The sequence below is a fragment of the Rana temporaria genome, chromosome 10 (genome assembly GCF_905171775.1).
Source record: "Rana temporaria chromosome 10, aRanTem1.1, whole genome shotgun sequence".
Lineage (NCBI taxonomy): Eukaryota > Metazoa > Chordata > Amphibia > Anura > Ranidae > Rana > Rana temporaria.
Genome location: NC_053498.1, coordinates 12,381,153 through 12,449,232, shown reverse-complemented (window position 1 = coordinate 12,449,232; position 68,080 = coordinate 12,381,153). Strand labels below are relative to the sequence as shown.

General features: G+C 44.3%; 2 protein-coding genes across 2 annotated transcripts in view; both read left to right on the top strand.

The window, feature by feature from the left end:
- The first annotated feature begins 19,445 nt into the window (after positions 1–19,445).
- On the top strand, positions 19,446–54,549 carry LOC120916329. The gene is made up of 5 exons (XM_040327236.1): positions 19,446–19,544; positions 29,522–29,644; positions 36,352–36,507; positions 41,274–41,414; positions 53,786–54,549. Exons 1-5 carry the CDS (start codon positions 19,496–19,498, stop codon positions 54,067–54,069), a joined length of 753 nt encoding a protein of 250 aa, XP_040183170.1. The 5' UTR covers positions 19,446–19,495; the 3' UTR covers positions 54,070–54,549.
- A 13,070-nt stretch (positions 54,550–67,619) lies between these two features.
- The window catches only part of LOC120916332 (phospholipase A2 inhibitor and Ly6/PLAUR domain-containing protein-like), a 15,142-nt gene continuing 14,681 nt past the window's right edge, over positions 67,620–68,080 (top strand). Inside the window, exon 1 of the mRNA XM_040327239.1 lies at positions 67,620–67,712. Coding sequence (XP_040183173.1) covers positions 67,640–67,712 — 73 coding nt within the window. The 5' untranslated portion in view covers positions 67,620–67,639. The remainder of the gene's footprint in view (positions 67,713–68,080) is intronic.

Genomic DNA, 68,080 nt, shown 5'->3' with positions numbered 1-68,080 from the left:
TAACTGACTTAAATCTGACCAAACAAGAGTCTAGTAGGCATCCCGGGTATGACATTTTTTTTTTAAAACAAAATTATAAATTATAATATAATAAATAATTATAAATAATTATAACAAATAATAATATAATTATAATAAAAATTATTCAATAATGTAATCAACTCAAAATCACTGAAATTTGCTCAGTTGCAGAATTGTCGCTGTCATTACTTTTATTTTTTTTATGACGAATTTCCCCACAAATCGCTATCGCACATTTCTGCAAGTGATTATAATTTATTATCGCTGTTTCCTAGCTGATCTAAAACCATTTTTGACATAAAGGGACACTTTTGGACAATCTACAGTTTTTAGGCAGAAATTACATTTTTTATTTTTATAAAAGTACATGCAGGGCACTGGGCAGACCACTAGGGACAAGGGGGGTGTGTATTTTTTACATACAGTACTGTAATCTATAAGATCACAGTATACTGTATGTAAAGTGTTTGTTTACTTTTTTGAATTTGGCGCCGTTCTCCGCTCCCGTGCGTCGTAACGTCGCAGGGAACGGAGATCGGCGTCACACGGGGACTGTGAATCGAGCGAGGAGGTCCCGCTCGCTCACACAGCGGGGTGGCATCGCTGGATCCAGGGACAAGGTGAGTAATTTGCCCGTGAATCCAGCAAAAGGTAAGCCGCACCGCTGCACGTCCACCCCGAGCGTGACTCGGGTATACCGATTTTAGCATTGAAAACCAACCCCGAGTCACGCTCGGGTTTACCGTCAGGGGGGTTAATGTCATAACACTGCAAAGTTTAAAAAGAAACAAATGCCTGGAGTTCTGCTTTACTAATGAGATTTTTAATATCGGAGTTAAAGTTGATGGGCCAGATTCACAGAGCAAGTACGCTGGCGTATCTACTGATACACCGGCGTACTTTCAAATTTCCTGCGTCGTATCTTTAGTTTGAATCCTCAAACCAAGATACGACGGCATTTGGGTAAGATCCGACAGGCGTACGGCTTCGTACGCCTTCGGATCTTAGATGCAATACTTCGGCGCCCGCTGGGTGGAGTTCACGTCGTTTTCCGCGTCGGGTATGCTAATTAGCTTTTTCCGACGATCCACGAACGTACGTGCGGTCGTCGCATTCTCTTACGTCGTCTCTAGTCGGCTTTTTACGGCGTATAGTTAAAGCTGCTATTTTGCGGCGTATAGATAGACTTGCCATGTTAAAATATGGCCGTCGTTCCCGCGTCGAAATTATAATTTTTTTTTTCCTGCGTAAGTCGTCCGTGAATAGGGATGGACGTAAGTCACGTCGAAGTTCTAAAAATGACGTTGTTGCGACGTCATTTCGCGCAAAGCACGGCAGGAAATTTCGAAACTGAGCATGCACAGTTCAATCGGCGCGGGGACGCGCTTCATTTAAATGAATCACGCCCCCTACCCGCCAATTTGAATTACGCGCCGAGAGATACACTACGCCGCCGTAACTTACGGCGCAAAATCTTCCTGGATTCGACTTAGAGCCAGGTAAGATACGGCGGCGTAGCGTATCTCTGATACGCTGCGCCTGGGCATTTCTATGTGAATCTGGCCGGATATGTTTTGGAAAGTAGTGAAAGTTATTTCGCATTTGATGCAAATTTAAAGCATTTCCAACTGTGATTGCATTTCTATCTGCAGATTACACCAAGGCGCGTACACATGTTTACGTTTTCAATGACTGTATTCCAAAGGAACAATGTAATATGATTGGAAGTTTCAGCTCTGGACGTGAAACGACTTGGTTGGCTACCGCCTGCTGTGACACCGACTTTTGCACCCCGGATGTACCTGCTGGTAAGTATCTAGAATAATTGGTGATTTTTTTTTGTAAACACTTGGGAGAGTAACTTTGTTTTACATTTGTATTAACCTTAAAGTGTGAGTAAACTCCCACGGATGATTTTTACCTACAGGAAAGCCTATAATAAGGCTTAACTATAGGTACAGTGGGCCAGATCCACATACATTTGGATCGGCGCAGCGTATCAGAGATACACTATGCCGCCGTACCTTACCTGGCGTATATTCGAATCCTCAGCGAGTTCGCGCCGTAAGTTACGGCGGCGTAGTGTATTTCTGGCGGCGGATTTCAAATTGGGCGGGTTGGGGGCGGGTTTCATTTAAATGAAGCGCGTCCCCGCGCCGAATGAACTGCGCATGCGTCTTCCAGAAATTTCCCGCCGTGCTTTGCGCGAAATGACGTCGCTAGGACATAATTTTTTTGAACTTAGACGTGAATTCCATCCATCCCTATTCACGGACGACTTACGCAAAAAAAAAAAAAAAAAATTTCGACGCGCGAACAACGGCCATACTTAACATGGCAAGTCTATCTATACGCCGCAAAATATCAGCTTTAACTATACGCCGGAAAAAGCCGACTACAGACGACGTTAGAAAATGCGACGGCCGCGCGTACGTTCGTGGATCGTCGTAAATCGCTAATTTGCATACCTGACGCGGAAAACTACGCGAACTCCACCCAGCGGGCGCCGAAGTATTGCATCTAAGATCCGAATGCGTACGAAGCCGTACGCCTGTCGGATCTTACCCAAATGCCGTCGTATGTTGGTTTGAGGATTCAAACTAAAGATACGACGCGGCAAATTTGAAAGTACACCGCCGTATCAGTATATACGCCGGCGTACTTCGTCTGTGGATCTGGCCCAGTATATATCTCCCAAACGTGCACCATTTAGGAGATACGCTATATTGCCAAAAGTATTGGGACACCTGCCTTTACACGCACATGAACTTCAAAGATTAAAAAATTGCCCCGGACAGCAAGTGGTTGAAAAAAATTTGAAGTCAATAAGATGGTTGACTTGTAAAAAAGGTTAATGACATTAACCACTTGACAACTGGGCACTTAAACACCCTTAATAACCAGACCAATTTTCAGCTTTTGGTGCTCTCACATTTTGAATGACAATAACTCAGTCATACAACACTGTAACCAAATGAAATTTTTGTCCTTTTTTTCCCACAAATAGAGCTTTCTTTTGGTGGTATTTGATCACCTCTGCGGTTTTTATTTTTTCCGCTATAAATGAAAAAAGAAAGAAAATTTTGTAAAAAAAATGAATTTTTCTTCATTTCTATTATAACATTTTGCAAAAAAGTATTTTTTTTTCATAAATTTGGCCTAAAATGTATACTGCTACATATCTTTGGTAAAAAAAAAAAAAAAATTGGGTTATTATTTAGTCTGGGTGAAAGTTATAGGGTCTACAAGCTATGGTACCAATTACTGAAAATTGATCAATTTTGATCACATCTGATGTACTGACAGCCTCTCTCATTTCTTGAGACCCTAACATGCCAGAAAAGTACAAATACCCCCCAAATGACCCCTTTTTGGAAAGAAGACATTCCAAGGTATTTAGAAAGAGGCATGGTGAGTTTTTAGAAGTTGTAATTTTTTCCCACAATTCTTTGCAAAATCAAGATTTTTTTTTTTTTTAACAAAATGTTCATATTCGCCGGTTATTTCTCACACACAGCATATGCATAACACTAATTACACCCCAAAACACATTCTGCTATTCCTCCCGAGTATGCCGATACCAAATGTGTGAGACTTTTACACAGCGTGGCCACATACAGAGGCACAACATGCAGGGAGCACCATCAGGCGTTCTGGAACACCCAGACCAATTCTGACATTCCTCTCCTACATGGAAAAATCATCATTTATTTGCTAGAAAATTACATAGAACCCCAAAACATTATATATGCTTTTTTAGCAAAAACCCTAGAGAATACAATGGCGGTCGTTGCAACTTTTTATCGCGCACGTTATTTTCGCAGCAATTGTTCGAATGTGTTTTTTTGGGAAATAAAACGGTTTTGTGCTTTTAAAAACAAAAAAACATTAAAGTTAGCCCAATGTTTTTGCATAATATGAAAGATGAAGTTACGCCGAGTCAATAGATACCCAACATGTCACCCTTCAAAATTGCACACGCTTGTGGAATGGCGGCAAACTTCGCTACTTAAAAATCCCCATAGGCGACGCTTTAAATATTTTTACTGGTTACATCTTTTTAGTTGGAGAAGAGCTCTAGGGCCAAAAGTATTGCTCTTGCTCCAACGTTCGCAGCGATACCTCACATGTGTGGTTTGAACACCGTTTTCATATGTGGGCGGGACTTGCGTGTGCGGTCGCTTCTGTATACGAGCACGCAGGAACAGGGGCGCTTTAAAAAAATATATATATTTTTATTGTTCATTTCACTTTATTTATTTTAGTTTGATACGTTTTTCCCCAAAAATAAATGTTTTGATCACTTTTATTCCTATTACAAGGAATGTAAACATCCCTTGTAATAGGAATATAGCATGACAGGTCCTCTTTACAGTGAGATGTGGGGTCAATAAGACCCCACATCTCACCTCTAGGCTGGGAAGCCTGAAAAAAAATAAAAAAAAATAAAACGATCCTGGTTTTGATCGTAGCGGTGAGTCAGAAGAGGCACCGGAGGGAGAAGGGAGGGGAGACGTCCCCTTTCGCCTCCCGTAAGAACAATCAAGAGGCGGAACAGCGGCCATGATCGTTCTTATGGTGTAGGGAATCGCCGGCTGAAAAAAATGATATCTGAATGATGCCTGTAGCTGCAGGCATCATTCAGATATCCCCGCACAAAGTCAAGGACGTCATGACGGCCGGCGGGCGGGCGGGAAGTGGTTAAAACGCATTTTTTCCCCAGAGTATTTTCTGGGTACTGCAGAGTATTAGCCGGGGTATTGCAGAGTATTAGCTGGGGTATTGCAGAGTATTGGTGTTGGGGAATTGCAGAGTATTGGTGTGGGGGTATTGCAGAGTATTGGTGCGGGGGTATTGCAGAGTATTGGTGCGGGGGTATTGCAGAGTATTGGTGCGGGGGTATTGCAGAGTATTGGTGCGGGGGTATTGCAGAGTATTGGTGCGGGGGTATTGCAGAGTATTGGTGCGGGGGTATTGCAGAGTATTGGTGCGGGGGTATTGCAGAGTATTGGTGCGGGGGTATTGCAGAGTATTGGTGCGGGGGTATTGCAGAGTATTGGTGCGGGGGGTATTGCAGAGTAATTGTGCAGGGGTAATGCAGAGTATTGCCGGGGAGTAATGCAGAGTATTGCCGGGGAGTAATGCAGAGTATTGCCGGGGAGTAATGCAGAGTATTGCGCAGGGGGGTATGCAGAGTATTGCGCAGGGGGGTATGCAGAGTATTGCGCAGGGGGGTATGCAGAGTATTGCGCAGGGGGATATGCAGAGTATTGCGCAGGGGGATATGCAGAGTATTGCGCAGGGGGGTATGCAGAGTATTTAGCAGGGGGGTATGCAGAGTATTTTGCAGGGGGGTATGCAGAGTATTTTGCAGGGGGATATGCAGAGTATTGCGCAGGGGGATATGCAGAGTATTGCGCAGGGGGATATGCAGAGTATTGCGCAGGGGGGTATGCAGAGTATTGCGTAGGGGGGTATGCAGAGTATTGCCGGGGGGTATGCAGAGTATTGCGCAGGGGGGTATGCAGAGTATTGCGCAGGGGGGTATGCAGAGTATTGCGCAGGGGGGTATGCAGAGTATTGCGCAGGGGGGTATGCAGAGTATTGCGCAGGGGGATATGCAGAGTATTGCGCAGGGGGGTATGCAGAGTATTTTGCAGGGGGGTATGCAGAGTATTTTGCAGGGGGATATGCAGAGTATTGCGCAGGGGGATATGCAGAGTATTGCGCAGGGGGATATGCAGAGTATTGCGCAGGGGGGTATGCAGAGTATTGCGCAGGGGGGTATGCAGAGTATTGCGCAGGGGGTATGCAGAGTATTGCGCAGGGGGGGTATTGCAGAGTATTGTAGGGGGTATGCAGAGTATTGTAGGAGGGGTATTGCACAGTATTGCAGGTTTTTTTTAGGGATGGCTGAGCAGGGATGGATGGATCTGTGACTGCAATAGTCACAGATCCATCCACAGCGCTGCTGACACCCCGCGCTCCCCCCTCTCACACTGTACCGCTCGGTACAGAGAGAGGAGGGAGGAACCGGCGTCATCAAAAGACGCCGGTTTGTTTACATGTGATCGCTCCGTCATTGGACGGAGCGATCACGTGGTAAACGGCCGCTATCAGCGGCCGTTTACCGCGATTCGTGATCGGCCGGGTCCTCTGGACCCGGCGGTCACGAATGTTCCCGTGTGCGCGCCCCAGGGGACGCGCGGGAGACGGACTCTGGGAGGACGTACATTGACGCCCTCCTAGAGTTAACCACCCGCCCTGTAGACGTATATTGTCTATAGGGCGGTTACTAAGTGGTTAAAGAAAATAACATTATTACACACAGAAGAGCTATATGACTTCATTGTTTTATTTTATAGTACTAAAGTCAAACTCTGAGCCCAATGGAGTAAAATGTCCTTTATGCTATTCTGAGGAAACATTAGATTGTGAAGCGGATGGAATCATGGAGTGTCGAGGGGACGAGACCAACTGTGGTTTGAAAAACACAGAATTCACAGGTAACATTCTTATGATCTGCCTACAAGTATTCTAAATACCGTATTTATCGCGGTATAGCACGCTCCCGCGTATACCGCGCACCCGTAAAGTTGCCCCGAATCCTGTGGAAAAAAAGTTTTTTTTGTACTTACAGTTTTGGTGTCTTACGCGGCGTCCATCGGCGGCCTCGTCGGGTCCGTCGTCCGTCTGCGGCTTCGGGTGTCCTCTTCGTCGGGTCCGGCGTCCTTCTGCGGCTTCGGGTGTCCTCTTCGTCGGGTCCGGCGTCCGTCTGGGGCTTCGGGTGTCCTCTTCGTTGGGTCCAGCGTCCTTCTGCGGCGTCCTCGTGTCCTCCCCGCTCATTTCCCGTGCCGAGTTTGAATACTGCGCCAACATATACAGAGCGCAGTACACTCGTGTATTGTCGGCAATGCTCGGCAACTCTCGCGCTGACGTCCTGTACGTCCAGGACGTGAGCGCGGAAGGAGCCGAGACTGCCCAACTATACCCGAGTGTACTGCGCTCGGTATATGTTGGCGCAGTATTCAAACTCGGCGCGGGAAAGCGGGTATCGGCGTATACCGCGCACCCACGATTTTGCCCTGGGGCAAAAAAGTGCGCGGTATACGCCGATAAATACGGTATGTATTGTTTTATTTTGATAAAAAAAATCTTCTAATGGGGACACCTGTTTTAGTGATAAAGTGATGATTTCCTTGACTTTGGAGAGGTTTCCCTTAACTTCCTGTTGGGCCTTTAGGGGGATAGTTTTATTGCATTTTTATTAATTTTTTTTTTTTACTACTAATGGCGGCGATCATCGATTTTTTTTGTGACTGCGACATTATGGCAGACACTTCGGACAATTTTGACACATTTTTGGGACCATTGTCATTTTCACAGCAAAAAATGCATTAAAAATGCACTGGTTACTGTGAAAATGACAATTGCAGTTTGGGAGTTAACCACTAGGGGGTGCTGAAGGGGTTATGTGTGACTTCATGTCTGTTTCTAACTGTAGGGGGGTGTGGCTGTAGGTGTGACATCATCGATTGTGTTTCCCTATAAAACACACGGTGCCACAGTGAAGAACGGGGAAGCTGCTAAAAAAATATTTATAATGTTTGGGGATTCTAAGTAATCTTCTATGGAAAAAAAAATACAGATTTTAACTTGTAAGCAACACGTGTCAGAAAAAGGCTTGGTCTTCAAGGGGTTGACTCATGACGGCAGATGTGAGTCATATTAGTTTGGACGCCGGTGGGTGCCAGGCCAGCTCATAACAACTAATGCTAAAAAGGACCATTTGTCTGTTTACATTCTTTTAGGTCCAATTCTGTTTTTTTTTCAAACGGAATAAAAATGTATTTTTTTCCATTTAAAAAAAACAAAACAGACCTGAACAGACACGGATGTTTATCACTTTAGGTCCATTTGCTCATAGGAATGCATTGTTGTCGGTTTTTCATCCCTCGGCAAATGCATGAGGAAGGGACAGATGGAATACTCCTGAGAAAGGACTCTAGTGTATTTCTCTTCTGAAAATACGCATCGGATAACAAGCTGCCATAAATTGTGCAATATAAAAATTGCAGCTGCCACAATTTTATTCTCCTGGGCAGGGGTGTATTTAGGTTTTGTGCTGCCCTAGGCCTGGTGAAAATTAGCGCACCCCCCTACTTTATATATGACGCACCCCTTCCTTTTTAAGACTCGTCCTATCATTTTCATGGGATGAGGACAGAGGGACAGGGTGGGATGAGGACAGGGGGGGATGAGCACAGGGTGGCATGAGCACAGGGTGGCATGAGCACAGGGGGACAGGATGGCATGGGCACAGGGGGACAGGGTGGCATGAGCACAGGGTGGCATGAGCACAGGGTGGCATGAGCACAGGGGGACAGGGTGGCATGAGCACAGGGGGATAGGGTGGCATGAGCACAGGGTGGCATGAGCACAGGGGGACAGGGTGTCATGAGCACAGGGGGACAGGGTGGCATGAGCACAGGGGGACAGGGTGGCATGAGCACAGGGGGATGGGGTGGCATGAGCACAGGGGGACAGGGTGGGATGAGCACAGGGTGGGATGAGCACAGGGGGACAGGGTGGGATGAGCACAGGGTGGGAAATTTGTGGGGGGCGCCTTTTCGCCGCCCCCCACAAAGTGCCGCCCTAGGCCTGGGCCTTGTCGGCTTAGGCCATAATACATCTCTGCTCCTGGGTCTCTGTTTGGGGGGGGGGGTTTAAAGTAATTTCTAGCAATTTTGATTGGCATGTGCCTTTAACGTGTTGCTTATAATCTGGGGCTGGAGTGGAGTGGTTTGCTTATCAGGAATATTTCTTAATTGTTACAGCATTCTATGATGACGCCTATATGGAAAACTACTGGTATGGAGCAGGAAAGTTAAACAAAACGGGTAAAACACCATTCTGGCGGCAGGAGATTTCCAATCGGGGTTGCACCACTAGTAGCATATGTGACTTTGGCACACAATATCTCGGTAAATATACGGTACAAGAGGCGGTTGAATACACATGTACGGATGGCACCGAAGGAAGTTCTAGCTACCCCACCACTCTGATCCTTTGTTGTGTTGCTCAGATTATACTTTATGTGTTTATGTTTTAGAAATTATACAAATCATTTCAAAGAAGCCAAAATAAAATCTAAGATTTCAGCACGTTGATATGTACGTTATAATTTTTTTTTTTATCTCTTTTAATTCTTACTTAAATCAAGAAGGCTGGAAACTCAGATGCTCTTGAATAAAAGTACTTTATTAGTTACACGGGTACAGGCTATACACTGACGCGTTTCGGCTAAGAAGCCTTTATCAAATTTCGATGAAGGCTTTTTAGCCGAAACGCGTCAGCGTATAGCCTGTACCCGTGTAACTAATAAAGGACTTTTATTCAAGAGCATCCGAGTCGCCAGCCTTCCTGATTTAAGTATTGTATCTGTGGGTGCAGAAAAATATTGCGCTTGTTTACCAGAAAATAAGCAGCGATCTAAAAGTGTTATACCACACAAAGACAAAATGAAAAATTAAGGAGATCGCACTAAATTATTGTACAGTGAATAATAAAAAATAAGTGGAAAGTTCAAATTAGATTTAAAAAATCAGTCCCACCACACAGGCAAATTCATATGAACAATCTCCCAAGTGTAACACCGAATCCACATAAGAAGAGTGCTTGAAAGGAAAGATCCTCCACCAAGGTTATAAGGGCCTCTTACCAGATGGAAATGATCTACAAATTATAAGAGATCAAATAAAGCGTGATAAGAGACAAGCATGGATGATATCCCATAGGAAGCCACAGCGCTGAAATCCTGATGGACTGTATCCTTGTGTTAGATAGGAACTCCCGATAAACCATCCACGAGTATGTAAAAACAGAAGGGGCTCACATAGTGTAAAACCTTCTTTAATTAATAAAATAAGTGGAAATACACTTACATAGTATCAGCAAACATAGAGCATGTAAAAAGCCGGCCAGCTTAACAAACAGCCCGTATCCGGGTAGAAAATGCGCGGTGACGTCAGAACGCCGCCTCCCTACGTTTCGTCACGACAGGACTTGGTTTTTACATACTCGTGGATGGTTTATCGGGAGTTCCTATCAGAGTCCATCAGGATTTCAGCGCTGTGGCTTCCTATGGGATATCATCCATGCTTGTCTCTTATCACGCTTTATTTGATCTCTTATAATTTGGAGATCATTTCCATCCGGTAAGAGGCCCTTATAACCTTGGTGGAGGATCTTTCCTTTCAAGCACTCTTCTTATGTGGATTCGGTGTTACACTTGGGAGATTGTTCATATGAATTTGCCTGTGTGGCGGGACTGATTTTTTAAATCTAATTCGAACTTTCCACTTATTTATTATTCACTGTACAATAATTTAGCGCGATCTCCTTCATTTTTCATTGTATCTGTGGGGCCTGAACATCCTGGCTAGAAAACCGGATCACAGTTTGTGGACTTTCATATTGGTAGTGGAGCCGCGGTAACCAGGGCCGCCATCAGGAATTATGGGGCCCCATACACAGCTTCAGGCATGGGCCCCCTGGAGCAGAGAACCGGGGGGGGGGGGGTGCTGCCGCCTGAAATTGGGCCCTTTACAAAAAAAAGAAGGAATAAAGAAAAATATATATTAAAAAAGGGGGGGGTAGCCATCCGGGGCCCTGGGGACCTCTCGGCCCTTTAATAAAGAGAAATAAAAAATATATATTTATTTTTTAAAAGGGGGGTTGCCATATGGGGCCCTCTGGGCCCTTTAATATATACATTTTTTTATGAAAAGAAATTACATAAAAAGGGGGGTTAAGGGGTTAAGTATGTTCCCTGGGTGTGTTCTAACTGTAGGGGGGGGTGGGACTCACTAGGAGAAATGACTGATCGCTGTTCATACATTGTATAAACAGACAGTCAGGCATTTCTCCCCTGACAGGCCCGGAAGTGTGATGCCACGTACACACGATCATTTTTCGGGTTGTAAAAAATGACGTTTTTTTTTTAATGTCATTAAAAACGATCGTGTGTGGGCTCCAGAGCATTTTTCGGGTTCTGAAAAACGGGCACATTTTTTTTCCGAACATGCTCTATTTTTTAACGACGTTTTTCACGTTGGTTGTGTGAGGGCTTTAACAACGTGAAAAATCTGCGCGTGCCCAGAAGCAAGTTATGAGACATGAGCGCTCGTTCTGGTAAAACTAGCGTTCGTAATGGAGTAAGCACATTCATCACGCTGTAACAGACAGAAAAGCGAGAATCGTCTTTTACTAACACGAAAATCAGCTAAATCAGCCCCAAGGGTGGCGCCATCCGCATGGAATTATCCCTTTATAGTGCCGTTGTACATGTCGTACTTCCCCGTGCTTTGCTAGAGCATTTTTTTTTTAACGATCGTGTGTTTGCAAGGCCGTTTAACCACTTGCCTACTGTGCACATACACCCCCTTCCTGCCCAGACGAGATTTTAGCTTCCAGCACTGCGTCGCTTTAACTGACAATTGCGTGGTCGTGCGACGTGGCTCCCAAACAAAATTGACGTCCTTTTTTCCCCACAAATATAGCTTTCTTTTGGTGGTATTTGATCGCCTATGCGGTTTTTATTTTTTGGGCTATAAACAAAAAAAGAGCGTCAATTTTGAAAAAAAACACAATATTTTTTACTATTTGCTATAATAAATATCCAATTTAAAAAAAATATATATATTTTTTCCTCAGTTTAGGCCGATACGTATTCTTCTACATATTTTTGTTAAAAAAAAAAATCGCAATAACCTGGTTTGCGCAAAAGTTATATTGCCTACAAAATAGGGGACATAATGATTTTTTTTTATTTTTTTTACTAGGAATGGCGGCGATCTGCGTTTTTTTTCGGGACTGCGACATTATAGCGGACACTTTTGACACATTTTTGGGACCATTCACATTTATACAGTGAACAGTGCTATAAATATGCATTGATTACTGTATAAATGTGACTGGCAGGGAAGGGGTTAACCACTAGGGGGCGGGGAAGGGGTTAAATGTGTATCCTGGGTGTGTTCTAACTGTAGGGGGAGGGGGTGACTGGGGGAGGTGACCGATCTGTGTCCCTATGTACAAGGGACACAGATCGGTAACCTCGGTATCCTCTGTTTACACACAGAGCTCCACGTCCCTGCTCAGTTACTGGGCAATCGCGGGTGCCGGGCACGTGCACTGTGTTCCAAGTGACGCGACGGGTGCCCTAGAGGCTTTAAATATGACGTCCTGTCGGAACAATAGAGTCATTTGACGGCGGGCGGATGTCAAGTGGTTAATGATCAAGTTGAAAAAACGTTGTTTTTCCTAAAGCCTGAAAAACGTTGTTTTTTACAACCCGAAGAATGATCGTGTGTACGCGGCATGTGACATAACTTCGTTAAAACCTCTATTACCACCCTCAAGACCCCATAAGCGAAGGAACTGTAAATGTATATATATCCATAAATGTGGGTGAATCCAGATCATACGTGGAGGTTCTATGAAATGACTGAAAAAAGTGTTGACATATCTAATTGTACACAATATCTGGCAACATAAAATCATAAATACACAATCCTACTATGCATACAACATAACATAAAACATAACTGATGGATAAAAGTGCGTAGAAAACCACATCTTTTTGTCTCGTGCTAAGCCTCATGGCTATGCAATGTAAATGTCCCAACATATATACGGCCCGGCGAGGCTGTTCCTTTTGTATTCAAAAAAGAAAAGAGTTAAAACTATAATAAAAAAGGGCCTGCCTGGCTGTCTGCTGTTACAGCTCTGCACCCCGTTGAATGTTCCTGCTGCAAGTCTGCTGAGAGCTCTGACCAGCCACACATCCTGGGCCTGCAGTGCAAGTGGAGTGCTTCTTCAACTCAGGCTGGACTACTGAGCACGGCTACTGATTCTGACCTGATAGTTCTCCTGTTCCTTTTGGGCCGCCTCTCCTGCTGCAAGTTCCCCTATCTAAATCTGCAGACACTCAAGTTCCTCCTGTACCTCAGCACCCTCTGTTCCACATTTAGTGGGGCCTGGACTGGAGATACAAGATATGCAAGCCTAGTAATTTTAGTCTCCTCTCAGGTACATGACACACTGCAAGTATTGGATGAGTTGAATACCTGTTTCCCTGTGGAGCAATGATAGACAGCAATGATGGCCACTGATGGGGAGGCACTGATAGGCAGTGTAACGGTCACCACCGTTTACGATATAACCATTCCATCAACCCAAGACAGCTTCCGACACAATCCAGCAGACACGATCCATAAGAATTCCCTCAGAGAGACGAGACATACGCTCTGTGTTCTAAGTCAAAATGTATGAACTTTAATGGTATCTTTGTTCTCTTATATACAGTACAGCATGTTTACAGTAATCACAGGGACAAAGGAACTCTCCACCCACACATCACACAATGGGGCTTCAATACACCTTCTCTGAAGCCTCGTACACACGACCGAGTTTCTCGGCAAAAACCAGCAAGAAACTTGCTGGGAGATATTTTTTTGCAGAGGAAACCGTCGTGTGTACATTTTCGTCGAGGTAACTGTCGAGAAACTCGACGAGCCAAAAAGAGAGCATGTTCTCTATTTCCTTGACAGGAATGGAGAAAATTGGCTTGTCGAGTTCCTCAACAGTCTAACAAGGAACTTGACGAGGAAAACAATGTGTTTCGCCCGTCGAGTTCCTTGGTCGTGTGTACGAGGCTTTAGACAATGACATTCCGTTGAGTTAATCATTAGTCACCCCCCAGACGTCCCGTCTCTGCAATTAGAGGAGGTAATTACTACAGCTTGACAAGTCACATTCCTTTACTAAACATAATTGACATGCTAATTCCCTACCCCTGAAAGGAGACATCTGACCCTTAGACTGCTACCTCACAACACATATCTATCATCAATAGCATCTTCACACAAACAGTGTTATTAGCATACACAATGAAAGGTCTTGGAGCAGTCCCAATTAACACCTCAAAAGCATGTGTCCTCACATTGAAGTAGACACTCTTATTGACCGGTTGGGGGTCAGAATGAAATCACCTGTAATGTGTCCAGATCTCCTGCAATACATGAATTAACAGTAATGTCCCATCTCATGTAATTTATAATTTATAATTTTGAATTTAGTAATGTCCCATCTCATGTAATTTATAATTTAAGGGGCACAGCGTGAACCTAGACCCAAGAGTTATTAGTGACGCTGGCACAGGAGTACCCCTCCTCCTTCAAAAGTCTCTGGGTGTCATGGGTCATTCTGTTACAGGCAGCATTGATGAGCACTGATAGGTGGAACTGATGGGCACTGATGAGCTGCACTGGTAGGCGGCATTGATGAACAATGATAGGTGGCACTGATAGGTGGCACTCATAGACTGCAATGATGGGCACTGATAAGTGGCATTGATAAACAATGATAGGTGGCACTGATAGGCAGCACTCATAGAATGCACTGATGGGCACTGATAGGTGGCATTGATGAGCACTGATAGGTGATACTGATAGGCAGCATTGATGAGCACTGATAGGAGGTATTGATAGGTGTAATTGATGAACACTGATAGGCGTCACTGATGGCCATTGAGCACCAATAGGCAGACATGATAGGTGGCACTGATAGACACCATTGAGGTGGTATTAATGGGCACTGATAGGCAGCATTGATGTGCACTGATAGGTAGCACTGCTAGGCAGCATTGATGGGCACTGATAGGTAGCACTGATAGGCAGCATTGAGGTGGTATTAATGGGCACTGATAGGCAAAATTGATGTGCACTGATAGGCAATGATAGGCAGCTTTGATGGGCACTGATAGGATGCAGTGATGATCAGGACACTAATTATCAGTGTAAACTATTTACTGACATTGTTACCTCTCCTTTCCTTAAACAGACACAGTGTGGGAGGAAAGGGCTGCCGATAACCAGCAAGTTGGTTTACATGTGATCAGCTGATGTGGGCGGAAGGGTTCTGGGGGATGTTCCATGGACGCCCTCCCAAAATTGGAAGCCTGGGGCTCGGATGGAAGGGGTATCATGGTTTCTTGCACTGGGGTCCTGAGGGTTCTAGTTATGCCTCTAGTGGCACATATACAGTAGCAGGTAGGTATCAAGCAAAAGTGTGGTAAGTTAATAAGACAAAAGGTCAGTAACAAGTGGGTGCAGGTTGGGATCAAGGCCATATTTACATCTTGGAGCCTATAGGCATAGAATTCTAAAGTGCCCGTGGGCGGGCCTCCTACCCACAGATTATGGCCCAGAAGAGACTGGAGACCTGGGGACAAGCTGGCATTGAGATATTGTAATGTAATGCTACATCCCTTCTCCCCCATCCCCCCCCCTCTTGTTGCTGTGTCTAAATGTGTTGGGTCATGGCATAGACAATGGTCTGGACTGGAGACATCTCTCCGCAGGGGATGTTTATTGAGAGGCTGCCTGCTTACCATAATCCCTTTGGGGCAGATCCACAAAGATACGCTACACCGCCGTAACTTACTTGGCTTTGGTTTGAATCCTGAAAGAATTTGCGCCGTAAGTTACGGTGGCGTAGTGTATCTCTCGTGGCGTAAGGGCGCGGAATTCGTATGCGGCGAGTAGGGGGCATGTTTCATTTAAATGAAGCGCGTCCCCGCGCCGAACGAACTGCGCATGCCCCGTCCGTCAAAACTCCCAGGGTGCATTGCTCGAAATGACGTCGCAAGGACGTCATTGTTTTCGAAGTGAACGTAAATGGCGTCCAGCCCCATTCACGGACGACTTACGCAAACGACGTAAAATTTTCAAAATCAGACGGCCATACTTAACATTGAGTACGCCACCAGATAGCAGCTTTAACTTTTTCCCCTGGTAAAAGCCGAATGGAAACGACGTAAACAAATGCGACGGCCGCTCGTACGTTCGTGGATCGTCGGGAATAGCTAATTTGCATACTCAACGCGGATTACGACGGGAACGCCACCTAGCGGATGCCGAAAAATTGCATCTAAGATCCGAAGGCGTACGAAGACGTACGCCTGTCGGATCTAACCCAGATGCCATCGTATTTTGTTTTGAGGATTTAAAACAAAGATACGACGCGGGAATTTTGAAATTACGCCGGCATATCAATAGATACGCCAGCGTACTTTCTTTGTGGATCTGCCCCTTTATGTTTAACTGTAGACTGTTTCAATGTACAAGTGTTCAGTTCCCATTGGTTGTTGCTTGTGCCCTACCCCCTCCCCTCTATGACAAAGCTAAGGGGAGTCTTTCTAACTGTGTATAAAAGTGTATGTCTTGTATTTAATAAACAGTTTATGCTCTGCATGTTTAACCCTCAACACCTGTGTGGATTGTCTCGTGATTGAGGGGTTAAGGGCTGGTTATGGCGAATCTGCAGGCTGCGGGTGCGTTTGGAGGACAGGAGACACAGGTCTGGCGGATGTGCCCACCTGGGGTATGCGAGATCGGTCACATAGGGCAAACAAACACAATAAACTACCCAAATATTTGGTAAGATATTAACGACGAGTAAGAAAATAAATACATACCCCACATGTCAAACCTTAAATGTGCGTGCGCTCGTAAAAAGGGGATTAACTTCAGTACTATAGGTCATCAGTTTAGTGTCACGGAGGTGGTCTGGTGCTAGAATTGTTGCTCTCACTCTGGCGTGCGTGGTGATATGTAACATGTGTATTGCAATCAACGTTGTCACGTGTAGGTGCCCTGACGCATGCGTTTACGTTCGTACATGTGTATATATGGGGGAGCTGGAGGCCTCAAAAAAAAAAAAAAAAAATTGTATGTGCTCGGGTGCAACTTTTTTTTATTCCCTGCATGTTTAATGAGACATGCAGGGTCTAAAAGGCAATACATCCCTTCCTGGCTATGCTAGCCAGGGAAAGTGACGGGATAACCCAGAAGTGACATCATACACAGGGCCGGCGCTAGCGCAAGGCAACATGGGCACTTGCCTTATGGGGCCAGGGAACAGGGCTGAAAATTGACAGTGTCACTGTGTCAGTGTCTCTCTCGCCTCTGTGAGTCCCAGGATTACACACAGCAGGCATCTCCCGCTGTGTGTATTGGAGCTTAGTGTGTTAACTTTGGCTGCGCTGTGAGAAAAGTCCCGCCCTCCTCCTAGATCAGCTTGTGTGATAGGCAGAACAATGCGTCTATCACACAAGCTGATTTAGGAGGAAGGCAGGACTTTTCTCACAGCGCGGCCAAAGTTTTCACACTAAGCTCCGATACACACAGCGGGAGATGCCTGCTGTGTGTGAAGTGTAGAGGAGGAGGGAGGGAGGGGAGCGCTGCAGCCAGACTGGCAGTGGGTGTGATAAATTCTCTCTCATGTCATGCTGCCCCGGCGGCCCCTCCTCTCTTCTTGTCCATCCCCATTTGCGTGTGACATCATCTGGGATGTACGAGAAGAGAGGAGAGGCCGCCGGGGGGGCAACGTGGGGGGCACTGATGGTAGAGACACTAATGGTGGGGGGAACTGATGGTAGAGGACACAGATGGTGGGGGACACAGATGCTGGGGGGCACTGGTGGGGGACACTAATGGTGGAGGACACTGATGGTGGGTGGCACTGATGGTAGGGACAGTAATGGTGGGGGGGCACTGATGGTAGGGACACTAATGTTGGGGGGCATTGGTGGTAGAGGACACTGATGGTGGGGACACTGATGGTGGAGGACAGTGGGAGACACTGATGGTGGAGGACACTGATGTTTGGGGACATGGATGATGGAAGACACTGATGGTGGAAGACACTGATGGTGGGGGACACTGATGGTGGAGGACAGTGGGAGACACTGATGGTGGAGGACAGTGGGAGACACTGATGGTGGAGGACAGTGGGAGACACTGATGGTGGAGGACACTGATGTTTGGGGACATGGATGATGGAAGACACTGATGGTGGAAGACACTGATGGTGGGGGACACTGATGACAGGAGACAGATGAGGGGGAGACTAATGGCGGGGACAGATGAGGGGGACACTGATGCATACATCCCAACTGTCCCCTGCTGACCCCTGTACCCTGCTCTATTGACCTCCTTTCTTCCGTCCTTCTGACCCCTGTACCCTGCCCTATTTATGCCCTCCCTGTGTACCCTGCCCTACTGACCTCTTCCTGCTGACCCCTGTATCCTGCCCTACTAACTCCTTATCCTCCGTCCTCCTGACCTATGTACCCTGCCCTACTGACTGCCTGTCCTCTGTCCTGCTGACCCCTGTACCCCGCCCTAGTGACTCCCTGTCCTCCGTTCTGCTGACCCCTGTACCCTGTGTTAGTGAATCACAGTATATATAAAATAATATGCAAAGTGGTTGGAGGGAAGCTTCCGAATGGCAAAGATGTTTTTATTACAGATTATGGGCCAGATTCAGAAAGATCAGCGGATCTTTCTGCTGGCGTAACGTAACTCATTTATGTTACGCCGACGCAAATTTTTCATGGAAAGTGCTGTATTCACCAAGCACTTGCCTGTAAAGTTGCGGCGGCGTAGCGTAAACTACTCGGCGGAATTCAAATTAGGCGGGTAGGGGGCGTGTATCATTTAAATGATGCGCGTCCCTGCGCCGAACCAACTGCGCATGCGCCGGCCACGAATGAATCCCAGTGCGCATGCTCCAAATGACGTCGGCAACTCGTCATGCTTTCGACGTTTCCGCAAATTACGTCCATCCGTATTCGCGAACGACTTACGCAAACTAAGTAAAAAATTCAAATTTTGTCGCGGGAACGACGGCCATACTTAACATTGGCTGCGCCTCATAGACCTAGGGGTAACTATACGCCGGAAAAAGCCGAACGCAAACTACGTAAAAAAAAAAGCGCCGGGCGGTCGTTCATTTCTAAATCGGCGTAACTCCTCATTTGCATATTCGTCGCATAAAAATACGGAAGCGCCACCTAGCGGCCGGTCTGGAATTGCAGCCTAAGATCCGACGGTGTAAGACACTTACACCGGTCGGATCTTAGGGATATCTATGACTAACTGATTCTATGAATCAGCCGCATAGATACGACCGGCCGAACTCAGAGATACGACGGCGTATCAGAAGATACGCCGTCGTATCTTCTTTCTGAATCTGGCCCTATGTGAGCAGACTGCAGTTCTTCTTTAAAATCTAATACAGCCAACCTTATTACATGGCCCATGGCAGGTTAAACAATGCTGATTACAATGCCATAAAATGTACCTGAGATGCCTCTGCAGATGCAAATAAGATTGTAACTCCCTACATGAAATGTACTGTATATTATGTATTACTGAATGCAATTATGAAAATCACACACTATAGATAGTCACGCTATATTATGAAACTGAACATATGTTAGTAATATGACGAGCATTTCATGTCCCTTTCTCCACCCCATGACTTATTTTCTATAAAGGTTGTAGACAACCAGTAAGGTTTACATTGGTACCGTAATCATCATACATGCAGTGAAGACATTACAGAGATGTCTGTACTACAGCTATATGTTCTACTATCAGTTCTTGCAGGAACAAGTAAGTAAATGTTTTTCTTCTCTTTAGATGTCTATCTCTCTCATTTCTTTTATTTTTCTTCTTCTTTCTACTGCTTTCTTGCTTTTCTTTTTTTTTTCTCTCTTTTTAAATATATTTTCTTAATTTTCTTCCCTCTCTTATCTTCAATTTAGATTTCTTAACCCCCCCCTTTTTTTTCCCTTCTCTTTCTTTTCCTGCTTTAGGGGCAGATCCTCAAAGAAAATTACGGCGGCGTATCAAGAGATACGCCGGCGTAATTTTCTTAAGAAATCTAAATTGAAGATAAGAGAGGGAAGAAAATTAAGAAAATATATTTAAAAAGAGAGAAAAAAAAAAAAAGAAAAGCAAGAAAGCAGTAGAAAGAAGAAAAAAAAGAAAAGAAATGAGAGAGATAGACATCTAAAGAGAAGAAAAACATTGACTTACTTGTTCCTGCAAGAACTGATAGTAGAACATATAGCTGTAGTACAGACATCTCAGTAATGTCTCCACTGCATGTATGATGATTACCAGGAAAAGAAAGAGAAGGGGAAAAAAAAGGGGGGGGGGGGTTAAGAAATCTAAATTGAAGATAAGAGAGGGAAGAAAATTAAGAAAATATATTTAAAAAGAGAGAAAAAAAAAGAAAAGCAAGAAAGCAGTAGAAAGAAGAAAAAAAAGAAAAGAAATGAGAGAGATAGACAACATCTAAAGAGAAGAAAAACATTTACTTACTTGTTCCTGCAAGAACTGATAGTAGAACATATAGCTGTACTACAGACATCTCAGTAATGTCTCCACTGCATGTATGATGATTACCAGGAAAAGAAAGAGAAGGGAAAAAAAAAGGGGGGGGGGTTAAGAAATCTAAATTGAAGATAAGAGAGGGAAGAAAATTAAGAAAATATATTTAAAAAGAGAGAAAAAAAAAGAAAAGCAAGAAAGCAGTAGAAAGAAGAAAAAAAAATAAAAGAAATGAGAGAGATAGACAACATCTAAAGAGAAGAAAAACATTTACTTACTTGTTCCTGCAAGAACTGATAGTAGAACATATAGCTGTAGTACAGACATTTCAAATTTTGCGCATCGTATCTTTGTTTTGGTATCCACAAAACAAGATACGACGGCATCTGGGTTAGATCCGACATGCGTACGTCTTAGTACGCCGTCGGATCTTAGATGCAATTTTTCTGCGGCCGCTAGGTGGCGTTTCCGTCGTATTCCGCGTCGAGTATGCAAATTAGCTATTTCCGACGATCCACGAACGTACAAGCAGCCGTCGCATTTTTTTTACGTCGTTTCCGTTCGGCTTTTTCCGGCGTATAGTTAAAGCTGCTATCTGGTGGCGTACTCAATGTTAAGTATGGCCGTCGTTCCCGCGTATAATTTTGAAAATTTTACGTCGTTTGCGTAATTGCCCGTGAATGGGGCTGGACGCCATTTACGTTCACGTCGAAAACAATGACGTCCTTGCGACGTCATTTGGAGCAATGCACCCTGGGAGTTTTTACGGACGGCGCATGCGCTGTTTGTTCGGCGTGGGGACGCGCTTCATTTAAATGAAACACGCCCCCTACCCGCCGAATTTGAATTCCGTGCCCTTATGCCCCGAGAGATACACTACGCCGCCGTAACTTACGGCGCAAATTCGTTGAGGATTCAAACAAAGGCAAAGTAAGTTACAGCTGCGTAGCGTATATTACATACGCTGCGCCCGGCGCAGATGTATGTGGATCTGCCCCTTCGTTTTTAGTTGTTTCCATCGTTCTTATTATGTCCATTTCTTCTTTTCTATTTTCTTCTCTAACTATTCCTTGTTTTTATTTACTTTTCTTTTTCTTCTCTTCCGTTGACTTTTTTTTTTTAATTTGCTTTCTTTTCTTTTCCCCATATATCCTATTTTTTTTCTTCCACGTGCCTCGCATGTCTTTTCTTTTTTTCATTTTATTCACTATTCCTTTTTTCCTGTTTTTCCTTCCTTTTTTTTCTTCCTTTCTACTGTTTTCTTGCTTTTCTTTTTTTCTCTCTTTTTAAATTTATTTTCTTAATTTTCTTCCCTCTCTTATCTTCAATTTATATTTCTTAACCCCCCCCTTTTTTTTCCCTCTCTTTCTTTTCTTGCTTTCGTTTTTAGTTGTTTCCAAAGTTCTTATTATGTCCATTTCTTCTTTTCTATTTTCTTCTCTAACTATTCCTTGTTTTTATTTACCGTATTTATCGCGGTATAACGCGCTCCCGCGTATACCGCGCATCCCTAAAGTGACCCCCAATCCTGTGGAAAAAAAGTTATTTTTGGTGTCTTGCGCGGCGTCCATCGGCGGCCTCGTCGGGTCCGGCATCCCTCTGCGGCTTCGGGTGTCCTCTTCGGCGGGTCCGGCATCCTTCTGCGGCTTCGGGTGTCCTTCTGCGGCTTCGGGTGTCCTTCTGCGGCGGGTCTGGTGTCCTCTTCGGCGGGTCCGGTGTCCTTTTCGGCGGGTCCGGCGTCCTCGCGTCCTTCCCGCTCGTTTCCCGCGCCGAGTTTTGAATACTGCGCAAGCATATACCAAGCGCAGTACACTCGGGCAGGCTCAGCAACTGTCGCGCTCACGTCCTGTACGTCCAGGACGTGACCGCGGAAGAAGCCGAGACTGGCCGACTATACCCGAGTGTACTGCGCTCGGTATATGTCGGCGCAGTATTCAAAACTCGGCGCGGGAAATCGGGTATCGGCGTATGATTTTCAGGGCAAAAAAGTGCGCGATATACGCCGATAAATACGGTATTTTCTTTTTCTTCTCTTCCATTGTCTTTTCCCCGTATGTCCTATTTTTTTTTCTTCCATGTGCCTCGCATGTCTTTTCTTTTTTACATTTTATTCACTATTCCTTTTTTCCTGTTTTTCCTTCCTTTTTTTTATTTTTCCTTTCTACTGCTTCCTTGCTTTTCTTTTTTTTTCTCTCTTTTTAAATTTATATTCTTAATTTTCTTCCCTCTCTTATCTTCAATTTAGATTTCTCAAACACTCCCCCCCCCCTATTGTTCCCTCTCTTTCTTTTCCTGCTTTAGTTTTTAGTTGTTTCCATAGTAATTATGTCCATTTCTTCTTTTCTTTTTCCTTCTCTAACTATTCCTTGTTTTTATTTACTTTTCCTTTTCTTCTCTTCCTTTGTCTTTTTTTTATTTGCTTTCTTTTCTTTTCCCCATATGTCCTATTTTTTTTTTCTTCCATGTGTCTAGCTTTCTTTTTTTTTTTTTATAACATCCAGTTTATTTAAAGATAAATTAGAAGGGCAACAGTGGGAGGCACAGCTCCCATTATATGCGTAATACAGAACTTTAAACATTCCAGTAAACATTGCAATGTTTGACGCATGTACAATACCTCATTGTGTTTGACCCAAAGGGAAAAAAAAAAAGCGATTATTGAGGGACAAAGGCATAATATCAACAGTACCTTATGAAATATACGTCATGTAACCTCAAATATTAGCATTCTGATTAAGTTTGTCGTAACATATGAAGTTTCTATAAGAAAAAGTTCAGGAGGAGAATAAAAGAAAGGGTTGGAGGAAGCGGGACGGAGGAGGGGGGGGGGGGGAGACACATTAGGGGAATGAGACGAGTAACAGCTCCAGCCCTGCGCCTAAGGTTCACACAGTGTTCAAAGAGGCGCCCCGGACCCCGTCAACATTAAACGCACTAGGTCACAGCTACCAATCTATCAAAATCTACAGAACATTTAAAATGGACCCAAGGTGACCAAGTGTGGAAAAACTGTTCGGTGCGTTCAGATGATTGGGCTACCGTTTCTTCCATGTCATAGAATTCTTTTACTCTAGACAGCCAATCACGTATCGAGGGGACCCGGGACGACCTCCAAAACAGGGGTATAAGGGCCTTGGCTGCATTTAAGAGGTGTTTGGATAGTGAGTTTTTGTAACTCCGAAAGGACATGTTGGAAATGTGCAGAAGGCAGCAGGCGGCGTCGAGTTTGAGCTTAGTTTCTGTGATCAATCTAATCGTTTCGCATACTTTTTGCCAGTACGGAGCAATTAGCGGGCAGTGCCACCATATGTGGATCAAGGTACCCTTATCTGCATTGCACCTCCAGCAGGTGTCAGGCGTCTGTGGGAACCACGAGTGTAATTTCACCGGGGTGGCGTACCAGTGAGTGAGTAGTTTGTAGGCGGTTTCTTGTGTTCTGGTGCTCAGGGAGCATTTATGTGCGAAGGTGCAAGATCTCTTCCATTGGGGCCCCGAAATCGGGATATCCAATGCCTGCGACCATCTCTCTCTGAATCTGTCATCTCCTTGTACCGGTTGATCTCTGAGCCAAGCGTATGAAATTGAGGTAGATTTTTGTACAGGTACACCCGCTAGGCACACCGACTCCATCTCCGTGGGCTGCCTATTAAAATTTGGTCTCCTAGCAGTGTGGTTTAGGTAGCTCCTCACTTGGAAGTATGTCCACAAGGGGAGGTCAGACCTATTAAGGGCTGCCTTGAGATCCCCAAAATCCCGGAACAGACCGTTCCGGAAACAGTCCGAGGCAAGTATGGGTCTGGATGCGTCAGGGGAGCGGAGAGAGCTGTTCTCTATCCCCGGAGGGAAATCAGGGTTGTTCCACAAGGGAGTCAGTGGGCTCAATGAAGTTGATATGTTCGTTCCCCCTGACACCTTGTGGAAAACTCTTAACGTGGTCCCTATCAGTGGATGTGTCTTTAGAGATGCAGGATAGTTAGTCCATGGCATCCAGGGAGAAAAATGTAAGGGAATGGTGTAGAGGTCGTCCTCAATTTGTATCCAGTCTTTAAGATTACGATGGCAGTGCCAATCTATTATTCTCGTTATGTGTGCCGCAAAATAGTAGTTTTTGAAATCGGGAGTACCCATTTCCCCTCTGTGTTTAGGAAGTGTCAGTAGCTTAGCTTTAATTCTCGGGGGTTTGTGGGCCCAGATGAATCTTTGTTGTATCGCAGAGATCAGTTTAAAGAATTGTAAGGGGATCCTAACCGGTAGGTTGCGGAACAAATATAAAAGTTTTGGCAGGATAACCATTTTGCAGATAGCTGCCCTCCCAAACCAGGAGAAATTGCGGGCATTCCACGACTTCAGGTCTCTATCAATTGCTGCAAGAAGGGGGGGGAAATTGCGATTATAGATTTGGGAAATGTCTGATGTTAGCCACACTCCCAGATATCTAAGGGCGGACGGTTCCCATCTAAAGGGGCAAATAGTCTTAAGTGTTTCTACAGATTGGTCTGGTAAGGTTATGTTTAGCGCTTCTGATTTCAAAAAATAAATTTTAAAATTGGACACGTAGCCGAACAGTGTAAATTCCTGCATGAGAGATGGTAGGGACTTCTGGGGCTCCATCAGGAAAAAGAGCAAATCGTCGGCATATGCCGCAATCTTATACTCTTTGCTCGCCAACGAGAAACCTTGTATAGCTTTCTCAGCGATGATTCTTCTAATGAAAGGTTCTAGGGAGAGAATGAAGAGGAGGGGTGAAAGGGGGCATCCCTGTCTAGTGCCATTATTTATTTGGACTGCTTCCGATAAGGAACCGTTAATCTTAATTCGGGCTGAGGGGTTTTTGTAAAGTGCGGATATCCAGGATCTCATGTGAAACCCTAGACCTATGTGCTGACAGGTGTCCATCATATAGTCCCAGACAATCCTATCGAAGGCCTTCTCTGCGTCGGTGGACAAGAGAAGGCCCTCGATTTTCTGGGTGTGTGCCGCATGTATTAAATTAAGTGCTTTAATGACATTGTCCCTGGATTTCATACCCGGCATGAAGCCTGCTTGGCTCGGGCCTATGATATCGTGTAGAAGGGGGCGAAGTCTATTGGCCAAAATTTTTGCTAGCAACTTAACGTCCAAGTTAAGGAGTGAAATCGGCCTGTAGCTAGCACAGCTCTCGGGATCTTTGTTGGGTTTTGGCAGGACAGCTACGTGTGCTGAGAGGAATGTAGGGGGCACGTCTCTAGGAGAGGCCAACGAATTTAGGGCCTCTCTCAGGGGGTCGACAAGGAGTTCTGCAAAGGTTTTATAATAAATGGAAGTGAAGCCGTCCGGAGCTGGACTTTTCCCAGTTTTAAGGTCTTTAATAACTGACTGCAGTTCTGAGTTTTCTATAGGCATTTCTAGTTGAAGGACTACGTCCTCCGGTAGGGAGGGGAGCCCAGACTCTGCTAGGTATTCTCTAATCTCCTGACTTCTAGTTTTGGAAGGGTTAACAGGGTTTCCTTGAGCTGGTAGGTTATAGAGGTTAGAGTAAAATTTGTGAAAATGTTGGGCTATTTTGTCGGTGGTTACGTCTAAGGAACCTGATTTATTCCTTATACCCATAATGTTATGCGCCGAACTAGCCTCTTTCAAGGCCCTAGCCAAAAAACTGCCTGATTTATCGCCATGTTCATAATATACCTTCTTTTTAAAGAACAAAAGGCGTTTAGCTTTAGAGTCAAGGAGCTGTTGAAGGTCCTTCCTAGCGTTCAATAATGTGCAGGCTGACCTTTCAGAAAGGGACTGTTTGTGGAGTGTCTCAAGGCTATGTATTTTATCTGAAAGGAGTTTGATGGTTTTTTCCCTTTCTCGCTTGCGTTGTGACCCCAGTCTAATGAGTTCCCCCCGCACTGTGCACTTATGGGCTTCCCAAATAGTCAGGGGATCCATGCCCGGGGTGACATTACGTTCAAAAAATTCTTTCAGAAAGAGGGTGATGTCAGGGAGCAATAGCGTGTCTGTCAACAGGGACGAGTTAAGTCTCCAAGAATTGGGTTTAGGAGGAGGTCCGTGAAGATTAAGGGACAATGAAGTTGGAGCATGGTCTGATATAGACTGGATGCCTATGTGTGCCTCTGTTACCAGGTGAAGATCTCTCTGAGTTGTGAAGATATAATCGATTCTGGCATGGCGATTGTGGGGAACAGAGTGAAACGTGTAGTCCTTTCCCTCGGGGTGAGTAAAGCGCCAGGAGTCTATCAGTTGCATAGACCCCAATATGGACTTAATACTCTTAAGTATCCTGTACGTAATGGAGGATTTGCCTGTCGAGGTATCTGCTAGGGGGTTCAGTGGTATATTGAAATCTCCACCTAGGATTATGCACCCAGAGCTGAAACCTTGGAGCATAGATAGTGTGTTCCTGCAAAATGTAAGATGAGAGGAATTAGGGAAATACACGTTGGCCAACGTGAGAGGTACCCCATTGCACTTCCCCTTCAGAAAGATAAATCTTCCCTCTGGGTCTAGGAGTTTGTCAGTAATGTCAAAGGAAGCATGTTTGCTGATTAATATGGAAACGCCCTTTGTTTTCGCAAGGCTATTCGTGGCGTGATATGCCTCAGGGAAATAGGAGTCAGTGAGCCTCGGCACTTGAGCAGTTTTGAAATGTGTTTCCTGTAGGAAAACAAATTTCGGCTTACCTTTCCTGAGCTCCCTCAGGAGGGTAGTCCGTCTTTCAGGGATGTTCAGCCCTCTCACATTATGAGAGATCACCGTAGGATTCTGGCCAAGAGATGAGTACGCCATCATAAGGATGCAGAGAGAGATGGAAGACTGCTGCAGGAGGTAGAGATTGAGCACAGAACTAATCAGGAAAAAAACAAGCGTTAGCTTCAAAACAGTAAATTTTGTCATATATCTGCAAGCCTCACTGGGGTTGAGACTGGGCACCAGATAGGGTAGGGAGACAACAGGACTGAAGCTGTACACAGGGGGGAGACGGGGGGAGAGGGAAGGGAAGGAGGGGGGGTAAAGAGTAGGGTTAAAGAGTGTTAGCGATATGAGAAAGACAAAGAAGGCAGGTAATCTTCCTATAGACCTAATACGGTTTCAAGGATATCAAGTAGTGTGTTGTGATGAACCCCTAAGGGCCCCTCCCAACGCACTATGTGGGGGGTGTCAAGGCGGTTAAGGGAAGGCTGTGGTCGCCACAAGACTAAAAAATAAACTAGTAAAAATGTCTTGTGAACCGGAGTAGTCGACCCACAGCCCGTGAAAAAAAAAGAAAAATTTCTTTAGATAAGTGCAACACAGATGTCGTCTCTGCACAGTCTAGTGTAGAAAGATAGCAGATATCTAGCAGGAAAGGCTTGCAGGAGCAGGCTATGGGAAGGGAACAACAACTTAATGGAACAAAAAAACGGAGGCCTAACATACTCTACAGGGATGAGGTGGCATTCACGGATGATATTGCTCAAGGAATCTCAAAACAATCCCTACCTCTCACCCCTAGGCACCCCATATTATCCAACCATAGAGAACAAATCATGGCATTGATGTCATAACCTGAGGAAACGTAAACAGCGAACAAGTTAAAGTCAGCTTAATTCCACTGTAGGCCCATGGGAGCAAGGCCTCCACAACCCCTTTCGCTCCCGCATCCACCCACCCCAAGACCCCAGAGTCCAAGGGAGTTAGTGGTGTCTTGTCAAGGGACATTGGGCTACATCAGCCTGGGTTTCACTGTCCCGTGCAAATAGGATGGGGGGGTGATCTTACCACACCGGTCGTAGGGGACTGCTATGTGGCGGGCACGGTCGAGTCCTTCGCTGAACATGTGTATCCAAAATCATGCCGAACAGAGCATCTCAAAACTTCGGTTATGACAAACCACGGGTGCCGTGTCAAGAGAGTAGCCAGGGTCCATCATGTAGTAACACTATTTGTTCAGTAGTCTTCCAGAGCCCTGGATGACTGGGGTTTGTTGTTAGGTGTGCCTGCTAATGAGCCGGCCATGGATCCACCTCTGCGAGAGGTCTTCAGCTTCTTGGAGAACCTGTTGTCGGGGGAAGTCAGCGGGGATGCCGGGGGGCTCCTTTCCATGGGTGCCAGGCGAAATTCCTGGTACCACTCAGGGAGATCAATGAGGTCTAGTTGCAAGGCAGCGCAGAAATCAGGGAGGTCCGAAGGAGAGCGTAGAATAAGCTGTTTGCCATTGTAATTCACCATGAGAGCAAATGGAAACCTCCATGTGTACCGCAGGTCTTTCTCTCTGAGCCTATCAAGAAGAGGACGTAGCGCTCTGCGATTTTTCAGAGTGATCTGAGATAGATCTTGAAAAAGCATTATCGTTTCTCCATTGTGAATCTCTGAAACTCTGAAGGCAGCAGATAATGTCACGTGGTGGCTTGAGTGTCAGGGCCCTTAGCTCTAGGCGCCCTGTGAGCGCACACAAAATCTATGGCGGTGTCCTCCGGCCTCTCTAGTAGGCCGTTGAAAACTCTCTGTAGGGCCAATGTAACTTGATCGGCCTCAACTGATTCGGGGATCCCCCGTACCCGTATATTACACCTTCGTCCCCTATTGTCAAGGTCTTCCAGATGCCTATTGATGTCAATAAAATGTTCAGCATATGAGTGGGAGACCTTCTCCAGTCTGCATATCTCCCCATCCCTGCGCCTCCCCTCGGCCTCCGCCGCTTCCATTTTCCCATTGAGAACCATGAGGTTTGACTTTAAGTCAGTGATGGCTGCTGAGAACGTGGACTTAATGTCCGCAGCTATTCCGGTCATGTCCTCATAGGTAAGGGGTCTATGGTTGCGTGAGTAGCCCTTACCAGAGTCCTCAATGGCGGATTGGGAATCCTCGCTAAAGTCCTCCTCGGTGTGTGGCGGCGCCATCTTGGGCCTTGCTGCGTTGTTCCGAGCAGAGGCCTGGGTTTTGAAGATGTCGGCGATATCTCTCCCTTTCGGGGTGGCCGAAGAGCGGCGGGATCTCGTGTGTGGAGTGCCGTACGATCTCTCCTGTGCATCCTGCAGTCAATCTGTGCAGAGAGACGGGCTTTAGGCTGTGAGTACGACGGAGCTCCTGAATCAAGCTGCCGTCTCCATTGCGTGCCAGCTTTCTTTTTTTATTCATTTTATTTACTATTCCCTTTTTCTTTTTTTTTTTTTTACTTTCTTTCTTTTTCTAATCTTATTTTTTTCTTTATTTTGCCCTCTTTTTAATATAATTGTTTTACTTTCCTTTAATTCATTTTTAAATAACAAGTTATTCTTATGTTACAGCTCACACTAAACTTTGTTATTTTTGTTGGACGTATGCATATCAGGCAAACCTCTGCAGATGGGGACAAATAAGCTGCGGAGATGGATTATTGTGTTCAACCACAATATTTGAATACTACCAAGGTAATTTTATCATATCTGAGAAAGTACAATCAGATTGCATGTGGTCTTATGTTATTCACTTTATAAAATGTATTTTTTTCATACAGTGCCTTGAAAAAGTATTCATACCCCTTGAAATTTCCCACATTTTGTCATGTTACAACCAGTGTTAATTTTGTCGACTAACTTAAAGTGGAGGTTCACCCTAAAACAATTATCTAACATTACATCCAGCATACTGCCGACATGAACAGTATGCTGTTTTTTTTTTATTTTCTCCGTACATACCGTTATATTGTCATTTTCCCCCTGGCTTCCGGGTTCTGATTCCCGTGGGACTGGGCGTTCCTATCCAGGAGGTAGATGATTGACGTCTGGTGAAAAATTTCCCAAGGCGCATAAGGCGCGTCACCAGTTTTCCGTAAATAGCCGACCTGCGAGTCGGCTCTATAAGGCGGCCGGCGCAGTTAGCCCTACACGGCGGGCGCAGGCGCCGTATAGAGTCGACTCACAGGTCGGCTATTTACGGAAAACTGATGACGCGCCTTACGCGCCTTGGGAAGTTTTTCACCAGACGTCAATCATCTACCTCCTGAATAAGAACCCGGAAGCCGGGGGGAAAATGACAATATAACTGTATGTACGGAGAAAAAAAAAATAGCAGCATACTGTTCATGTCGGCAGTATGCTGGATGTAATGTAATGGATGTAATGGATAATTGTTTTAGGGTGAACCTCCACTTTAATACCATTTTATTTGACTAAAATATGACTAAAACAATTGAGATGACTAAAATACAGCTAAAATGAAAGTGGCATTTTAGTCAAAGCACTAACGCCCTGTACACACGATCGGATATCTGATGGAAACTAATCCGATGGATTTTTTCGTTGGATATCCGATGAAGCTGACTTTCATCAGTCTTGCCTACACAACATCAGTCAAAAATCCGACCGTGCCAAAACACAGTGACGTAAAACACAACGACGTGCTGAGAAAAATGTAGGGCCAGATCCTCAAAAGGGATACGCCGGCGTAACTGCTATTACTCCGTCGTATCCCTGTTTCTAACTATGGAACTGATCCACAGAATCAGTTTTCCATAGTTAGGCAGAAGATCCGGCATGTGTAAGGGACTTACACTGCCGGATCTTAGGATGCAGTACCGCATCCGCCGCTGGGGGCATTTTGTGTCGAAATGCCGCCTCGGGTATGCAAATTAGCACTTACGGAGATCCACGAAGCTTTTCAGCTTCATTTTTTCTCCGTAAGTTTTAGTTTGCAAATGCAAAATTAGGGCTGCTTTTACAAAGTGTAAACTGTTTACACCATGTAAAAGCAGACCCTTCTGTCCAGCGACGTGATTTTTTTTTTGTTTTGCATTTTTTTTTTTTCGCTGTATCTTTTTTTTTTCCCGACGCAACTTTATTGACCCGTCGCGATCCACAAAGCTTGGCGTAACGTAATTTCGCGCTATGCACGTCGGGAAAATGACGTCACGCGCATGCGCAGTACGGCTGGCGCGGGAGCGCGCCTAATTTAAATGGAAATCGCCCCCATGAAAAGAGGAACGCCTTGCGCCGCGGAATTTAAGTTACACAGCCAAACATTTCTAGGCAAGTGCTTTGTGGATCGGGCACTTAGGTAGAAATTTTAAGGCAGTGTAACTTAAATGGGAAAATTTACGTTACGCCGGATCTTTGTGGATTACCCCCTCAGTTCATTGCTACCGAGTGCGTCGACTTGATTCTGAGCATGCGTGGATTTTCCATCGGAAAAATTTAAAACGTGTTCTATTTTTTAACACTGATGGGGGGGAACGACGGGGCCCACACATGATCGGTTTGTCCACTGAAAACAGTCCATCGGTCTGTTTTCATCGGACAAACTGATCGTGTGTACGCGGCCTAAGACTTAGGCCCTGTACACACGACCGGATCTGTCCGCTGACACTTGTCCGCGGATCAGTTTCAGCAGACAAGTTCGGTCGTGTGTACGGCCTATCGGACCGCTTTCCGGCGGACATTTGTCCAGCCTACCGTTTTCCAGCGTGCTAAGAAACCTGTCCGCTGAAAACCTGTCCGTCGGACATGTTCGGTCGTCTGTACAGACTCACCGGACATGTCCGATCGGCCGCCATCCCTCGCATGCGTCGAAGTGATTCTACGCATGCGTGGAAGTATTTACCTTCCAGGGCCGCGCCCGTCGCCGCGTAATCGCCGCGGCAACGGCGCGGCCACGTCACCGCGTATTGTGTACGCACGGATTTCTGTTTGATGGTGAGTACACACATCAAACAGAAATCGGCCAGACGACTGTCCGCTGAAAACGATCCGGTGGACCTTTTTCATGGGACAGTCCGTCCGTGTGTACAGGGCTTAAGACTAAATTGAAATCTGACATCAAAATGAACACTGGTCTGTAGTGCATGTTCATACCTCAATACCATAAATAATAACATATTTGATTTTTCAAACCAGCAGTATATAATGAGTTTGGAAATTGTAGAGCCTAAATAATGCATTACAATTTAACACCCATTCGATTTTAGATGACTAACATGAGTTTTAAAATGTACTGGAGATTTTAGTCGACTAAATACGACTAAAACTAAAACACTTGCAGAAGACTAAAATGGGACTAAAACTATAATGCCATTTTAGTCCCAAGAGTAAGACTAAAACCAAATCGAAATGTTCTGCCAAAATTAACACTGGTTACAACCAAAAACATAAATGTATTTTATTGGGAATTTAAGTGATAGACCAACACTAAGTGGCGCATAATTGTGAAGTGGAAGGAAAATGATTAATAGTTTTCAACATTTTTTTTTCAAATAAATATGTGAAAAGTGTGGGGGGCATTTGTATGGCGCCCCCCGGAGTCAATACTTTGTAGAACCGCCTTTCTCTGCAATTACAGCTGCAAGTCTTGTTAGGGATGTCTCTACCAGCTTTGCACATCTAGAGAGGGACATTTCTGCCCATTCTTCTTGGCATAATAGCTCAAGTTCTGTCAGATTGGATGGAGAGCGTCTGAACAGCAATTTTGAAGTCTCACCACAGATTTTCAATGTGATTTAGGTCTGGACTTTGACTGGGCCATTCTAACACATGAATATGCTTTGATCTAAACCATTCCATTGTAGCTCTGGCTGTATGTTTAGTGTCGTTGTCCTTCTGGAAGGTGAACCTCCGCCCCAGTCTCAAGTCTTTTGTAGACTCTAACAGGTCAATACAATAGCCACCCGAAGATGTGATTGGCAAAACTAGTTGAGGCTCCTTTCCCTTCTGGGTCTGTTCTGACGTCATGTCTGTCTCTGGTCGTTTGATATTGTGGTGTTTTGGGAGTGATTAGAAGAGCATAGGATGATATCTCAGAAGATCTATTAAGGAAAGGTGTGCGCGATTTGGAGGTGTATATGGCTAATCCCACAGCGCTTATTATTACCTTTATTACCGTATATACTCGAGTATAAGCCAGGTTTTTCAGCACATTTTTTTGTGTAGGCTCCATCGGAATTTTTCTGTCTGAATTTCCGCCAAGAAAAATTCGAGAGCTGGTTCTCAAATTTTCCGACAAGAAAAGTTCTTGGAGGAAATTCCGATCGTCTGTGTGCAATTCCAATGTGCAAAAAACAAGCATGCTAGGAATCAATTTGACGCATGCTCGGAATCAATTAACTTAATTTTTCTCGGCTCATTGTAGTGTTGTTGTACGTCACCACGTTCTTGAAGGTTGGAATTTGGTTTGTGTGTATGCAACACAATTTTTAGCCAAGATTCTGTCGGAAAAAAATCCACGGTTTTCTTGTCGGATTTTCCGATCCTGTGCGCGCTGCATTAGAACCCCCCAAACATTATACATTTTTTTTCTAACACCCTAGAGAATAAAATGGCGGTCGTTGCAATACTTTATGTCACACCGTATTTGCGCAGCGGTCTTACAAGTGCACTTTCTTTGGAAAAAAATACACTTAAAAAATAAAACAACAGTAAAGGTAGCCCAATTTTTTTTTATATTGTGAAAGATAATGTTACGCCGAGTAAATTGATACCCAACATGTCACGCTTCAAAATTACACCCGCTGGTGGAATGGCGACTAACTTTTACTCATAAAAATCTCCATTAGCGACGTTTAAAAATTTCTACAGGTTGCATGTTTTGAGTTACAGAGGAGGTCTAGGGCTAGAATTATTGCTCTCGCTCTACCGATCACGGCGGCGATACCTCACATGTGTGGTTTGAACACCGTTTTCATATGCAAGCGCTGCTCACCAATGCGTTTGGTTCTGCGAGCAAGCTCGGTGCGACGGGGTGCGTTTAAAAAAATGTATTATTATTTATTTTACCTTTTATTTTTTACACTGTTCTTTCAAAAAAAAAAATTGTGTCACTTTAATTCCTATTACAAGAATTGTAAACATTCCTTGTAATAGAAAAAAAAAGCATAACAGGTCCTCTTAAATATGAAATCTGGGGTCAAAAAGACCTCACATCTCATACTGTATTTACACAAAAATGCAATAAAAAAACAAAAACAAAAAAAAAGGCCCTTTAACCACTTGAAACCCGGACCATTATGCAGGTAAAGGACCTGGCCAGTTTTTGCGATTCGGCACTACGTCGCTTTAAATGACAATTGCGCGGTCGTGCGACGTGGCTCCCAAACAAAATTGGCGTCCTTTTTTTCCCACAAATAGAGCTTTCTTTTGGTGGTATTTGATCACCTTATTTTTTGCGCTATAAACAAGAATAGAGCGACAATTTTGAAAAAAAATCAATATTTTTTACTTTTTGCTATAATAAATATCCCCCAAAAAAGATATAAAAAAACATTTTTTTTTCCTCAGTTTAGGCCGATACGTATTCTTGTACATATTTTTGGTAAAAAATCACAATAAACGTTTAACGATTGCTTTGCGCAAAATTTATAGCATTTACAAAATAGGGGATAGTTTTATGGCATTTTTATTAATATTTTTTTGTTACTACTAATGGCGGCGATCAGCGATTTTTTTCGGGACTGCGACATTATGGCGGACACATCGGACAATTTTGACACATTTTTGGGACCATTGTAATTTTCATAGCAAAAATTGCTAAAAAAAAATGCATTGATTACTGTGAAAATGACAATTGCAGTTTATGAGTTAACCACTAGGGGGCACTGTAGGGGTTATGTGTGACCTCATGTGTGTTTCTAACTGTAGGGGGGCGGGGCTGGATGTGTGATGTCACTGATCGTCTTTCCCTATATCAGGGAACAGACGATCACTGACATTGCCACTGTGAAGAACGGGGAAGGTGTGTTTACACTCACCTCTCCCCGTTTTTTAGCTAAATAGCTTCCTTTTCCTTACTGCAGTCCTGGTTTCATGTCCTCATTGTTCGTTTTTGCTCTAATCCTTCTCTGTTCTGAACACTTCCTGGTTGTCTGTTTCCTGATAACCACAGTGCTGGGAGCTTTCTCTCTGTGGTCACTAATCAAGGAGGTGTGATTACAGTGTGTCTTAAACCCCTCAGCACCAATCGGTTTCGTTTTCCAAACCATCACTGCCCTGTATTGGCTCCGTGCAGCAGAGAAGCAGGAAACATGCAAAAACGAAACTGAAACTGTAGGTACATTATATGAATGATTTTTATCTATTTTTAATCATTTTTAAAAGGAATCAGTTAACTATTATGGGGCCAGATTCACAGCGGAGATACGACGGAGTATCTCAGATACACTGTCGTATCTCTGTTTCTATCTATGCGGATAATTCATAGAATCAGTTACGCATAGATATCCCTAAGATCCGACAGGTGTAATTGTTTTACACTGTCGGATCTTAGGATGCAATACCGCGGCCGCCGCTGGGTGGAGTTTGCGTCGTATTCCAGCGTCGGGTATGCAAATGAGTATTTACGGCGATCCACTACGGTTTGTCGCGTTCGGTACGTCGTCGCTAGTCTAGTTTCCCGTCAGCAATTTTAGTCGTCGTTTGACCTGCCCTAACTTTACACAGCCCACATATTTTCTTGCGTAAGACGTCCGGGAATACGAAAGTACGCTACGCACGTCGCCGTTCGAAAAAATGACGTCAGTTCGCGCAAAGCACGGCGGGAATTTCAAAACGGAGCATGCGCAGTAGGTCCGGCGCGGGAGCGCGCCTAATTTAAATGGCACACGCCCCTTTGAATTACGCGGGCTTACGCCGGAGGCCGCCGGCGTAAGTTTTCACGCAAGTGCTTGGTGAATCAGGCACTTGCGATGAAAACTTGCGGCGGTGTTCCTTTAAAACTCCTTTAAGACCTATGGGCGGAAGTGATGTTTTGACGTGGCTTCCGCCCTGCTTTGGTATGGAGACAGGTGGGGGCCATCTTGCCCTCACTCATCTCCATACCCAGCTATTAGAAGGACCCGATCGCCTCCGCTACCGACGGCTCCACTAAGCGGCGGAGGGCACGGGAGAGCGGCGAAAGGGGGGGGGCCCTCTCCCGCCGCCAATAAAGGTGATCTTGCGGTGAATCTGCCACCATTATCGGAAACCGGGCCGCCGGCTGAAGACGAGGACACTTGGGTTATGGTAGCTAGCTGCTGCCATAATAGAGATATCCCTCTAAACAGCCAACGTATATCGGCCTGCGGCGGTCCTGAAGTGTTTTGTAAAGCAGTAAAAGTTATTTCGCATTTGATACAAATTTAAAGCATTTCCAACTGTGATTGCATTTCTATCGGCAGATTATACCAAGGAGCGTACTTATATTTACGTTTTCAATGACTGTATTCCTCTGGAACAATGTAATCTGATTGGAAGTTTCAGCTCTGGACAGGAATCGACTTGGTTGGCTACCGCCTGCTGTGACACCGACTTTTGCACCCCGGATGTACCTGCAAGTAAATATCTAGTATTTCATTTTAGTATCAAGTATCACGTTTTGTAGCAGAAAGTGTGAATTTTAACTTGTAAGCAACAATGCCCTGTATTGAAGTGGTTACAAAAAAAAAAAAAATATATATATATATATATATATATATATATATATAGATAGATAGATAGATAGATAGATAGATAGATAGATATATACACACACAGGCCCAGATTCACGTAGATGGGCGCAAAATTGTGCGGGCGTAACGTATCTCATTTACGTTACGCCGCCGCAAGTTTTTCAGGCAAGTGCTTTATTCACAAAGCACTTGCCTGTAAAGTTGCGGCAGCGTAGCGTAAATCACCCCTGGCGGGTAGGGGGCGTGTTTCATTTAAATGAAGCGCGTCCCCCGCACCGAACGAACTGCGCATGCGCCGTCCCTAAAATATCCCAGTGTGCATTGCTCCAAATGACGTCGCAAGGACGCCATTGCTTTCGACGTGACCGTAAATTACGTCCAGCCCCATTCACGGACGACTTACGCAAACGACGTAAATTTTATGCATTTTCGACGCGGGAACCAACGGCCATACTTAACATTGTTGCGCCGCACTTAGGCCACCATATAGCAGGGGCAACTTTACGCCGGGAAAAGCCTAACGTAAACGTCGTAACTTTACTGCGTCGGCCCGCGCGTACGTTCGGGAATTTGCGTATCTAGTTAAATTTGCATACTCGACGGGGAAATCGACGGAAGCGACACCTAGCGGGCAAAAAAAAAAAATTGCAGTTAAGAGCAGACGGCGTAAGAGACTTACGCCTGTCGGATCTAATGGATATCTATGCGTAACTGATTCTAAGAATCAGTCGCATAGATACGACGGCGCTACGCAGAGATATGACGGCGTATCTATCTATCTATCTATCTATCTATCTATCTATCTATCTATCTATCTATCTATCTATCTATCTATCTATACATACAGTACAGACCAAAAGTTTGGACACACCTTCTCATTCAAAGAGTTTTCTTTATTTTCATGACTATGAAAATTGTAGATTCACACTGAAGGCATGAAAACTATGAAGTAACACATGTGGAATTATACATAACAAAAAAGTGTGAAACAACTGAAAATAGATTTCATATTCTAGGTTCTTCAAAGTAGCCACCTTTTGCTTTGATTACTGCTTGGCACACTCTTGGCATTCTCTTGATGATATTCAAGAGGTAGTCACCTGGCGCAGCGCCCCATCACTCTCCTTATTGGTCAAATAGCCCTTCCCCCGCCTGGAGGTGTGTTTGGGGTCATTGTCCTGTAGAAAAATAAATGATGGTCCAACTAAACGCAAACCAGATGGAATAGCATGCCGCTGCAAGATGCTGTGGTAGCCATGCTGGTTCAGTATGCCTTCAATTTTGAATAAATCCCCAACAGTGTCACCAGCAAAGCACCCCCACACCATCACACCTCCTCCTCCATGCTTCACAGTGGGAACCAGGCATGTAGAGTCCATCCGTTCACCTTTTCTGCGTCGCACAAAGACACGGGGGTTGGAACCAAAGATCTCAAGTTTGGACTCATCAGACCAAAGCACAGATTTCCACTGGTCTAATGTCCATCCCTTGTGTTCTTTATCTAAACAAGTCTCTTCTGCTTGTTGCCTTTCTTTAGCAGTGGTTTCCTAGCAGATATTCTACCATGAAGGCCTGATTCACACAGTCTCCTCTTACCAGTTCTAGAGATGTGTCTGCTGCAAAAGGTGGAAGAACCTAGAATATGAAATATATTTTCAGTTGTTTCACACTTTTTTGTTATGTATAATTCCACATGTGTTACTTCATAGTTTGGATGCCTTCAGTGTGAATCTACAATTTTCATAGTCATGAAAATAAAGAAAACTCTTTGAATGAGAAGGTGTGTCCAAACTTTTGGTCTGTACTGTATATATAGGGCCAGATTCACAGAAGAGATACGACGGCGTATCTCCTCGCCGTTCAAAAAAATGACGTCACTTTGTGCAAAGCACGGCGGGAATTTCAAAACGGAGCATGCGCAGTACGTCCGGCGCGGGAGCGCGCCTAATTTAAATGGTACACGCCCCATTTGAATTAGGCGGGCTTGCGCCGGACGCCGCCGCCGTAAGTTTTCATGCAAGTGCTTGGTGAATCAGGCACTTGCGATGAAAACTTGCGGCGGTGTAACGTAACGACGATACGTTACGCCGCCGGAGCTTTCTGTGAATCTGGCCCTCAATGTTTGGGGATTCTACGTAATATTGTAGCAAAAAATATGAATTTTAACTTGTAAGCAACAAATGTCAGAAATAGGTGTAGGCATGAGAGGGTTAATATTTTAGCGAAGAACAAGTCTAAGGCCTCGTACACACGACCGGATCTATCCGCTGGGATTTATCCGCGGATCAGTTCCAGCGGATAGATCCGGTCGTGTGTAGGCCCGAGCGGACAATTTTCGGCGGATAAAAATCCAGCCGACGGATTCCCAGCGGATAAAAATTTTGTAGCATGCTACAAAATCTATCCGCTGGAATCCTGTCCAGCGGACTGATCCGGTCGTCTGTACAGACTCACCGGATCAGTCCGTCCGCTCCCATCCCTCGCATGCGTCGTAATGATTCGACGCATGCGTGGAAGTATTTACCTTCCAGTGTCGCGCACGTCGCCGCGTCATCGTCGCGGCGACAGCGCGACACGTGACCGCGGATGTTTTCCGCGCGGATTTTGATCCGATGGTGTGTACAAGCCATCGGATCAAAATCCGGAGGAGGAATGTCCGCTGGAAACGGTCCGGCGGACCGTTTCCAGCAGATAACCCCTCGTCTGTACGAGGCCTAAGACGTGAAATCTCTAGTAAAGTTCGTACCAAACAAGTGGCTTCAAAACGTTGGCTGACATTGGCTGGGTAGCGTTAGGTTGAATTTTTTTTTTTTAACCACAAGACCAGGCCACTTTTTGCAATTCAGCACTGTGTCGCTTCAACTGACAATTGTGCCAAACAAAATTGGCATCCTTTTTTTCCCACAAATAGAGCTTTCTTTTGGTGGTATTCGATCACCTCTGCGGTTTTAATTTTTTGCTCTATATACAAAAATAGACAGATTCGTATTCTTCTACATATTTTTGTAAAATCGCAAGTAGTGTTTATTGATTGGTTTGCGCAAAAGTTTTAGCGTCTAAAAAATAGGGGATAGTTTTATGGCATTTTAATTATTTTTATTTTTTTACTAGTATAGGCGGCGATCTGAGATTTTTATCGTGACTGCGACATTAGGGCGGACACATCGGACACTTTTGACATAATTTTGGGACTATTGTCATTTTCACAGCGATCAGTGCTATAAAAATACACTGTTACTGTAAAAATGACACTGGCAGGGAAGGGGTTAACCACTAGGGGGCTAGGAAGGGGTTAAGTGTGTCCTAGGGAGTGACTCTAACTGTTAGGGCTGTGGCTATGAGTGACACGTCACTGATCGCTGCTCCCAATGAGAGGAAGAGCGGGGAGATGTTGGGTTTACACTGACATCTCCCCGTTCTTCAGCTATGTGACCCGATCACGGGACACTGGTGGCAAAATAAAGGGGACGCACCTGTACGCTCATTTGCCCAGCCGTGCCATTCTGTCGACGTAAAAGGTCGCGTGGCGGTCCTTAACCACTTCCTGCCCGGTCAATAGACTTTTGACGTCCGGGAAGTGGTTGTGTTATCCTGACTGGACGTCTATTGACGTCCAGCAGGATAACATGCCGGCGCGTGCGTGGGGGCATGCACTGCAGCGATCGGTAATGCGGGGTGTCAGTCTGACACCCTGCATCTCTGATCTCGGTAAAGAGCCTTTGGCGGAAGCTCTTTACCACGTAATCAGCCGTGTCCAATCACGGCTGATCACGATGTAAACAGGAAGAGCCGTGATAGCTGACAGACGCGAGTAGAGGAGAGCCGATCGGCGGCTCTCCTGACAGGGGGGGTTCGCGCTGAATGTTTATCAGCGCAGCCCCCTCTCGGATGCCAACACTGGACCACCAGGGAAGCCGTCAGGACCACCAGGGAAGGGGACAACAATAAAAAAATGAGCACAATAGACGCCAATCAGTGCCCACTGACTGGCAACATGGGCACTGACTGGCACAAATTAGTAAATAAACAAGTGATGCCCAGCAATACCATCAGTGCCACCCCTCAGTGTCCATCAGTGCCACCCCATCAGTGTCCATCAGTGCCCATCCATGCCCAGTGCCACCCATCAGTGCTGCCTATGAGTGCCCAGTGCCGCCTATGAGTGCCCATCAGTGCCGCCTATGAGTGCCCATCAGTGCCGCATACCAGCGCTGCTTATCAGTGCCCATCAGTGCCACCTCATCCGTGCCCATCAGTGCCACCTCATCCGTGCCCATCAGTGCCGCCATATTAGTGCCTGTAATTGAAGAAGAAAACGTACTTTTTTACAAAAAAAAATAACCGTTTTTTTTTTTTTTTTTTTTTAGTTGTTGCGCAAAAAATAAAAATCACAGAGGTGATCAAATACCACCAAAAGAACAAAATTATAAAAAAATTGTTAGGGTACAGTGTAGCACGACCGCGCAATTGTCATTCAAAGTGCGACAGCGCTGAAAGCTGAAAATTGGCCAGGGCAGGAAGGTGCGTAAGTGCCCGGTATGGAAGTGGACAAGCGGATAATGTCAGAAAAATTGTGAAATGTTAACGCCATTAAGGAAAATAACATTATTACACACAGAAGGTCTATATGACTTTGTTGTTTTATTTTCTAGTAATAAGGACAAGCTCTGAGCCCAATGGAGTAACATGTCCCGCCTGCGCTTCTCATGAAACGCTTAATTGTGAACCCGATGGATTTATGGCGTGTCGAGGGGACGAGACCAACTGTGCTTTGAAAACCACAGATTTCACAGGTAATATTATTTAAGGGGATCTACCTAGTATTCTAAATATGTATCTTTTTTTCTTTATTTGAATTTTTTTTTATTTTTTATCATGAAATGATAACAGTTCGGGGTTAATTTTAGTTACATTTTAAAGTGTATCCAAGACAAAATGTTAAAGGGTTTGTAAAGGAATTTTTTTTTTTATCTTAATAGCTTCCTTTACCTTAATGCAGTGCTGTTTTCATGTCCTCATTGTTCGTTTTTGCTCTCAAGTTGCTGTAATTCTTCTCTGATCTCCACACTTCCTGGTTGTCTGTTTCCTGATGACCACAGCACTGGGAGCTTTCTCTCTGTGGTCACTAATCAAGGAGGTGTGATTACTGTGGGGTAGATTCACGTACGGGCGCCTAAAATTAGGACGGCCTAGCCTACTCTTTTTAGGCTACACCGCCGAAAATTATTTAGGTTAGAAGTGATTCTCAAACCACTTACCTTCAAATTTTCGGCGGCGTAGCCTAAAACGAGCGGGCGTAAGCGCGCCTAATTCAAATGACTGGGAGGGGGGCGTGTAGTATTGAAATGAGGCTTGACCTCACGTTTTTTGATGTTTTTTACACTGCGCATGCGCCGGGCGACTACATTTCCCAGCGTGCATTGCGGCTAAGTAGGCCGTACGGGCCTATTGATTTTGACGCGTACGTAAACGGCGTAAATCCCGATTCGCGGACGACTTGCGCAAACGACGTAAAAAATTCGAACCTCGCGGCGGGAACGGCGGCCATACTTAACATTGTTATTCCACCTCATAGGTGGAATAACTTTAGGCGGCCTATCGCTTACGGAAACGACGTAACTCGACGGTGTAGGCCCGGCGTACGCTCGTAAATCGTTGGGAATCGAAGTAGCCCCTCATTTACATAATCTAGGCCGGCCGCAATGGCAGCGCCATCTAGCGGGCAAAAGAAACATTGCAGCCTAAGATAGAATGGCGCAAGCCAGCCTATCTTAGATATGTTTAAGTGTATCTCTGTTAGAGAATACACTTAAACATAGGCCGGCTTAGATTCAGAGTTAGGTCGGCTTATCTGTAGATAAGCCGGGCCTAACTCTTTGTGAATCTACCTACGTGTGTCTAAAACCCCACAGCACCAATCAGTTTCGTTTTCCAAACCATCACTGCCCTGTATTGGCTCTGTGGCTCTGTACAGCACAGAGGCAGGAAACAACATGCAAAAACGAAACTAGAAACTGCAGGTACATTATATGATTGCTTTTTATCTGTTTTTAATCGTTTTTAAAAGGAATCAGTTAACTATTATGTCTCTATACCATGTAAACAGTCATTTCAGAAAAAAAAATAAAAAATGTTTTATTTACAACTCCTTTAAGTGTTTGTAAAGGTATATAAAAAAAAAAAAAAAAAAAAAAAACATGGCCAGGTATGGTTTGCAAAAAAAAATTAGACAGGTCCAGTTAATTTTGTTCTGAATTGAAATTCTGACAAATTTTAGTTTTTTTGGAAATTTGAATGTATCCGAATTACAACAGTACCGAATATAAACAAATCCGAGATAACGGAAAAAAAAAATTCAGATGAAATTCAATCAGTTTTACAATCAATTTGAATAGTTTTCAAATCGATTTTTAATCCGCTTTATTTTATTTTTTTTCTGAATTTATTTTGAGTGTTCAAATTTTCTGAATTCAAAGCGATTCGGAAAAAAATCAAATCAATTTCAAATAGTTTTTTTGGGGCCAGATTCACGTAGATGAGCGGCGGCGTAAGGCCTGGTACACACGATAGGATTGATCCGCGGATACGGTCCGCCGGACCGTATCCGCAGATAAATCCTCTCGAGGATTTGTGAGGATTTTGATCCGATGGAGTGTACTCACCATCGGATCGAAATCCGCGCCGAAATCCCATCGCGATGACGTGTCGCGCCGTCGCCGCGATGATGACGCGGCGACGTGCGCGACGCTGTCACATAAGGAATTCCACGCATGCGTCCAATCATTACGACGCATGCGGGGGATTGATTCGGACGGATTGATCCGGTGAGTCTGTACAGACCAGCGGATCAATCCGTTGGGATGGATTCAAGCGGATAGATTTGAAAGCATGTCATCAAATTTTTATCCGCTGGAATTCCATCCCAGGGGATAAAAATCCGCGGAAACAGATCCGCTGGATTGTACACACCAGGGGATCTATCCGCTGGAGCCGGTCCGCGGATCAATTCCAGCGGATGGATCCTCTCGTGTGTACGGGGCCTAATGTATCGTAGATACGTTACACCGCCGCAATTTTTCATCGCAAGTGCCTGATTCACCAAGCACTTGCGATGAAAACCTACGCCGGCGGCCTCCGGCGCAAGGCGGGCCAATTTAAATGGGCGTGTGCCATTTAAATTAGGCGCGCTCCCGCGCCGGACCTACCGCGCATGCTCTGTTTCCGAACTCCCGCCGTGCTTTGCGCGAAGTGACGTCATTTTTTCGAACGGCGACGCGCGTAGCGTAATTCCGTATTCCCGGACGGCTTACGCAAACAACGTTATTTTTTAAATTTCGACGCGGGAACGACGGCCATACTTTATACAGCAATACGATTGCTGTGTAAAGTTTAGGCACCAAAAAAAAAAACGACTAACTTTGCGACGGGAAACTAGACTAGCGGCGACGTAGCGAACGCGAAAAACCGCCGGGAATCGCCGTAACTCCTAATTTGCATGCCCGACGCTGGTTTACGACGCAAACTCCCCCCAGCGGCGGCCGAGGTACTGCATCCTAAGATCCGACAGTGTAAGTCCATTACACCTGTCGGATCTTCTGCCTATCTATGCGTAACTGATTCTATGAATCAGTCGCATAGTTAGAAACAGAGATACGACGACGTATCCGGAGATACGCCGTCGTATCTCTTTTGTGAATCTGGCCCTAAGTTTCCAGAGAAAAATAAATAGAATAGAAAATAAAGGTGAAAAGGATAGAAGAAAAATTTATAGAAAAGAATATAACAGAAAATTAAAAGAATATAATAGAGTAAAACAGAAGAAAACAGAATCTATATATATAAAACTCAACGTGTGTGTATGTATGTATGTATGTATGTATGTTCCAGCATCACGTCCAAACGGCTAAAGATATTAACATGAAACTTGGCACACATGTTACTTATATGTAAGCAACAAACATAGGATATGTGGTTTAACCCTTACCCACCCCCATTTGCCATGGTCGGGGTTTTCCTTTAAAGTCCCATTCAACTCTATGGGAAATACATGTTACTTCATAACTTCCAAACGGCTGTACATATTTCCATAACACTTGGTCACATGTTACTTATATGTCCACTTAAACTATAGGATAGTTAATTTATCCCTTAACTACCCCCATTTGTGAGGGTCGGGGTTTTTGTTTAAAGTCCCATGCAAATCATTGGGAAATGTATGTTCACACATAACTTCTATACGCCTGGAGATATTTCAATAATACCTGGTACACATATTACTTATATGCCAAATACAAATATATGACAGTTAAATTAACCCTTACCTACACCCTTATATAAAAGATGGGTATATTTATATTACTATGATTTTCCTCCCCAAAAGGTTAAGATAGGAAGACCGGACAACGCCGGGTATTCAGCTAGTAGAAGATAAAAGATCAGAAAATAAATTGAAACAAACAGAATAGAATAGAATAAACATTTTTGAATAAAATAGAATGAATAGAACCATCTTCTGAAATACGAATTTCAAATAGAATAAATTCAAAATTGAATACATAAGAAAAGAATAGAATAGAAAAAATAAACTAAACAAATTCATAAAACAAACTAAAAGGATTAAACATAATTTATGTAAATAACGAATCGAAACAAAAAAAATATTGTTTTCATTCGGCACATGTCTATCCCCGATATGCACTCATCGGCCACTTTATTAGGTTATCTGCACAATTGTTTGGTAACACAAATTGCCAATCAGCCAATCACATGGCAGCAACTCAATGCATTTAGGCATCTAGTTGTGGTGAAGACTAGTGTTGAGCGGAAATACGCCATATTCGATTTCGCGATATATCACGAATATATAGACGAATGTTCGTGAAATATTCGCTAAAATCGAATATTCGTGATATTTTATAAAAAAAAAAAAAAAATTGCGAAATTTCGCTAATGCGAATGCGAAATTGATTGCGAAATTTTGACAACTGTGGTAGGAGAACTCTGATTGGCTCTGATGCAAAAAAAGGGCGGAGAAAGTATTCGCGAATATTCGGAAATCGAATATTGGTGATATTTTGCCGAAATTTCGCAAATGCGATTGCGAAATTGATTGCGAGATTTTGACAACTCTGATTGGCTCTGATGCAAAAGAAGGGCGGAGAAAGTATTCGCGAATATTCGGAAATCGAATATTGGTGATATTTTGCCGAAATTTCGCAAATGCGATTGCGAAATTGATTGCGAGATTTTGACAACTCTGATTGGCTCTGATGCAAAAGAAGGGCGGAGAAAGTATTCGCGAATATTCGGAAATCGAATATTGGTGATATTTTGCCGAAATTTCGCAAATGCGATTGCGAAATTGATTGCGAGATTTTGACAACTCTGATTGGCTCTGATGCAAAAGAAGGGCGGAGAAAGTATCCGCGAATATTCGGAAATCGAATATTGGTGATATTTTGCCGAAATTTCGAAAATGCGATTGCGAAATTGATTGCGAGATTTTGACAACTCTGATTGGCTCTGATGCAAAAGAAGGGCGGAGAAAGTATTCGCGAATATTCGGAAATCGAATATTGGTGATATTTTATCGAAATTTCGCTAATGAGAATGCGAAATTGATTGCGAGATTTTGACAACTGTGGTAGGAGAACTCTGATTGGCTCTGATGCAAAAGAAGGGCGGAGAAAGTATTCGCGAATATTCGGAAAACGAATATTCGCGATTGCGGATATTCGGCAACATAAAAGGATCGCCTCAGCTTAGCTACTCGGCCCAGGGTCTCTAATCATACCAGCAATGCTTTTAGACGTCGATAGGATGTGATCTGTTTTAAAAAGAAATTTGAAAAAATACGAATATTCAGAATTGCGAATTTTGGCCGCGAAATTCGAGATATTCGCGAATATTCAAATATGCCATATTCGTAACGAATATTCGAAATGCGAATATTCGTGAGCAACACTAGTGAAGATGACTTGCCGAGGTTCAAACTGACCTTCAGAATGGGGAAGAAACGGGGATTTAAGTGATTTTGAACGTGGCATGGTTGATGGTGCCAGACGGGCTGGTCTGAGTATTTCTGGGATTTTCACACACGACCATCTCTTGGGTTTACAAAGAATGGTCCCGAAGGGTCTGGAATGGATTGTGGGGGACCCCGTTGCTATTTTTTTTTTTTATTCAGCCCTTTTGTTTACATTCCTGTTTTTAGCAGGGCTGAATTATGGTTGTTACGATGTCTTTGGGTGTCAGCTCCCTAACCACTTACAGACCGACCACTCTTCAAAGTGGAATATCGTTGTTATGGCAGCAGCTAGCTTCCATAACCCCGGTATCTACTTCTTCCGCGGGCAGTTCGCTTTCAGATAAAAGTGGTCTCAGTTGCGGATTGGCCACAAGATCACTTTTATTGGTGGCCCCGCTCCCCCCTCTCGCCACGCTCTGGTGCCCTCTGCCACTTACCGGAGCCGCCGGCAGAGGCGATCGGATCCTGTCTCCTGCTTGGGCAGCTGCCGAGTGAGGGGAAGGTGGCCCCCACCTGGCTCCATACCATTGCAGGGTGGAAGCGACGTCAAAATGTCACTTCGGCCCATTGTTCTTAACCACTTAAGACCCAGACCATTATGCAGCTAAAGGACCTTGCCCCTTTTTGCGATTCGGCACTGCGTCGCTTTAACTGACGATTGCGCGGTCGTGCGACGTGGCTCCCAAACAAAATTGGCGTCCTTTTTTTTCCCACAAATAGAGCTTTCTTTTGATGGTATTTGATTTTCCTCAGTTTAGGCCGATACGTATTCTTCTACCAATTTTTGGTAAAAAAAATCGCAATAAAAGTTTAACGATTGGGTTGCGCAAAATTTATAAAGTTTACAAAATAGGGGATAGTTTTATGGCATTTTTATTAATATTTTTTTTTTACTAGTAATGGTGGCGATCAGCGTTTTTTTTTTGTCACTGCGACATTATGGCGGACACATCGGACAATTTTGACACATTTTTGGGACCATTGTCATTTTCACAGCAAAAAGTGCTATAAAAACGCACTGATTACTGTGAAAATGACAATTGCAGTTTAGGAGTTAACCACTAGGGGCGCTGTAGGGGTTATGTGTGACCTCATATGTGTTTCTAACTGTAGGGGGGCGGGGCTGGACTTGTGACGTCATTGATTGTCTTTCCCTATATCAGGGAACAGACGACCAGTGACACTGGCAATGTGAAGAACGGGGAAGGTGTGTTTACACTCACCTCTCCCCGTTCTTCTGCTCTTGTGACCGATCGCAGGACACCGGTGGCGATCGGGTCCGCGGGTCCCGCAGCCGCGGTCACGAATCTCCCAGCCCGCGACCCACGGCTGGGCACTTAAAGGGGACGTACCTGTACGTGCCTGTGCCCAGCCGTGCCATTCTGCCGACGTATATGTGCAGGAGGCGGTCCTTAAACACTTAAGACCGGGACCATTATGCAGGTAAAGGACCTGGCCAGTTTTTACGATTCGGGACTGCGTCGCTTTAACTGACAATTGCGCGGCCGTGAGATGTGGCTCCCAAACAAAATTGGTGTCCTTTTTTTCCCACAAATAGAGCTTTCTTTTGGTGGTATTTGATCAAGTAGTAAGCGTTTATCGATTGGTTTGCGCAAAATTTATAGCGTTTACAAAATAGGAGATAGTTTTATTGAATTTTTAAATTTTATTTTACTACTAATGGCGGCGATCAGCGATTTTTTTCGTGACTGCGACATTATGGCGGACACATCGGACAATGTTGACACATTTTTGGGACCATTGTCATTTTCACAGCAAAAAATGCTATAAAAATACATTGTTTACTGTGAAAATGACAATTGCAGTTTGGGAGTTAACCACTAGGGGGCGCTGTAGGGGTTATGTGTGACCTCATATGTTTTTCTAACTGTAGGGGGCGGGGCTGGACGTGTGACGTCATTGATCGTGTTTCCTTATATCAGGGAACACACTATCAATGAAGCTGCCACTGTGAAGAACGGGGAAGGTGTGTTTACACTCACCTCTCCCCGTTCTTCAGCTACTGTGACCGATCGCTGTACTCCGGCCGCAATCGGGTCTGCGGGTCCCGCGGCCGCCGGCCAAAGGCAAGGATCCCTTTGATGATTGAGAATTGGTGCCCATTAGCCTTCTCAATATCGATAGAAAGATTCTGGCAAAGGTAATTTCCTGCTGCTTGTCATCAGTAGCAGACAGATTGCTTTCTAGTCAGCAGCACTGTTCGATCCAGGGCAGGAGCACTTTTTCAGCGGTGTTAGCTGTCCGGGAGGCTCTGGAACGTTGCATGGCTGAGGGCTGGGGAAAGTACTTGCTGGCATTGGATCAGGCAAAGGCTTTTGATCGTGTCAATCATGAGTACCTCTGGCTTCTCCTTGACAAGTATGGCCTGGATCGTGGGTTTATTGGATGGCTAAAGACTTTATACAGAGAGGCAGAGAGCTTCATGCTTGTTAACGGTTGGGTTGGACGGCCCTTCAGGGTTGGATCAGGGATGCGCCAGGGGTGTCCACTGAGCCCTTTGCTATACCTGTTCGCAATCGACCCCTTCATCAGAAGATAAGAGAGCGGACCGTTGTGCGGGGTGCTGGTGGGCACTGCTGGTGAGCCGCCCTTTGAGGATTGTAGCCTATGCTGATGATGTTTCTGTCTTTATCTCTGGGACAGAGAATGAGCAAGAGGTGGTCTCAGTTATAGAGCAGTATTCCGAGGCATCAGGCTCCAAGGTCAACCGTGATAAAAGTTTTTTGGATGAGCGAGGGAGGTGAGAATTTTGTACTTCCAGACATCTTCCCGAGGCCTCAGCAGAAAGTCAAAGTATTAGGCATCGAGTTTGGCCCTGATGATTACAACAAGTCAAATTGGGAAGCCAGGCTGAATGATGCTAATGTCAAGGTGAAAATCTGGAAAGGGTGGCGGCTCGCCTTGAGGGAAAGGGTGGACTTGATTAAGACCTACCTGATTCCTACCTTTCTGTATGTCAGCTTCGCTTGCATTTTGCCAGAGTCCTTTCCTACCAGGATTTATAGTTGTTTCTTCCAATTACTATGGGGGAACAGGCTGAATCTTGTGAAGTGGAATGTGACTTATCTATCTAGGCGGAAGGGTGGCCTAGGCATGGTCAACCCGGTTGCATTGTTCTCTCTGATGTTTTTAAAACACAATTTTGATAACATGCTAGCAGAGAGACCGCCTGGATGGGTAGTTATTTTCCAGATCTGGTTTAGACCTTTTTTGGGCTGTTGGGAGAGTGGCGGGCCAGTGAAAAGCCTAAGGATCAAGCATGGTAAGCTCCCAGCTTATGTTGCTCCGTGTTTGAAAATTCGTAAACTGTGGCATGTGACAGTGGAGGATATCAGGTCCCTCCCTAGGAGACTCCTGGGTGAGAGGATCGTGGGTACTGTCTTTCGTGCGCCACTGGCCTTAAGGGATTGCCCAGGTCCTACTATGAGTGTAGTGCTCACCCCCGAAGGAGCCGCTGATTAGTTTGGGTCTGGCTTTCTAAGTTACCTTCTTGACTTGGTCTAGGGGTGACTTCTGTGAGTATAAATAAAGAGCAAGTGTCCAGACACCAATATAATTTTCAATGCTTTATTCCAAGGCCCAACCTGGCCAACATCAACATGACACACGATAGAGAAGGTTGATGAGCGTAGAGGAACTTTTAGTATCAAGCCTTGGATATTCAAAGAGAGCAAGCCTGCTCTCAGCAATGGTGCAGCTCAATTCGTCGCCACCCCAATCAGGGTGGGTAAAGTGCCCCCGGACAGGCAGTTATCTCAGGCCTGGCAGCCGGAGCGTCACTTACGGATCACTGGGAGGAAACAGACCTCTGCCACAGGCCTGACTCAGGGACTCTGCCACAGGCTGGACAATTTAGGATTTGTCAAAAAAACAGTTTGAACAAATCCTCCCAGTTAGTTCAATCAATGTCAACCACTGACAGCTTGAGCATACCTGTCATACGGTGTGGTGACCGGATCCCCGATGGTTCGTCTAGGCCTCCTGGACAACCTCTAGTTCTAGGTTCTCCCGGGCCAATCAACCATTGCACAGCTCCCAGCTTAGGATCCTCTCAGTAGAAGGCAGGGACCCAGCAAGTCACAGGGGCCCCTTTCAATAGTAGGAGGAGGCTCCGCATGGTACATGGCCTCAGCATGGCAGAACACGGTGGCTGGGCCCATGGATGCACATACCCTGAAGGTGGGTACCGCACCTGGAACTCGGGCCCCGCAAGAACAACCTGCCAAAAGCGGCTGCCACAGATATATCCCCCCCCCAGCATGCCCAACGAGGGAAGAACTCCTCTGATTGGCTGCTGGGAGCAGGTGGGTCTGCCAGAATCCCTCTAGCGCCAACTGCCGCCCAGGGGTGATAACATACCCCTGGAGCGCAGACTGACCTACAGGACAAATTCTGGAATTGACAGCAGCTTGAATTTCCATAATTTGTGAATGGGAGTAAAACTAAGCCTCCCATTCCCCACTAACTTTAGTGTAGCACCCGTACTGAAAGTAGGGGGGCGCTACATGAGGGATGGTTTACGTTTAATAAATTCTGAGCGGATTCCCTTAAAATTTGGGGACCAGGCCTGGCTCGCTTTCCACGGTAGGCTCTCTATGTGAGGGGGAACGTGAAGTGCCGCTCTTTGGACAATAGTGGTTGTCCAAGAACAGAGTGTCAGGGTGAAGTGGAAACCATGGACCACTTCTTGCTTCAGTGCCCTTTCAATATAGAAGTCTATAAAAAGGTTGGGAGGGCTCTAAATATTCCTTTCTGGTCTAGCATGTCTTATGCTGAGTGGGTGTATGGAGCATTGCAGAATCGCAAGGGATTTGATTACGACACTCATTTTCTAGTCAGCTTAGTAGTCCGATATTACACCTGGAATGCACGGTGTCAGGTATCCCTTCGGCAGAAAGTCCTTCCTGTTCCGGTGGTGGTGTGTGAGATTCTTGGTGAGGTAGGGAAAATTCGGGGTCTTGAGAAAGACAGATGGCAGCAAAGGGTCTGGATAAAAGCATGGAGGAATATCAGGCCTGTAGCTGCTGTTTGTTGATCTCTGGGTGTTGGGTTCTTTCCCTGGTTTCTCTCTGGACACTCCCTTATGCCCCGTACACACCATCACTTTATGTGATGAAAAAAAATGACGTTTTTAAAAACGTCACTTTAATTGACTGTGTGTGGGGGAAAACGTCGTTTTATGTCTTGTAAAAAACGACCAAAAAAAATTGAAGCATGCTTCAATTTTATGTGTCGTTTTTCAAAAGTGCACTTTTTACTTCACAGAAATTGACCGTGTGTAGCAAAAAACGTCGTTTTCTAAGACGTTTTTTCATCCACGCATGCCCAGAAACAAGCTTCAATGGAAAAACGTGGTGGAACGTAACCTCACTTTGCTAGAACATTGTGAGAAAAACGATGGTGTGTAGGCAACTTCGTCTTTGAAAATTGAAGTTTCAAAAACGTCGTTTTTTACTTCACAGAAAGTGTCGTTTTTTTTCATCACATAAAGTGATGGTGTGTACGCGGCATTAGATTTTCAAGGATACCATTTTTTAACAAAGGCTACATACACATGATAATCTATGTTTCTTGGTCTGAATCTTATTCAAGTTGAGTATGTGTAGATTTTTTGAAGATGTCTGCTTTATTTAGAGATGTGTTCATGTATTATAGGTTGAAGGTTTAGTCTTGTATATAATATGTTATGCATTAACCCCCTTAGCGGTATCCCCGAGCGTGACTCAAGGTTTGCTTTTCTATGCTAGGATCAGTATCCCCGAGTCACGCTCGGGGTAGATGTGCAGAGCGTGCAGCGGCGCGGCTTACCTTTCGCAGCATCCACAGACAAGTTACTTACCTTGTCCCTGGATCCTGCGATGCATCCCCGCTGTGTGAGCGAGCGGGTCCTCCTCGCTCGATTTACAGTGTCCTCCTGTGCCGCCGATCTCCGTTCCCTGCGACGTTACGACGCACGGGGACGGAGAACGGCGCCAAATTCAAAAAAGTAAACAAACACATTACATACAGTATACTGTAATCTTATAGATTACAGTACTGTATGTAAAAAATACACCCCCCCCTTGTCCCTAGTGGTCTGCCCAGTGCCCTACATGTACTTTTATATAATAAAAACTATTCTTTCTGACTGCAAACTGTAGATTGTCCACAGCAACCAAAAGTGTCCCTTTATGTCAAAAATGGTTTTAGAGCAGCTAGAAAACAGCGATAATAAATTAAAATCACTTGCAGAATTGTGCGATAGCGATTTGTGGGGAAATTCGTCATAAAAAAATAAAAGTAATGACAGCGACAATTCTGCAACTGAGAAAATTTCAGTGATTTTTAGTTTATTACATTATTGAATAATTTTTATTATAATTATATTATTATTTGTTATAATTATTTATAACTATTTATTATATTATAATTTATAATTTTGTTTTAAAAAAAATGTCATAATCGGGATGCCTACTAGACTCTTGTTTGGTCAGATTTAAGTGAGTTATTCCTAAGAATTACAGGCCTACAGTATAAAACGCCAAATTTCCTTGCAAAATAATTGTACCGCTTTTGGTACGTAATTCCAGACAGAATCACACCGCCAGGGAGGTTAAAAAAAAAAAAATGGAACAAAATATATATATTATTAATTTTTTGTATTTTTGTATAAAAAAAAGTTGGAATGTGTTTTTTGTTTGCAAGATTCTCAAAATAAAAAAATTGCCAACTCAATATTGAACCCTGCAGACTAAGACTGGGATGCCATTAAAGTTCATGTGTGTGTGTAAAGGCAGGTGTCCCAATACTTTTGGTGATATATATGTATATGCACCCGAATATAACAGAGTACAATTTTTTTTTAACAGAAGGAATATTTATTCAAGAAAATCAAATGGTTACATGCTTATAGCAATCAAATAATACAAACAGGGCCACAAGGCTCCAAACATTGGTTACAGACAGTGCATGGAAAACCATCTTCATTAGAAACATCATGATAGCTTATCCAGATAGGAGAGGAAAACAAAAAGATAAAAAAGAACAGAGTACAATTTTGATTGGTGTGTGCCGTTGACATGTTGCTTATTATCTGGAGTCCTTTTCTTATTAGGAATATTTCTTTATTTTTTCCAGCATACTATGCAGAGGATTATATGTTCTACTACTGGTATGGAAGCGGTGCAGCAGAATATTTTAACTACACGGGTAGAACACCATTCTGGCTGCAGCAGATTTCCTATCGAGGTTGCGCCACTGATAGCGTTTGTGAATTTGGCACACAATATCTCGGTAAATATACTGTACAAGAGACCGTTCACTACCAATGTACGGGTGGCACTGAAGAAAGTTCCAGCTACCCCACTGCTCTGATCCTTTGTTGTATTGCTCACATTTTACTCTATTTGTTTATATTTTAGAAATTAAATGACTAATACATTTTTTTAAATAAAACCTTGATTATTAGGATATTTAATTATTTTTGAACTATTTATCTAAAATGTATCTGCAATTCTATTCAGTCTTTATGTACACCCCTGCCAGACAGCACACCCAGAAAGGTGAAATCACTTACTCTGTTAAGGAAGGCAGTGATGTCACACCCCGCCCTCCAGCATGCTGATTGGACAATGAAGGAGCAGAAGAAGACAACTCAATAGCTCTCCTCCTGTCAACAGGTTTACTTTATGTGCATGCAGGAGAGCCTACTGGCTTCCTGTGCTGCCCCTTTTAGACATGTACAGTTTGTTTCATTCCAAACCCATTTTTCGACTAAATTTGTCAAATTTCGTTAATTCATAAATATTCAAATTAATGAAGACCCGCTGAACAAATCTTTCCGAAAACAAAATGAAAACATTTTGAAAATTCTAAATTTTAAAAATTTGAAATTTTAAAAATTCGAAAATAATTAAAACCTGACAATTCAAAAGAACGAAAATCTGAAAAAAAGAATCGAAAATTGGAAAATCCAAAAACGTAAAAATATGAAAACCCTAAATAATAACTAATACAAATAATGATTGCTAACTAATAAATTATTGCAGTCTCCGGTTTACTACAAACTTATCACCTATATACCTTTGCATGCAATACCTATTACTGGCTTTAATGATTGTAAGTTATACTTCTTATTCTTTCTGTACACCTTGTAAAACTTCAATAAAATGTTAAACAAGAAAATCTAACAATTCAAATGAACGAAAATGCGAAAGAAAGAATGACAATCGGAAAATCCAAAAACGTAAAATGTTAAAAATCCTAAATAATAACTAACTAATAAAAATAATGATTACTATTAAAATATAGGTATTGGAATTTCCTTTCAAATTTGGCTCTATCCTGATAAATGTATCTGAAGTTACAAATTATCCGAAATAATGAATGCTGCATCTAAACTAATGGAATGTAATGAATTAATAATACTAATAAAAATCAAAATGTTATGTATGTATGCCCCGATGACGTAATGTATGACAAAACTGTGTAGGGCGAGTCTATGTTCAACTACACCACTCTATTTTGATCGAGATCTGCAGACTTTTATGTAGGAATTTCTATTTATGTGTAGCACTTCATTGTATTTGTGGAAACTTCTAGTAAAAATGTTTCAATAAAAACACCATGGTTTTACACTATGTGGCGATTTTTTTCGAGAGAGGGTAAAAAATCAGCACGGTTGGCTCCCTGTTGCGGGGTCGTTGGTCCTTCCCATTGGAGGTTGTCTTCTTCGGGAATTTTGGTGTGGTAAGTTCTCTTCCCAGTGGGACAGGCTTTGGCTATTGTGAATAATATTTTTTTGCAAATAATTACACATATACAGGGCTGGACTGGGACAAAAATGTGGCCCTGGACTTTATCCAGACCGGCCCAGGGCACAACACATCAGTGTACAGTGCACATCAGGGACGGTACAGAGCTCAGCACATCAGGGCACAGCACATCAGGGCGCGGGACACATCAGGGCACAAGACGTACAGGGCACATAACATCAGGACCCATCAGGGCCCATCACACCACATCAGAGCACACCACATCAGGGCATTGGGCAAATCAGGGCACGGGGCACATCGGGGCACATCAGGGAACACGGGGCACAGGGCACATCAGGGTACAGGGCACATTATGGGGCACATTGTTAACCAGCCAGCATGCAGAGTAGCGCAGGAAGCGTGTGTAATATGTTCTCTCTCCTGTCACGGCACTCACTCGGCTACCCGGCGGCTCCTCCTCTCTTCTCGTCCATCCCAGATGATGTTACAAGCAAATTGGGATGGATGAGAAGAGAGGAGGGGCCGCCTGGGAGCAGCGTGCGTGCAGTGACAGGAGAGAGAACATATTACACACGCTTCCTGCGCTACTCTGCATGCTCGCTAAATCTCGATCTACCCATCAGGCACCAGCTGTCGGCGATTGACGGGTAGATCGCCGTGGACGTCCGACCGGCCCACTGAGCCATCGGCCCACCGGGAATCTCCCGGTAGTCTCGATGGCCAGTCCATCCGTGCACATGCATGTTTTTAAAACTCTGTACTTATCTTGTTTCCTTTTGTATTTTTTTACAGTCTTACACATTTCCTGACTAATTTGTATATCCCCTGATGAAGCTATTAGGCGAAACATGTCGGGTTAATATATACGAATATGAAACCTCTGTCTAATTTGAACATTCGCTTTAGGACCACCTTCATCATAAAATGTTGAATACCTTTAAACAAACTTGCTCTGCTGAAGTTTATACTTTATTCTCATTAAAATTATATATTTTTATATGGTTTCTATTATTATCTGGCACTTTTTGTTCACAAGTTTAAATCAGTATATATCGCTAGAATATTACTTGTAAGCCCCAAACAATATATAGTGTTTTTTGTTTTTTTATTTATTTTTTGCAGAGAGCCTTGGGAATAAAATGGCGAATATTGCAATTTTTTTATGTCACATGGTATTTACACAGCAGTTTTTCTAACACAATTTTTTGGGAAAAAATAAACTTTAATGAATAATAAAAAAAAAGCACACAATATATGCCACACTTTTTTGTACGATATGAAAAATGTTACGCCGAGTAAATAGATACCTAACATGTCATGCTTTAAAATTGCACACGATCATAATGTACACATCCCTTGTAATAGAAATACAGATCTCTCCTCTTAATGGAGAGATCTGGGTTTAAAAAGAACCAAAATCTCTCCTTTACCTTTAAAAGCAAAGGATACAAAAAATGCTTTACTTCCACCCTGGACGTAATGACGTCGCTCCAGTCCTCCAAGGCCACAAAGGCAATTAGATGATCTAGTTTCTCACATTTGACATATTATTAACGTCCTGACTGCTACATTTATTTAATTTTTTGCACATGTAGCCAGACATTGTCTCTGAACACTAGTCACAGCAGTATAATTTCACAAGTGCAGCCAGTCACAGTGTCCCCGATCTCCACCACACCATAATAGTGTAGCCAGTTACAGTGTCCCCAGCAGGGCTGGACTGGGACAAAAAAGTGGCCCTGGACTTCATCCAGACCGGCCCACTTTAATTTTGCAAACACTCACAAAAACAGTATATATTAACTATAAGCAATTGTTCACGGTGCACCCGCCCAGGATCGGCCCTGCAAAGCTGGGACAAACTTGGTCCAGGGACAGTATCCTCTGTTTGGGTACTGTCCCTGGAAACCAGGGATGTCTGGTCACCCAAGGCTAGTGGCCAGCAGGCCCCGCAGGTCCGCGGCAAGCTCCCAGCAGGACTCACAGCCGTTGACCTGTGGGTCCTGCTGGCCACTGACCTGTGGGTCCTGCCAGCTGCTGGCCATGGCCTGTAGGCCACAAGCCATGGCTAGCTCCCAGCAGGACCTACAGGCCGGCTCCTAGCAGGACCCACAGTGTTAAGGCCTTTTTTGAGGTACTGGGTGGGCACTGGGGCAGGGTAAATGAGGGGGGGGGGGGGAGATACATGGGATGTGGGATTAGCTGGCCCTGGGGGTGTCAGGGTCTCTCACCTCAGCAAAGACAGCTGCCAGTGCCAGCTCAACAGGTCCTTGCACAGCCTCCTCCAGTCCTGGGGGGGTGATGCTCTTGTCTTGGGGGCTGAGGTTAAAGGGTCACTAAAGGAAAACATTTTTTTTGCTGAAATGACTGTTTACAGGGTATAGAGACATAAAAGTTAACTGATTCCTTTTAAAAATGATTAAAAATTGAATTTAATCTATCATATAATGTGCCTCTAGTTTCACTTTCGGTTTTGAAGGTACATACATGAAGTTCCGGGTGAGAGGTGAGTCAGGAAGACTCACAGAACAAAAACAAACAAATCCAGGGCAGTGTTTTGTTTTTAAAATGAATCTGATTGGTTCTGTTAAGTTTTAGACACACAGTAATGACAGCTTAGACCACCGTGAGAAAGCTCCCAGTACGATGGTTATAAGGAAACAGGCAACCAGGAAGTGTGGAGATCACAGCAGAATTACAGCTACTTCAAAGCAAAAACGAACAATAAGGACATGAAACCAGGACTGCAGTAAGGTAAAGAAAGCTATTTAGCTAAAAAAAAAAATTCCTTTAGTGACCCTTTAAGTAAAGTTGCAGCCCAAGCCAGTCATATGGGTCCCAGGTCCTGACTCATACTAGCGATGCATGCTTTTGCTTTGCAGGGGGGAAAAAAGGAAGTAAAACCCATCAGGGTTTACTTCCTCTTTAACAGAATCAACAGAAAGTGGGTTAAGCAAATATAAGATTATATTATTAAACTCTTGACACAGATGAACAAGAAAATTATGGTTATAGTCCTTCGTAGAATAACGAGCCGCAAGCAGTAACCTTGTCAAGGCCTATGGCTGCAGGTCAGAAAAGAGGGAAGGAGAATGACCAATCGTATGTCAGACTACTCCCTTTTGCCACAACGACAATATTCAACTGTGCATATGTGCGGTAGTCCTAGTTAGAACTCTTTGGTCAGAGGTTTATATTCTTTAGAACCGTGCTGCCCTCTAGGACTGGTGAAATCTTCAGAACACAGTGGGAAATAAAGTAGATAAATATGGACAGTGTACTGGCCTATGTGCATTATCCAACAGCAATTTTATTGAAGATAAAACTATAAACTGTAACTACTCACAAACATAAGTAGTACACGCACTCAACCAGCCACTACATGTGGCTACAATCTCCTGGCTTTGCAAAAGCTTCTGGTTCAAGGAGGACCTCACCAGAGTCCCTGATGGCTGATGCGTTTTGAAGGTATGTTTTTCATCAGATTGTGGAAGAAGGACATACCTTTGAAATTCATCAGCCAGCAGGGACCCTGATGAGTAGGGATGAGCCGAACACCCCCCCGGTTTGGTTCGCAGCAGAACATGCGAACAGGCAAAAAGTTTGTGCGAACACGCAAACACCGTTAAAGTTTATAGGACACGAACATGAAAAATCAAAAGTGCTAATTTTAAAGGCCAATATGCAAGTTATTGTCATAAAAAGTGTTTGGGGGCCGGGTCCTGCCCCAGGGGACATGTATCAATGCAAAAAAAGCCATTTTTTCAGGAGCAGTGATTTTAATAATGCTTAAAGTGAAACAATAAAAGTTAAATATTCCTTTAAATTTCGTTCCTGGGGGGTGTCTATAGTATGCCTGTAAAGTGGTGCATGTTTCCCGTGTTTATAACAGTCCCTGCACAAAATGAAATTTCTAAAGGAAAAAAAGTCATTTAAAACTACTCGCGGCTATAATGAATTGTCGGGTCCCAGGAATACAGATAAAATTAATTAATTAAAAAAATAGCCAAAAAAAAAATGCACGGCGGTCCCCCCAAATTCCATATCAGGCCCTTCAGGTCTGGGGAAGGGGAACTCTGTGCCAAAATAAAAAAATATGGCTTGGGGTTCCCCCAAAAATCCACACCCTTATCCGAGCATGCAACCTGGCAGGCTGCAAAGAGCGCTCCCTCACCTGAACCGTACCAGGCCACATGCCCTTAACATGGGGAGGATGTCCCCATGTTGATGGGGATAAGGGCCTCATCCCCACAACCCTTTCCCGGTAGTTGTGGGGGTCTGTGCGCGGGGTGCTTATCGGAATCTGGAAGCCCCCTTTAACAAACCCCCAGATCCCGCCCCCCCCCCCTATGTGAATTGGCAACGGGGTAGGTCTCCAAACACTTTTTATGACAATAACATATTAACCTTTAAAATTAGCTCTTTTGATTTCTGTCACAAACTTTTAAAGGGTGTTCCGCGGCTTTCAAATTTGCCGCGAACACCCCAAATTGTTTGTTATTTGGCGAACAGGCAAACAGCCAATGTTCGAGTCGAACATAAAGCTCATCCCTACTGGTGAGTAGACATTTGCCGAACACCCCCCTGTTCGGATCTCAGCAGAACTCCCGAACAGGGAAAATGTTCTAACCCGAATGACGAACCCCATTGTAGTCTATGGGAGCCGAAGAGGAAAAATCTAAATTGCCCATTTTGAAGGCTTATATACAAGTAATTGGCCATACATGGGGTGTTGGGGTCTAGGTACTGCCCTAGGGGACAGGTAGCAATATATATATACACATATAGATAGATATATCTCTATATCTCTATATATATACATATCCATACCAGACCCTTATCCGGGCATGGAGCATGGCAGGTCAGTAAATGGCGAACGATCGCCCAAATAAGTGTCAGAAAGTAATAAACACAAGAGACAAGTTTGACAATTCCTTTATTAAAAAATAGTGTCCCTTAATGCAAATTTATCTTCAATCACGCCGCCCGCCAACCCGGAAAAAAAAAAACGCTCCGAATGCCTTCTCTTACATTTCTTATATAGGTAAGGGACGGGGCCACATGGCCAGGTCACCTGTAGCACCACCTCCTTCTGACATGATGGGTGACTGCTGGACATGTGATGTCAGAAAGGGTAAGCGCCATCAGGTGACGTGGCCAGGTGGCCCTGCACCTTACCTATATAAGAAATGTCAAAGTGCAGAGAAGCATTCTTCAATTTTTTTATTTTTATATTTTTTCAGGTCGGAGGGCGGCGTGATTGACATTGAGGGACACTATTTTTTTTTAATAAAGGATTTGTTTGTTACCGTATTTTCCGGCGTAAAGGACGACCTTTTGGGCTTAAAAACTTGCCTCAAAACCCGGGGGTCGTCTTTTACACCGGTGCCAGACCTTGGGCATCCATTATTCAAAAGCCGCACCTCCTCCTTGTGGTGTTCCGTGATAGGCGGAACACTTGGTTTCCCAGCAGAGCCTCTGTTCAGTGTTCCACCTATCACTGATGTCTTCTCATCCTCGGCTTCGGACGAGAGGACCTCCATGATAGACGGAACACAGGCGCCTATCACGGAACAGCACGAGGAGGAGGCGCGGCTTTTGAATAATGGACGCCTGCAGTACAGGAATAAGGTATGGCACAGTGAGGCATGTTGACGGCACAGTGAGGCATGGGATGGCACAGTGAGGCATGGGATGGCACAGTGAGGCATGTTGATGGCACATTGAGGCATTGGATGGCACAGTGAGGCATTGGATAGCACAGTGAGGCATGTTGATGGCACAGTGAGGCATGTAATGGCACAGTGAAGCCTTGTACACACGATAGGTTAACCAGAGGACAACGGTCTGAAGGACCGTTATCTTAGGTTAACCGATGAAGCTGACTGATGGTCCGTCACGCCTACACACCATAGGTTAAATAACTGATCGTGTCAGAACGCGGTGACGTAAAACACAACGACGTGCTGAAAAAAACAAAGTTCAATGCTTCCAAGCATGCGTCGACTTGATTCTGAGCATGCGTGGGTTTTTAACCGATGGTCGTGCCTACTAACAATCGGTTTTGACCTATCGGTTACCAATGCATAGGTTAATTTTAAAGCAAGTTGGCATTTTTTAACCTATGGTTAAATAACCTATGGGGCCCACACACGATCGGTTTTGACCGATGAAAAAGGTCCTTCAGACCATTGTCCTCTGGTTAACTTATCGTGTGTACGAGGCCTGAGGCATATTGATGGCACAGTGAGTCATGTAATGGCACAGTGAGACATGTAATGGGCACAGTAAGGCATGTAATGGCACAGTAAGGCATGTAATGGGCACAGTGAGGCATGTAATGGGCACAGTGAGGCATGTAATGGGCACAGTGAAGCATGTAATGGCACAGTCAGGCATGTAATGAGCACAGTGATATTTGAAAAAGCTAAATAAAGCCTGTTCCTGTCAGCATTTGTTCCTGTCAGCGGTTGTTCCGGCTACCCCTTAGCTTCCAGACAGACTAGTAGGAAGGGGGTCGTCTTATACAGCGAGTATATCCCAAAACCAACATTTTAGCTGGAAAATTAGGGGGTCGTCTTATACTCCGGAAAATACGGTACTTTTTGCCCCTTTTTTGTGAATGGGCAAGGGTATATAGTAACCGATACTCATTCAGATGGGGGGGAAGGATCTGGGGGGCTTCCAGATTCTGATAAGCACCCCACTTACAGCCCCCGAAAGCCACAGTCCAGGGTTGTCAGGAAGAGGCCCTTGGCCCCATCAACACGGGGAAAAGGTGCTTTGGGGTGTCAAGCAAAGCCCCCTGCCCCACAGCACCCACCCCACCATGTTGAGTGTATGTGGCCTGGTATGGTTCAGAAGGGGGGGGGGCACTTGCTCGTTCCCCCCCTTCCTGACCTGCCATACTGCATGCTTAGATAAGTGTCTGGTATTGACTGGGGGGAGGACTCCACGTCGTTTTTTTTACCATCATTTTTTTTTATTATTGTTCAGCTGTCAGTGGGAAAACCCATTGACAGCTGATGACTCATTGGTTAAGGACACAGAATCATTGCAGGGTGTTTGTCGGGGCGAACACCAACCGAACACCCTGCAAATTTGTGTACTACCTACTGTGTTTACATTAGGTGAGTAGTAACATTTTATATTTTATCTTCAATACAATTGCTGTTGGATAATGCACTAGGCCAGCGCAACCTTTGTTTTTATCTACTCCCTGATGCTACAAACCCATTAAACATTGATACTTAACACTGTTCAATAATTTGTACACAAAGTAAATGACCTTGGTCTCTAAAAATAAGTTCCTTGGTAATAGGGGGTGGTAAAATGCCCAACTTTCCTTTTTTTGGGGTGTGGATAGGGACAAAGGAGTCCTCTTGATTGCAGGTGTCTTGTATCTTCAGCTAGCTCAAGTAAAGAAGTCCAAGATAATCTTAGGATAATGGCATCCAAACAGTGCAATAGTGGTTGTAAATGTCTCCTTAAGGGTAGGGATGAGCCAAACACCCCCGGTTCGGTTTGCACCAGAACATGCGAAAAAGGCAAAAAATGTGTTCGAACACCGTTAAAGTCTATGGGACACGAATATGAAAAATCAAAAGTGCTCATTTTAAAGGTTAATATGCAAGTTATTTTAATAAAAAGTGATTGGGGACCGGGTCATGCCCCAGGGGGCATGTATCAATGCAAAAAAAAGTTTTAAAAACTGCAGTTTTTTCGGGAGCAGTGATTTTAATAATGTTTAAAGTGAAACAATAAAAGTGAAATATTCCTTTAAATTTCATACCTGGGGGGTGTCTATAGAATGCCTGTAAAGTAGTGCATGTTTCCCGTGTTTAGAACTGTCCCTGCACAAAATGTAATTTCTAAAGGAAAAAAGTCATTTAAAACTGCTCGTGGCTATTCATGAATTGTTGGGTCCCGGCAATACAGATAAAAGTAATTGAAAAAAAACGGCCGGGGTTTTAAATGGCGCGTGGCTCCCCTTGATATCCAAACCAGACCTAAAGGGCCTGTTATGAAATTTGGGGGGGACCCCACGTTTTTTATTTACTTATTTATTTTTGGTTCTGGGTTTCCCTTAATATTCATACCAGATCCAAAAGGCCTGGTAATGGACTGGGGGTGACCCCTGCTGTTTTTTTCAATGACTTTGATCTGTATATCATTGGTGTGCACAGCCTATTGTATTAGGGTGTGCACCCCAGAGCACAAGGGCACATGAGTGTATATCAGCAGAGCAGTGGACGGTGTCAGTAGAGCAGAGATTGGTGTCCGATTGGAGCCCTGTTGGGGGGCTTTGGTGAATTATCAAGGGTCTAAACAGACCTCTGATGTCTCACTTTTGAGACAGAGAACGGGACTGAGGACAGTTTCCCCAGTCCATTTTTTCTGCAGCCTCAGTTGCACTGGACAGTGAACTGATGGGAAGTGCTCTTTGCTAAGCATCTTCCTGTTCATTCACAAACTGAAGCATGGTAAACATAGAAGCAATCCGTACAGATATAGGCACACCTGGCACACCCTGTGCGCATGCCTATGCTGTAGATCCTGCAGATGCTGTGCTCAAGGAACAGTGCTCGGCCGCACACCACTCAGCTCTGTAGTTAAACTGGATCTGTGTTTCAGGTCATGAGGGTGACCTTCCAACTATCACTGTATTGGCTGGACACTGCCAATGACAGATGGGGATCAACTTAATGAAGGCTTGGATGCCAGAGGGAAGGTATTGGCCCCCATCAAGGATCATTTGGTAGACGGATACTAGGGTTGGAGCAATAAGCTGGGCAAACAATTTGAAGAATTCTGAGGTGTATCCGTCTGGGCCAGGGGCTTTATCCAAAGCCAGCAAAGCTATCACCAATGTCACATCAGTAATAGTGATTGGGGCGTTGAGCTGGGTTAGAAGTTAGGGGCCTATCTGGGGGAGCTGGACCTGGTCAAGAAAGGCCTGTACCGCAGTGGGACTCGATAGGATCAGGGCCGTACAGGTTAGATAGAAACATTCTAGGATGGAGTTAATGTCTGTAGGGGAGGAGGAGAGCGTGCCATTTGGGTTTTTCAGGGCAGATATGTGGGTAGGGGTGCGTGGACCCCTGCATAGACGAGCCAGAAACTTCCCTGCCTTGTTGCCAAATTTGTGATATTGAAGATCCAAGAGCGACTGATGAATTCGTCCACAAATAAAACAAGTCAAAAATCAAACAAGCCTACAGTATCTATGTTCTTGGGAATTCTGTTGTGTGAGGCGACACTGAGCATTATGAAGGGTATCGGTAGCTGTGCGATACTGACTATTGATATTCTTTTTATAGGCTGCAGAGAAGGATATGATCTTACCTTGAAGCACAGCTTTCCAGCCTCCCAAAATAGGCTGGGGTCTATTCTGTGTCTGGAGTTAGTTTCTGTGTATTTTGCCCAGAATTCCCTGATAACTCTCAGGAAGTCCTGGTTGTTGGATAGGTGGGATGGGAAGCGTCAGGTTCTGGCAGACGTTGGTGGCACAAATTCTGACAAGTTAACCGAGATCGGTGCATGATCAGAAATTGCTATCTCATGTATAGCATCCTTAGTATGTTTTAATAGGGGAGAATTACAGAAAAAATTATCTATTCTGGACAAACTATTATGGAGAGGTGAGAAAAAGGTGTATTCTTTCCCAATAGGATTAGCAAGCATCCAGAGGTCTACAAATTGAAGGCTATCTACAAAATGCATTATAGGGGTGTTGGCTGGTTGAGATGGGGTATGTGTGGGGGTCCTGTCTCAGGATTTGTCCTCCCGGAGGTGCACCCCCGACTTAAAGGAAGATGGATGTAGGGAGCTAAGCGAGAGCCAAGGCGTTAAAAGAAAGGTTTGGAGGGGGCGTTTGGGGCATAAATGTTGGAGAGAACACATTCCCTAGAGAATTATTTCAGCTTGATTATGACAACCCGACCATCCTCATCATTCTTCACTGATATGATTTCTCAGAGGAGATTTTTATGGATTAGGATGATCACACCAGCTTCTCCGGGCTCTCCCGTGCCATCGGGGGCCCGGAGAACGAATCAGCCGGCGCCGGATGAGGAGGATAGAGATTTTCGGTGACCACATGGTCACTGGTCATCTTTATGACCGTCGGACAGGGCTGGACTGGGACAAAAATTTGGCCCTGGACTTCATCCAGACTGGCCCACTTTGACAGGTCTCTCCCACAGCGGCCGGACAACTCCCGCACCCCCCCGGCAACCCAAGCCCCCTTTTCCCCTTCACTAGCCCCTACTGTAGCTGTTTTACTTTATTAGAGTAGAACGGCTGGTACTGGTACTCTTATAGGCAGTACCAGTAGGGAAGCTAGACGTTATTTCTCCCGGGGCAAAGAATCAGTTTGGTGCCCCCCCTTATGGGACAAGATTAGGCAGAAGTGAGAAACTGCCAGGCCGCTGTCACTGAAGCCGGCCTACTGAGCCATCGGCCCACCTGGAAACTCCCTGTACTCTCATAGGCCAGTCCATCCCTGCCGTCGGAGGCTTGGGTGCGACGTTATGACGTCACGCCCGGGTACCCAGAAGTAAACAAAGCAGCAATCGCCCGCCTATTTACGTCCACAGAATGGCACGTACAGGCAGATGGGCGTATATAAACGTCCTTGCCTTCTAGCGGGTGGGGGGTCCGATCGGGACCCCCCCGCTGCGTGCGGCGGGCGGCTTACCTCGGGGAGCGATCCGGGACGACGGCGCGGCATTCGTTTATAGCTGCTCCGTCGCGATCGCTCCCCGGAGCTGAAGAACGGGGAGAGCTGTATGTAAACACGGCTTCCCCGTGCTTCACTGTGGCGGCGTATCGATCGAGTGATCCCTTTTATAGGGAGACTCGATCGATGACGTCAGTCCTACAGCCACACCCCCCTACAGTTGTAAACACACACTAGGTGAACCCTAACTCCTACAGCGCCCCCTGTGGTTAACTCCCAAACTGCAACTGTCATTTTTACAATAAACAATGCAATTTAAATGCATTTTTTGCTGTGAAAATGACAATGGTCCCAAAAATGTGTCAAAATTGTCAGAAGTGTCCGCCATAATGTCGCAGTCACGAAAAAAAAAACGCTGATCGCCGACAATAGTAGTAAAAAAAAAAAAATTAATATAAATGCAATAAAACTATCCCCTATTTTGTAAACGCTATAAATTTTGCGCAAACCAATCGATAAACACTTATTGCGATTTATTTTACCAAAAATAGGTAGAAGAATACGTATCGGCCTAAACTGAGGAAAAAAAAAATTGTATATATGTTTTTGGGGGATATTTATTATAGCAAAAAGTAAAAAATATTGAATTTTTTTCAAAATTGTCGCTCTATTTTTGTTTATAGAGCAAAAAATAAAAACCGCAGAGGTGATCAAATACCACCAAAAGAAAGCTCTATTTGTGGGGAAAAAAGGACGCCAATTTTGTTTGGGAGCCACGTCGCACGACCGCGCAATTGTCTGTTAAAACGACGCAGTGCCGAATCGCAAAACCTGGCCTGGGCATTTAGCTGCCTAAAGGTCCAGGGCTTAAGTGGTTAAGGAGACATTATGGAACCACCAACCAATGTCAACCCCCTGAGATAGATTGAAAACAGTTGAAACGAGTCAGGGTTCTGCTCATGGTGTATTTGTTATCTAATTATGCATGTCTATGCTGTAGTTACTTTATACAATTTTAACTTTTATGTTTTCAAGCACTTCTATAGTGTATTATATTGTCCCTGTTTTTTTAGGGCTTATTTTATTGTTTTCCCAATACAATGTTGCATTTTTTAGATAAGCTTTGTTGCATATTGTTTATACCTACACTCTTTTTGGTATCGGAAACGTCCCAAGTCCTCGTTTTCCTCCCCATTGCGGGTTTCACACATCCGTATTACATATTAGTGACCAGAGCCTTGCATGCAAAGCACCTGTTACAATACCTTAACATGTTGTGCCCAAGGTGTATTTGCAGATGGAAAAAAGGATCTTAAGTCACTACATGTACTGTATGTTCTGTGTACTAATGCATGTAATTATGAAAATCACACAGACTATATAATGTAATTATGAAAACTGAACACGTGTTAATAATATTAGCAGCATTTCATTTCAGTGTCCTTTCTCCACCCCTCGACTTACAGTATTTGATTTAAAAGGTCGTAGAGAACCACTAAGGTTTCCAGTGGCCATTAAAGCTCTAACGAAGCATACATGCAGCATAGTATCCTTCCAATGATGTCTGCAGTACACCTTTATTTTCTACTATCGGCTCTTGCAGGATCTAGTAAGTATATGGCTTTCGTCTATTTAGATATCTCTCTCTCTCTCTCTCGCACTCTCTGTCTCTCATTTCTTTTCTTTTCCTTTTTTACTGTTTTATTTTTATTTTTATGTTTTCACTCTCTAGGGTTGAATTTCAATTTTTTAAATCATTTTTTTTTTTATATTAATTTTCCTCTATTTTTGCTCCTTTTTTTCCCATAGTATTTACTTTGTCCCTTTCTTTCTCTCTTTTTTTTTCTTCTCTTATTTTTCCTAGTTTTTTTTTGCCCCTTTTCTTTTTCCCCCATGTTTCCTTTTTTAGTTATTTTCTTCTAGACTTCTTGGGCCAGATTCACGTAGACTAGTGCAAAACTGTGGCGGCGTAACGTA

Excerpts from the sequence above, each read along its gene's own strand:
- LOC120916329 (XM_040327236.1), top strand. The coding sequence starts at position 19,496 with ATGTCTGTACTACAGCTATATGTTCTACTATCAGTTCTTGCAGGAACA. Across the intron at positions 19,545-29,521 it reads ATCAGTTCTTGCAGGAACAA|CTCACACTAAACTTTGTTAT; the intron begins GTAAGTAAATGT and ends CTTATGTTACAG. Across the intron at positions 41,415-53,785 it reads GAAAACCACAGATTTCACAG|CATACTATGCAGAGGATTAT; the intron begins GTAATATTATTT and ends TATTTTTTCCAG.